We start from the raw sequence: 71791 nt of genomic DNA, 5'->3' as shown, positions 1-71791 counted from the left end.
TAGGGTTACCCGCACGGTTGTCAGACGTACACAATGTATTTCATATCTCCCAGTTGAAGAAATGCTTGAGGGTACCTGAGGAGCAGTTACCGCTGGAAGAACTGGATGTGCAGGAGGACTTGACTTATGAGGAGCACCCGATCAAAATACTGGACACAGTAGAGAGAGTTACCCGGAGTAAGAGGATACGAATGTGCAGAGTTCAGTGGAGTCACCATTCAGAGGATGAGGGTACCTGGGAACGAGAGGATGAGTTACAGGCAGAATTTCCCCAGCTCTTTGCTAGCCCAGCCGAATCTCGAGGACGAGATTCCTTTTAGGGGGGGTAGGTTTGTAACACCCTAAATTTTGCAAAGTACAAAAATAAATTGAATGACATGATAGGTTAAAGGGTTACAGGATTTTTGATAAACAATTTTCTTAAAGTATAAAATAAATATAGGGAAAACCATATGTTTGTGCATCTCATGCTCTTTGCATTGATATTTTGGTTGTCTTTCTTTGAATTCAAATTTCATATTCAAACTTAAAAGCTTTTGTTTTGTTTTTCTCTTTTTTCTCTCTCTCTCTCTTCTCTCCTTTGGGCCCAGCCCAGCTGGCCACCTCCCCTCCTCTCCCTTTCTTCTCTTTCTCCCCCCTGCAGCCCGGCCCACGGCCTTTCCCCTCTCCTTCCTTCTCTTTCCCGGCGCGCGCAGCCCACTCCCCGGTCCAGCCCAGCTCCTCCCGCACGCGGCCTCTTTTCCTTCCCTCTCTTCCTTCCTTCCCCCGCGCGCGCACGGCCCACTTCCCCGGCCCATCGGCGCGCCCGCGCCCCGCTCCTCCCTCGCGCTATCTCCCTTTCTCTCTCTCTGGCGCTGGCAGGAGGGCCCCACCTGTCGGGGTCTTCTTCTCCCCCGCACCCGAGTCAAACCCGAGCTCGAGTCCTAGCTCGACCCGCTCCTCCGCGCCGCCTCCGCCTCGGGCCCGCACGCCCAGGCGCCCGCGGCCGCCCCTATTTAAGCGCCGCCAGCACCACCCGCACCCCAAAACCCTAGCCGCAGCCACCGCCCGCTCTAAACCCTAGCCCGAAGGGCTCCGCTGCCATCACCGCTTCGGGCCGCTGCCGCTCCACTGCCGCCTGTCGCTGATCAACCGCCCCCGAGGCTCCGCGTGGTGGTGAGGACCCTCGCAGGCCCCTCCTGTTCCTTCCCCATGGCTTCCCCGTGGCCGCGCGACCTCGCCGGTTCCTCCGAGCCGCCTCTCGCCGCCGGCCGTCGCCCTCGGTCGCCATCTCTCCCTCACGAACCCCTAATTGGATTCCCCGTGTCTCCCTCTACCCTCCCATCCAAACCCCGCTCGAAACCGAGGCCGGGAACGCGTTATCGCGTTTCCCGGCGAAGTCCGGCCGAGCACCGCCGTTCGGGCCGCCGGCGGCGAGCCCCGCCGCCGCCCCGTCGTCCCCCCCCCCCCCCCCCCCCCCCCGCGTCCCCACCGTAGGATCGGCATCCGACGGCCCAGAACAGATCTAACCCGCGAGTCAATCAGACCCAGTACCGGTCAACCGTGGCAATTTTTTAGTTGGGCCCTTAAGTTTTCCCAAAATCAACCCGCCGTCCTTTCCAGTTCAAAAGTATTCGCGTTTAGGTCCTATTTCTTCTGTTTAGGCCCCTGTGGTTTTTCAAAATCGAACCCGCCGTCCTCTAGCCTTCGGTTTTGCGTGCTAGCCCCTCTGTTTAGGGTTTATTTTCAATCTAGCCCCCAGTTTCTTCTGTCAGAGCCCTTATAGATCTAGATTTATCACAGATAGGTCCCTGGAATCCTGTTTTAGCCCTAGTTTCTTCGTTCTAGCTCCGATTTCATCGATTCTTGCGCTCACGCGATCCTTACAACTTATACAATATTTCTAAAATATTATTTTGTTCTGTTTTCATTGATTGGTGTACTGTTCTTATTTTATTTTTTTTTGTTTGTTTGTTTGTATGTGCTCGTGTGTCGCGATAGACGGTGCGCAGTTCGAGGATCCACAGGGTCAAGACTTTGAAGAATTTCCTGAGCAGCAGCAGTTTGCTAACGAAGGAAAGTGGTCCTTGATCATGTTTTCGTCCTATTAATATCACAAACACACCTTTACTTTTTATGCGTGCATGTGTCTAGAATATGATGGAACCCAACTAAGGATATGACTAGATTCTATTTAACTTCCTTGTTTAAACCTGGGTTGTTTTATTTATGTTATAGCTTCGCTAGTTGCTTATAAGTAGATTTTGGATGGTTGGAAATCATGTTACCTCCTGTATCCTTCATGTCCTTTGGAATATTGTTATGGCGATGAATAAGATTATTGAATGAATTGGAACATGGAGAACCACCCAGGAAAACAGTACAACCACAATTACTATATGGCTCTGGTCTTGGCTAATTAATTAGAAACCTTAACTTGTGATGATCTTACCGAAAGGGCAAGAGGGGATGTATTGACGGAGTATAGCTCGGTCCTTTTGAGGCACATGGCTATGTGGACCTTGGCTAAGGTATTTCCTCATTAGGGAGGGTTATGACCGCTTTGGCTTGAAACCTTAGCGGATTGTCATAAGTTAGGGAATCTTTGTAAAGGCCTCGTAGTGGATCCCTGCCACTCACCTCGGAAGTGTTTAAGGACCTTGCAAACCCGGGCATCAAGGGAAACACGAGTTGTGGGTAAAGTGTACAACCTCTGCAGAGTGAAAACTGATATATCAGCCGTGCTCACGGTTAAGAGCGGCTTGAACCCTCACATGATAATTGAACTTGAAGACGATTTAAGCTGTTGTACTTTATGGTTGTTGTTGTTTATTTAATCAGTTTTTATATAAGGGTTGGTATACACTTAAACCTAGTTAATGCTCGCTAAATAAAACTTGACCAACTAAAATGCTTATCGCAGTCAAACCGTGTCAGCTTATCCTTGATTTGGCCTTGCATGTCATATAATTTACTCCACTTGCTGAGTACCAACCATAAGTGTACTCACGCTTGCTTTATTAAAACCAATGCTGCTCAGAACAAGATAACTTTCCGGAGTTTCCCGAAGATATTGGAGAATTCTAGGCGAGTGTCTCCCAGTCGACTACCTGTGAAGTTGAAGTCCGCTGCTATTTATCGACGTTTGTTTATTCATTTAAGATTAAGACTGTCGGTCATGTAATAAAGTACTATTATACTCTGTATCGTTAATGCATTGCTCCGGATATTCGCTTGTGACGTCTACTGTATGTGCGGAACTTGATCCTGGCGCACATATGGGATGCATTCGGTTATCTTCCCTAAACCGGGTGTGACACTTGGATGGGTCACCTTCTTGCAGCTGGATGGCCTTGATGTCGACATCACTAGGGTTGGGTTTAACCCTCGACTAGCTTGGCCGCTGGTTGGAGATCTCCATCTCTGTGTTGGTCAGCTTCAGCGCAGCCGCGAGTACCTCTGCAGATGGCTCTAGCACGCATGATGTCGTGGCGTACTCGATCACTTCCTGGTCACAGGCGTACAACTTTTTCAGGATGCCACGGAGTGTGAGTATGCCTATTTTGCCTAGCATTTTAAGTAGAAGGTAGACATAGTGGGGCACGGCCATAAATTTGGCTAGTGCCGGTCTGCCAAGGATAGCGTGGTAGGATGAGTCGAAATCTGCCACCTCGAACTTTATGTACTTAGTGCAGTAGTTATCCTTCAACCCAAAGGTGACTTGCAGGACCACTGACCCGAGTGGTGTAGCCACGTTACCCGGGACGATGCCATAGAAATGAGCTTTGCTAGGAGTGAGCATCTTAGAGATGTCTAGTCCCATCTTCTTTAGAGTACTCGCGAAAAGCAGGTTGAGGCCGCTCCCGCCATCGATGAGTATTCGGGTGAGCTGTGAGCCCGCCATGATAGGGTCTAGGACAAGCGGGAATTTTCCCGGCTCGGAGAAACTGGTCTATTGATCGTCCCTAGAAAAGGAAATTGGGACCTCGCTGCATCTCAGAGACCTTATCGTGGCCGGCTCCACAGAGAGTATTTCGCGTAGGGTTAGCTTCTGCGCGTGCTTGGAGGGGAATTCGCCGTCTCCACCGAAGATGATGTTGATGACGTTCTTCGGATCCTATAAGTCCTGACCCCCTGACTTGTCACCTCCCTTATCATCCTCCTTGTCTTTTTGCTTTCCTGCTTGAGGGAGGGGGGGTGCATTGAGTGATTTGCGGATGGTGGCGCACTCGAAGAGTGTGTGCCGCGACTTTGGGTGTATCAGGCATTGTTTGTGCATGACTTGCTCGTATTCTGAGTGGTTATTCCCCGACTTCTTGCCACGCGGGTTGCGCTCGACAGCCGCTGTGGCAGAACCAACCTGAATTATACCGGCTCAAGTACGCGAGTCCACTCTTGAGGGCTCCAGCGTACTTCAAATGGTATAATCCCTTGGCCTGTTGGGTAACTTCCCGATAAACCACCGATTGTAGGATCAAACAAGGTACCTCGCACGAAGGCGAGTCCAGAGATACAATTGCCATCACATTTTACATCACAGGCAAGTATATTACATGAGTGTCTAAAGGTAACATCAGTTCCCAACTGATGGGAATTATTACAAACAGTTTAAAGTTCCAAGTCATGGCAGTGGAGTTTAAAACACGGACACTGTACACATCGCCGGTACGGATATCATGCTAGCCCTGGCATGATATCACTCGGTGGGATCTATGTTGGCCGGGGACGGGTCCCACTCCACGGAACAACCATCGGGCAGAGGGTAAGGCCACGGTATAGGCAGAGCAGAGTCGTCAGGGGGATTACCTGAACAAAAAGTCACAAAGCAAGACTGAGTATGCTACTACTCAGCAAGGCTTACCCGTTCATGGTATACTTAGCCATGTAACTAGACTTATGAAGGCTTTAATAGTTGTGGGTAAAGTTTTCAGCTGAAAAGCAACAAAGAGTAGATCCTTAATTTTAAATTTTAGCTTTCAAGTTCTATGTGATTAATCATTCTGGATAAGCACCTATAACTATTCAAGCATGGTATAATCTTTAGCCAAACATCATCTTTGATAACCATAAAGTTGCTCTTGTTACTCTATGTGGCAAAGGGATCAAGCAGTCTCAATCTAAGCGAGAAACGGACGATTCCTGAATCGAATTTCAGCCTTGCAAGGATAAACCTAACTCACACGCTTGGAACATCCAACGATTGTTCTGAAGCAACCGTTTGCCTTTCATTCTGACTCGTGGACCAAATCCACCACAAGCGACTGCAGGACCATACGCACATCCAATGTGTAGGAAATACGTCTGTAGTGCGACTACACGATCGTACTCCTGGTTGCCCTGCAACACGTATTCCCACACGTCGAAGCGAGTAACAGGAAAAACCAAATACGAGTGGTGGGAGGTATGTCCACTCCTCGGGCCGATTGGTTACTAGGCTTACTGCTTACCATATTTCACGGCATGTGGCTAGTACTTTCAAACGCTTAACCACCGCTACCACACACTGCGACCCTATCAAATTCACCAACACAGACGGGGTATCATCTCAACCATGGTACTTCACATAAATCCCGTCCGTCATCCTTATAGTGATTACAGGAATGTAAACATTGCAACTCCTATATCGCGCGAGTGACAGGAAATCACCCGACTTCTACCGATCCTATGAGCATAGCGGCTATTCTAACTTAAGTTCTACTATTAAATACATTGGTTCCTAGGAAAATGCGACAAGGGTTTCTCATACAATTCCTAAGAACTTAATGCATAGATAGTTATAAATAAATATAGATTGCAGTGTAAATAAAGTAGGGGTTATGTCCAGGGCTTGCCTTCTTGAGTGGGGTTGGGGGCAGGAGTGTCAAAGTTCTCCGAACTTTGGTTCGGAGCTTCAGTTAAATTTCCGACGGTGTTCCCGGGGTCTTCAGAAAGTTTTACTTCTTGTTCCGGGATTAGTTCATAGTCTCCGTCGGCGAGAGTCCTCGAGTCTATATGATATGCAAAGATGTAGGTTAATGATTGCATGTATTTTCATTTTATTTCACGATAAAGTTGCAATCCAATAGAAAAATAATTTACTCATCACACATATCATTTTCTTTTCTACTGGGCAGTCATTTATCGGGTGCACATTAACTTAGTTAGCTTCATTGGGCAACATGTTAAAATAAACTACTATAGTATTGGGTTGAAATTTTTATCAATCATAGATTAAGTTATATCTAAGTCATTGTAAACTTATCAAGATTTTATTTTATAGGAATTGTGCTACAAGGATAATTAACAATAGAGCTAACTTAATAGGTATTATTTAGATCTATATATACATGCAAGACTTTATCCTAGATTTCTGTGCATAGGTTATACTACTCAAGTCCAACATTTCAAAATAATTTCATGATTTTTAAACATTTATAACTACACATATTAAATGCATTAGATCATTTAAGCTTTATTCAAGTTTAAACCTATACATTACAAAAGTATTATATAAATAGTAGGTTAATTATTTTTCCTAAGTACTACATGTCAAAGCAAAATTAACCCAATTGGTTTCACATTTTTATCATTTTTCTGCTATTTACTATGTATTTTCTTAGCCTACAACTACTTATACTTAGCATTTAATTTAGAGCACAAACTATTCAGAAACTGAAAGTTAACCTATAAGGAAAGTTGTAGATCTTAGAATAAGGAATCCAACAAATTTTAGTTTGCATTTTTATGATTTTTCCTTGAGTTGTTATGGAATTTCAAAGTCTGCAGCACAAATAACACAGGGGGGTCCCAATTGCACTATTCGTATGAGTCACACGCTTTGCAGACTGCCCCCTGGGCTTTTGATTCTTTCAATCCCGAGGCCCTTGGCCGGAGGAGGAAGGGGAACAGAGATTAGACGGTCGTGTTCCGGCGGGGAGGGCTACCGGCGGCGAGGTCCGAGGGGAGGGGAAGCTTCAGGGGCTCACGGCGGTTCGATCGGACCACGTGTCGAGGGTGAAGGCGGCCGGAAAGGGGGATCTCGACGGGAGCCCGAAGCGGCGGCGGAGGGGTCAACGATGACGACGATGCTCCGGCGGCCGACATCGGTGAAGGACCTGCGCATGAGCTCTAGTGAGTAGTGGGGAAGGTACTGGTGTAGCCAATTGGGAACATAAGCTTCGGATTAGGGGCGACCGGCGGGGACAGTGACGATGGCGGCGGAGGTAAACGCCGGCGAGCGTCGGGAAGTCGATGCGGTGCACTAGGGAATCAATGGAGGGGTCGTAGAGCTTCACGGGGTCGAGAGGAGTCTAGCTGAGGGGTTGTCGGGGTGTGGAAGGGCTTGGAGTGGGCTGCCCACAGCGAGCAGGAGACGGTGGCGGACGGCGGGTGTCGGCGACGGTGCTCCGGCCAAAATTGGAGAGCTACTGGGGGCTGGGGAGCTCGAGCAGAGGTTGGAGAAGCTAGTTAGGGTGTCGATGGGAGCAAGGGGCGGTCGACCGTGGCTGCCCACGACGAGCAGAAGTCGCCGGAGTGGAAGAAGAGGGGGGTGGCAGTGGAGCTCGGGTCTAGCGTTGGGGAAACGGCAAAAGCGCAAGAGGAATGGTTTGCCGGGGTGCTTGTAGTGCTGATGCACGCGGAAGTTAAGGCCCTAGGGTTTTGCACTGAGCTGTCTACGGCGGCGATGATGTGGCGGCCGGTGGTGGCTCGGGAAGTCGTGGCGCGCGCGGAGGAGGGCAGTAGGGGAGGGGAACAGGACCGGGATAGGGCAAGGGCGACGTGTGGGGGTCGACCAAGCAGGAGGTGGAGCGGCGGTAGTCTGCACAGCGGCGGCGGCGAGGCGCTCTGCACCGGCAGCAGAGGAGGCAGGGGCGCAGAGGGGGGCTAGAGGAAGAAGAAAGGAGGGAGGGGTCCGAAGGACCTATGTGCAAAACTAAAAGATTCTAGGGACCTCTAGGTAAAGTAAAATTTCCCACTAATCTAAAGGTCTAATGAGGAAATGCCCAAAATAAAAGTTGTAGAGTTTTTCAAACTCTACACATTTATTTAGGGTTGAAGTTCAAAAACCCAAAGCTTATAGCTTTACATGTTAAATTTTGAACAAAGGTTGTATTTGAATTAGTTTTGTCCTTATTGAGGTAGATCTCATGTAATTTTGGACAGATTTGTAAGTTTTCATGGAATGTCATGATGACTTGTATTCTTATATTTTGGCCCTTAAGTAAACTTTGAAAGTTACTCTTATACTTCAATAATTTGCATAAAAGGACCCATATTTTTACATTAATCACATCTAGGTCCCTTTTTCACATAAAGACCTATTTTTCTTAGGATTTAACCTATCTATTGCATTTTCTTTCCTATGGTGATATAAATTTGACACCTAGTGTTATATTTTTCCTAGGTTTTGATGCTACCTCCCATTCTTACCCAATTAGCACTAAAGGGCCTACATTTTTCAAAATTACATAAACACCCTTTTTCCCCTTGGCACCTCAATTTGAACACACATAAACAAAATCAAACATGCACACTTAACACTAAGATCTATTGTTTAAAATTCTAAATACCTGAATGTTACAGCCATGACTTCATGGTCTGGCTTGCGCTTTTGAGTGTTCCCCGAGTGGTTCCGCTGGCTTTTGTTGAAGTAGCCGTTGCCATTGCCTTACTTGTCATGGTTGCGCTTGGGGAAGTGGTCATTTTCCTCGTCCTCCTGGTCAGCCCACCACGCCATCATGTCACGCAGCTCCACGGCAGTAGTCGGGTGGTTGCGCCTGAAGTCGTGGTACGTGTTCTTTGAGAAGAGGCTATTTTGGAAGCAACGGATGACGTCCTCATCGATGATGTTGGCGATGGTGGCGCGCGTCTCGAAGAAACATCATGTGTAGGACCTCAGGGTCTCATTCATCTCTTGCTTCACCTGGGACAGGTCGTGGTGAGTGCCCGCCCTAATCATGGGAAGTTGTCGATGAAGACCCGCTTGAGGTCCTCCCATGAGTCAATGGAGTTTGGCTTGAGGCTTTCAAGCCATGTGAGGGGCGTGGGCTCTAGAGCCACCTGGAAGTAGAGAGCTTTGGTGGAGTTGGATCCCCCTAAAACTTCAATAGCAATGGAGTAGCATCGAATCCACTAGCATGGGTCCTTTGGATAGGACTTGTCGGTGATGCTGGTGGTGAATGCTGGGAAGCGATCGCTGTCGTCGTCTTCGTGGTGCCTGCCGGTACGGTCCCTTCTCCTTGCTTCAATGACAAGCCGCGTGTCGCGGCCTTCATTGATCTTCTGCTTGAGCTCGATCATGGGGGGAGTCGTGAAGGTTGGCCTCCAGTGGATCCTGGCCATGATGCCTTGCCCCACGCTAGTTGCGAGGAGGTTGTTGTACTTCTTGTTCGTTGTTACCACGCACGGATGGGTGGCCCTCGTTGCGCTGGTGGTTGTCGTTCCTCCGACTCCCGTGGCCTCCTTTGGGGGTGCGACTCACCAGCGCAGTATCACCATGGTGCTCAGATTTCGAGGGCTGATTCTGACTAGGAGACACTAGATGTTGCCCATCGAGTTGCATGAGCACGTGCTGGGTCAAGTACTACAGCCTTCGTATCTGAGGATTGGGTCGGAGTTGTTGAGCTAGGAGTGCTCCTTCTGCGATGGTGCAAATTGGCATATGGTACTCGTGATCCGCGACCGCTGCAAAAGCATTGTTAAGATCCCTTGGTACAAGGGCGCGATTCTACGTGTTTCGCCTGCGTTGAGCGCACTTGGCGTTCTTTGCCCGCGCGAATCCTTCGGTGCTCCTTGTCTTCATCTTGGGGAGCATTAGCTGTGGGCTCATTGGCTGAGATGTCCACGAGTTGTTCGTTGCCGTACTGGGGGTCTAGGTTGTGTCCTCCGCGTTGCGAAGGGAGGCCATGCAGACTTGATGATCCGGCGAGTGGTTGGCCGTATGGCTGTTGTCAAGTAGTTCTGTGCTACTTTCTCCTTCTTCCGCGATGGAAGAAAGAGGTCTACCCTCTTGGAAGGGTAGTTCTTACGTGAAGGCCACAAGGCGGGAGTCATAATCGAGTAGTTCGGAGGGCTCAAAGCCCTTCCAGTACACGAAACGGCCTTGCAGCGTTGATGTTATGGTTAAACCCAAATGGCTGCCCGAAAACGATTCGGAGTGGCCATCGGGTTGCAGGTGGTTTTACAGGGCGCGGGCCGCCCGACGAGCGGTGGCTCCCTCATCTCCGAGTCCTTCTCGGGATCAGCTTGGAGGTGTAGTACTGCAAGGGAGTACTCTTCTTTGGAGTCCGAGTGGAAGTCGAAAACAGGGGCCGCCTGGCAAGCGGTGGCTCCCACGTCCTTGATCTTGAGCAATAAATCCAAATCCTCCTCCAAGTCGGAGAGAGATTTAGATCGTGAGGTCTTTTTAGATTGCTTTGAATCCAACCCGAATAGATCTGGTGCGTCACGAGTGGAAGTCACGTTGAAAACGGAAATCTTTTTGATCTATTGGGCCAGATCGGGAAGCATCATACTATCGATGTTGTCGATGAAGTCGTCGAGGTCGCTACTTGGGGTTGTTGAAGAGGCCTCCGGCTCCTTGGAGTTGGTTAGGTGGCTGTTGAAGCCACCCAAACCGTTGGCGATGCAGATCCAGGAGCCGAAGATGAAGGTTGTGCCCTCGTCGAGCACAACGCTGGTGAAGTTGAAGGATGCCATCGAATTCTCCGGTGGATGCTCGATGAACACCCCTACCTGGCGCACCAGCTGTTGATGTTTTACCACCACGCCCACCGAGGGATGCCCCCGAGGTGGTGAGTTTGTAGGTAGGGTGTCGCCGAGATTAGAAACTTGAAGGTGGAAAGGAACACAAGGTTTTGATAGGTTCCGGCTGCCGAGAGCGTAATACCCTACGTCCTGTGTGGTTTGTATTGCCTTTGATGATGATTGTGTGATCTCCTGGGTGATTCCCTGGAGGTTTGCTGGGTCCCCTCTGGGTCCTATCCGTCCTTATATAGTCTGGGGGGACAGGTTTACATGCAAGCCCTAGTCGGGTAAAAGCCCAGGAGTCCTACCTGAGTACTTCTCTTTAATTTCCTACCGTGTCTGACTAGTTTCGCTACTGTGCGAGTAATTCTACTGCATTACAAGTAGTTACAACAGATGTAGGGCGTGAGTCATATCCCATCCCGTATCCTAAGAGAAGTACGCCACATGACCAGTCCCGTGTGCCCAGGTCTGACAGAGAAGGATTTGAAGCTCTATAAGGTGTTGCGTTCATGAAGAGTCCACAACAAGTGAAGAGGGACTGAGGGGGTATAAACACGCGAGCCCCAAAAAGTAGCCGTTAGTGTGCAGGATAAGTGATTGTAGGAACTTCCGACCCATGGTCGGAACTTTTGACCCATGGTCGGAACTTCCGACCCTATTAAAATAGCTTGCACGAGGACCCCCTGTCTGAAGAAACTGGCAACTTCTGATAGGGGTCGAAACTTCCGACCCATTCCAACACACATTAAAATAATGAGAGAACTAAGTGCACAAGTGTGTGATTGTTATCTCTCTTGGGTGGTTAGCATCTCAATTAAGCACTTTGACATCTTCAAGCTATCCATTCACTTACGGTGTTTCCTATATTCAAATTCAAAATAGAAATTAATAAAAGGTATTTTATGCTCCAACACCGTCTATAAGATAAATTGGCGTCTTTTCTTTCTCCTTTTCATTTCATCGAATTTTAGCCTGTTCATAACTTGATAAACTCATTAGCTATTTAATTATGCATATCATCAACACCAAAACCCACTTAGGGGGGCAAATTTACATGAAGATTAGGGGGTTACTTTAGATTTTTTTTTATAATGGTAGAGGTGTTTAACATAGATACATGTTTAGGGGTTACTCTAGTCTATTTTTTTATAATAGCATAGGTGGATAATTTATTAAGAAAGATAACAGATTGCAGAATATTTCAGATTTTTATGAGAATTTCAAGAATTTCTCTACTTTTTTAGAGTGTCCACCTAAGATCCTAGATGGCTTTACATGGAGGCTTTAAAAGAAACCTCCAATTAGTAATAGTAAGACCAATAATCAGAACATCCCTCGTGTGTTCTTTTAAAAAACAATACTAACAATTTATTTTCACTTTAGTCCTTAATTATGGGTCATCCATGCATAAATGCAAGTTGTTTGTGCAGCGTGCTTTATGTAGGGGTGGTAACGGATCATGGCCCTAGTGCTCTTTTCATAATCCAATTTGGTCCTTATGTATATTTAGCTCAAAATTGTATAAGATTAGAGCCCGACCCTTTAAGGGCCCGGTCCTTAGATTATCTAGGCAAAAATTTAGGGCACTTTACCACTCCTACCACCCCTAGCTGTATGTACACCCTACGTTCTAGAAGCTTCAACGCATAGCCATGCATGCGCAGACTTGTTTACATATATACTCCCTCCGTCCCAAAAAGAATGCAACTTTCATTTTCCGAGGAGTTAAACAATTTCAAGTTTGACCAAATTTATGCTAATTACTAACACTTGCGTTTCCAAATAGATTTAATATAAAAATATATTACATGATTAATCTAGTGATACTTATTTTGTAACATAAATATTAATACTATTTTTTATAAATTCAGTCAAATTTGAAATTATTTGACTTCTCAGGATGCGAAAGTTGCATTCTTTTTGGGATGGAAAGAGTATAACCAGTGGCCAATAATGATCGGCTGCTGCCTCCCATGCACTGAAACCAGCCGTGGTAAATGGTGGGGAGCAGCAAACCAGAGAAGAAAGGTTTTGCAAATGGGTGTCACTGCACATGAATCAACCAACCTTTTCAACTGCCTGCACTATGGAGATATATAGGGGAAAAGCAGATAGCTAGAAGCAAGCAAAGTTGCAGTGTCACTGCCTACACCCTTGCTAGTTGCAGCAGATCGATCGCCAGGAGCAAGTTGGTCGAGAAATGCCCAACCATCTTGCTTGGTCATGGAATTAACTCCTCTGTTTCTTGCTGGTAACACTTGAACTGCAGGTCTGCGGCACACGGTTTTGTGTTGGTGTAGTTACGTTAATTATTCGAACGAGACTGTAACAACTAACAGAGTGTATTGAGCCCGTGCTAGCTTTAACCAGCCGAAGCGAAAAACTGGGAGCTGGTTATACATGAGTTCTGAGCTTTTTCTGAGCCGACCGTACAGGAAGACACCATCATTTACAAGCTGTGCATTGTAGGTAGGTAGGGAGGGTCGTTGGCTCTTCTGTATATGGGCGGCAATTAATAAAGAAGAAAAAGCTTTGAGAGGCGAAGATTAATTGGGTCTATGGAATACTAGATGGAGGCTCCACTTCTATACCATATTTTTGGACATGATAGCTTCAATATGGAGATGATTCGCCAGCTCACGAGTCTTACATCTCTTTCCTCCTAGTGTCATTGACCCCGGAGCGACTTAGTGGTGGCAAAAATGAGCACTCCGAGGGGCTCTCGTGGCAACTCTCCTCGATGGGGATCGCCACAGAAGCTCGACTTCAACATCCTCCCGGCGGAGGGGGATGGGTCCGACGAGGAGTCATTCGACCCCTCCCCCGGGCCCGGTGATCATCTATTTGATGGAGTTGATTGAGATCTCAAAGCGGAAGGCGGCTCCCAGTCGTCGTGTGCTCGAGATCACCTGGAGACGCCTCCCTCCGTTTGTTCCCCCACCCCGACGACGGGGAGTCAGACGCGAGAAGGTTTTGGCGCAGAAGGATGCTCCGCCGTCACCCCTGCTCCACTTCGATGAATTGGAACCGGATCGCCATGATCATGAAGCAGAGGAGGATGTGCGTAGAGCAGAGGATGAGAGGGCGAAGGCCCACGAAACTAAGGGCTGTTTGGAGTGCCGCTTAACCCGCCACAGCGTGCCTAACTTGTGGCGCTCAAAATGGACGCCACACCTACGGTGGAAAAAGTGTGGCGCGCCGTGGCGGGTTAGGTGACACTCCAAACAGCCCTTAAAATTCGAAGACGGTGGACGATGAAGTCAAAAGCTGACAAGGAGGTCCCAACTGCAAATGGCTGTGAGATACAAGAACTCTTGGGGCAGCTGTGGGCAATCCCGTCATCCCCAAATCAAAAGGCTAGGGTTTCTACCTGCTCCCCAGAAAATTCCAAATCCAAATCGGTCCTGGTGTGGATCAAACACGATTTGGTGGAGGGGAGATGCTCCACGGAGAAGGATTGCTATCCGGTCAGTGAGCCAGATCAGCTGAAGCCACCAGTGCACATCAATCTTCGAGAGAGCCGCTGGGGGAGCCGCTAGGGGCGCGGATCAAGCCGTGGTTCAACCAAATTGTCGCCCAGGTTCAGATGGCAGAATGGAGAGGAGGGGGCCGAGGTGGGAGATGGTGCGGCCAGCCTTACTATTGACGCTCGTTACAACTCCATTTCAAATGTCAAATCCTCCATAAAAATGGAATAATAATAAAGGCCAACACTAGTATAGGGTGTTTTCTAACAAATTCCATGGGTGCTGGTCTAAATACATGTGCAGGTGTATTTAAGCTAAAAATATATGAAAATAGCAAACAAGATCCAAGGTGCAAAGGCGTCGACCAATTAGAATGCACTGAGCAGCCTCACATGGATCCAAGGCCCACCAGAGTAGAAACCGACTTAGGACAGCATCAACTCACTCGCCATGGACCAGAGGACCCACCTGCCAGCCTCCTGCCCAAAGCTTAGGTCGGTTGGAGCTTAACCTGGTTCGGCCGAACCAGACCAAGCTCCACCGACTTAAAACTTCAACTTGGCATCTTCTTATTGGCTCCCAATGTCGGCTCAAGGTGCCACCTGTTGAATTGGCGGCCGAGAGCTTCTATGACACACCTATAAATATGAGGGGATGGGGTAGAATTAAGACACGTAACACATTTGCTCTCTCTTGCTCTCTTAAGTTCATATACAAGCTCTAGGCTCATTCTAGAGGTGTAGCGCTGCCTAGGCGGTGTTAGAAAATAGGGAGAGAGTGAGAGGAAGTCGGGAAAGTGTCAGGTTTGTCGGCACTCTTTTCCAGCGTGTACCTCAACGGATGCTTATCAATCAAAGTAAGTGTTCGTGATTCCTTCTGTGTTCTAGTTTCTTAGTTAAGGAATAGTTCTAGTTCCTTAGTTGTTTAATGGATCAATGGTTCACTAGTTAAGTGGGTGCTCTAGTCTAAACGTAAGCCTAGAGTTAGTAGAAGACGATATAGACATGGTGTCTAGATCAGACTCTACCAATTGGTTGTGGTATATCCTATGGTTAGATGAGGTAGGTAGCAGGTGGTGACAGCCCTGTCTATTTAGTGTAACCCTCCCCTTTTGGGTATATCCCAGTACTGTATTAAAGGGGTCAATCAGGTCTTATCCTAAAGAAGCCAGTAGCCCAAAGTAGGCAACTAGGACGGTTCTATCTTACCTTATTCTAAGCCTTAGGAATCCTCTCTGCCACTTTCCTCTAGCCGGTGTGGTATCCTTGGATGAACCTGAATTCTAGAGAATATACACACGTTCCTCAGTGGATATGATACCTTGGAATACTCTTGGATAAAAGCTACAATGGTATCTGTATACTTGCAGATTTATTTGTGATCGCTAAAATACCCAACAAGCTTTCTGGCGTCGTTGCTGGGGGAACGGTTGCTATATTTTCTTCAGACCTAGTTCGCCCTCGTATCTATTTTATTTTCTTTGATTCTATCTCTACCCCCACTATCCATGGAGCAGCCATCCATTCAACAGCTCTCCGCACCTAAGGGCGAGTTTTGTGAGCCTACACCTTCTTCTTATCCAATTCTTTCATCCAGCTATGAACTCAGCCCCGGCTATATAGCCATAGTTCACGATCATTCCTTTTCAGGATGGGATGATGAAAATCCTTACCATCACTTGCGCGAGTTCGAGCAAGTGTGTTATTCTACATAAATGTTATTCTACACCTTACCTTCACTTGTGAACTTTGAAGTGTCTACCATGATGTTGTAGGTGGTTGAAAGATGGAACAATATTGATCCAAGTGTCCTTCCTTGTCAGCTGCTGAGTTTCGGTTTTTGGAAAGATTTTTGAAAAGAATTTATTCCATGGTCTTACCCCTTTAGAATATCTCTAGATCGCTCATGTATATGTTCCTTGCCAAATCTTTGTCCTTCTCTCCCTCTCTTATAAATGTTGCTGAAGTATGATTCGGTCAGGGTAAAGGACACGTGCTTGCTGTACATTTGTTGCAAGATCAAAGATTGGATCCATAGAGATAATGCATCATACCAGTTTGATCAAGAAGGTGCAAGTGTGATGAGTGGTGGACTTGGACTCCTTTTGCACGATCTCTTTTCTTTCTTCCCCTTTTTTTGGACATGGCTAACCTTTTTCTTCTCTCTCTTTTTTTTCAGTCATACTTCATGGCATGCTTTTTGTATTTTCTTGGTATAGCCATATCTTTTTGGGGATTCCTGGAGAGTAATCATGTAGCACATGGAGTATTTATTTGATGGAAGGTGGTAGTTAACTTCAAGTGTTGAAGTTGGCTTGTGTACGTGATCTTGATCAAATAGGTAATGAAGAATATCTCATTAGGCTCACAAAATTTGATGAAGCTCAAAGTAACAGCAAGACACATATGTATGGAATATTAAATCGAAGTATGTTGACATATGGCTTTGTTCGGAAAGGCATGAGGGGTTGTAGACCATGGAGCATTCATTTTTGAAAATAGAATTCCCAAATCAAGCGAGCCAAACAAGTATGGAAACTTGTATCAAACCATATCACGTTAATTAACAACTTGAGCATCATGGGTTCCCTAAAAATTTGGTTCACAAGATCTAGTTTGGTAAAGAATAAAATCCATGCATGAACCATCAAGTTAAGCGTTTCAACTCCTTGTTTGAGTTTAACCATTCAGTTTGAGCATTATGTTCATGTTTAAAACTCATAGGGCAGGAAGAAGACGAGTGAGAACGCGCAAACCGAGGCTTGTGCTAGCGCGGTCTGGCTTTGAGAGTACGGGTCCGTCCCGTGGTGCATGTGTCATAAATGGATGATTTCAGCGTGTATGCATCAGGATGTCGCAGGAGTCTCCCCCACACTTGTTTTTGATCCTGTTTATTCAATCAAAGCAAAACAAACAAGAAAACGCAAACAGGGCTCTACCAGCATTAACACCGGGGAGCCCAAGTTTTATTCAACTAATTAAATTTGGGCGCTTACAATGATAGAAATAAAACTAATGAAAATAAAGCAAATGAATGGAAATAACCCTAACTAAGTGTCCAACAAAACTAAGCTAGGGAAGGCTCATGGCTACTGTGCGTAGTAGAGCTCTTCCTGACCCGTAGCCTTATACAAGGGCTTAAGCTTAGCGCTCAGGCCACGGCGGAAGGAATGAAGGTCATCGTGGAGCTCCTCTATCTCCAACTTCTATTCTGCTAGCTGATCCCCTAGCCACCTATTTTCTAAACGCAACTGTCTAACCATAGCTGTGAGATCACCTAAGGAGGGCTCATCATCGCTACTCTCATAGTGACCCCAGGCCTCTTGATCGCAGGCTGTGACCTAAGATGCCTGATTCGCTATGGGGACAAGTTGAATGGCTCCTCCTGCTCCTTCCCGACTGCAACACAGGATGGAGTGAACACCGCAATTTGATCTTGAGGTAGAGGACTCTTCGGTTCACCACTTGAAGGTGCAGATGGCCCGGACATGCCATCATCCTTGAACAGCTGCTGAACCCCTAACTTCCGGGGCGCTGACATGCCCGTAGGTGGTCTCTGGTACGGGCAATGGGCCCGAGCCTTCTGCTTCTGGATCTTATGAGGCAACGAGGAGCGTGCCGGGGAACGGGGGCACGAGAGGTCACAGCCTCGGGTTGGCCAAATTAGGGGTTCGGCCGAACCATGGTCAGGCCCCCTCAGCCCCTCGTTGCGCACAAGTGCTGGCACAACGACCAGGGGCACCATGGCGAGTGCGTGGGCTTCTTCCATGATCTGCTCGGCAGGGATCAAAGCATTGGTCGGCTGCGACACTCCGATGAAGTTGGAGGTGGGATCGGAGGTGGCGCGCTGAGGAGTACCATTGCCGGCCATGGTTTTTAGGAGTGCAGGAAGGCTTTGGTGGTTCGGAGGTGCAGGAGTAGATGGAAAAGATGAGGAGGAAGAAGGGTTTCAAGATGAGTTTTAAGAGATGGCTAAACCCTACTTCGTGCGATCAAGACTCCTAATGGCGGCCAGGATTAAGATCAAAAGGAGATGGAGGCCTAGCTCGCCAAAACCGGGCGGTTGAGGAGCCTGCCCTGGTTCGGCCGAACCAGGTAGGTCGGCGGAACTGGGCTGGGCCCCTTTTGCCCTCGGTCTTCTCTAGTCAGCTCAAGGGGGGTCCTAGAAGGTATATACAAGTGGCTTACTGTTGGGTTTGGCCTATAAGGCTCTTAATCAAGAATATGATCGTGATCGACTAGCTCGATCACGTCTATGTCTTCATTAATAGCTTTATCATGGTCTAGGAAAAGCTTTAAGCGGTGGCCATTTACCTTATGGATATTACCTTCGTCGTTTTTGATCATGATGGCTCTTAATGTGTCGATGACGAGATATGGTCCTAGCCATTTGCTCCTTAGCTTCCCATGCCTGAACAGCATCACCCTGGAATTGAAAAGAATACCTTGTCCCCTGGATCGAAGACCTTTGGTTTTAGCCTTCTATCGTGCCATCTCTTGGTTCTTTCTTTGTATAATGTGCAGAGTAAAGATTAGGTGCAGAGACTTCTCTAAGATACCTAAGGATGGGTGGTGATCTATTTATGATAGCTCTGACTGTAGAACACCCCATTTCCCAACCTGTGGCAAAAAAAGGAGATGATGATGATGGGGGTGGAGACAATGATGAGGATATAGATGGTCTGGATCTAGATGCAGATGGTGACATGGATACTGACAAAAATGGATCTGCTGGTGGAGCTCACCAAGATAAGGAAAAACCTGATAAACCCACACCACCTCTTGTGCAAGTGTCTGGTGCTACAGGGCATAAAACCAGGAGCACATTTAAACATGAAATGTCAAATCTCACTGAGGAGATTATGAAAGCTGCACAAGAGTAGGGTATTACTGAGGGGCAAATTTATCAGCTCCTAGGAGAAATTGAACTTGTTGATGAGGAGGGGCACTTTATCGGGGAAGATCACACAGCGGGAGATGAACCTGTCCCTTTTCTGGAGGAGAAAGATACCTTGATAAGAGAAAATGAGGATGAACAGCCTGAGACCAACCTAGCAAAGGACATAATGCCTACTGCTGAAGATGCACTGAGTTATTATGGGGGGTTTAAGTCTTGTGCAAATTCAGCCTGAGGAGGGGGAGAACCAGGCTAATGCTGCAGAAGGAGAAGAACCAGTAGATGGGGAAGGGACTGAACAGAATGGAGGGAAGAAAAAACAGCTGAAGAAGAAGTGGGGGCCTGTTGTGGCTAAGAAGAAAAGCTCAAGGCTGATGAATGACAACAGAACAATTCAAGAGAAGGCTACAGAAATCAAGAAAGTGAGGAACCTGGAGGATAATTATCCTACAAAAAAAGGTATGAAACACAAACCTCCCAAAACAAGTAATTCTGCTGTCAATACTGTTATTGCTAGATCTGTAGATATTGTGATAGGTGATTCTGATATTGATGCCTCAGGGGGGGAGGATGGAGATCCCACCCCTGTTCCTATTGATACAAGAAGTAGTCCCCCAGAAAATAGAACAACCCTGGACCCAAAGATACTAGAGGTGTCTAGTGGTCCTGAGGGAGTTGATTGCAATATGAAAAGCACATAATGTCGAGGCAAGCACCCTAGAAAACAAGTTATATCATGAAAGGCATTTTTTGGAATATAAGGGGGACCGGAAAAAAGGGTAGGACAAAATGCATTCAGGAAATATGTTGCAAACATGACCTAGATTTCATAGGGATACAGGAAACTAAGAAGAATGACTTCCATAATAGTTTTACTGATCTAGCTGGTTATAGAGATTTCTGTTAGAAGTGGCTCCCAGCAGAGGGGTTAGCTGGTGGCATCCTGATGGGATGCAACCAGGAAACTTTTGAAATTGAAAGCTGGAATATTAGATCCTTTTCCATTAGCTGCTATGTTAAGAGAAGAAAAGACAACTTTCACTGTAGAATTATTGTGGTTTATGGCCCGACTTATGAAGAATAAAAAGATATTTTTTTGCTAGAATTGCATGATCTCTTCTCTTCTAGAGAGGGTGCTAATATCATAGGGGGGACTTCAACCTGGTAAGGGCCCCCCAAGATAAGAGTAATGGTGTTGTTGACTTTGCCTGGTGTGACAAATTCAATGAATGGATTGGCAACTGCAATCTTTTGGAGATTAGCTTAACTAATAGAAAACTTACATGGGCATATAATCATGACAATCTAGTTATGTCCTTGATAGATAGAGTTTTTTGCTCAACTAACTCTAACCAAAACTTTCCTTTTGCTAAAATCAGTGCCTTGCCAAAAAAAATCCAAGCGATCATACCCCAATTCTGTGGGAAGAAAGGGATTATAGTATTCTAGAAAAACCCAGATTTAAGTTTGAAAAATGGTGGTTACAACAGGATGGACTTGTGGAAGTGGTGGAGAAATGCTAGAATTTCATCCCTAGTCATGACAACCCCATTGAAACTTGGCAGAAGAAAATTAGGAAACTTAGAAAAACCTTGAAGGGGTGGAGTGCCAACATAGAAGCAGAGAACAAAAGGGAAAAAGCAAGACTCCTCAAGGACTATGATGTGCTAGATAATAAATCTGAGGATGTTATGCTAACCCTAGAAGAAAAGGAGGAGATGAATATCATGATGATGGAACTTAATAGGCTGTGGGATTTGGAAGAAACCAAAGCACAACAAAGGTCTAGAGAAAGAAGTATCAAAGAAGGGGATAGGAACACAAGGTACTTCCAAACTGTGGCAAACCAGAGGAGGAGAAAAACTACCATTCATGCTATGGAAGGCCCTGATAGGGTTTTTCATGACACACAAGACATTCTGGAGATAGCAACTAACTACTATAAGGACCTATTTGGCTTTGAACCAAGACCTAACATCAACATTTTAGGCGCCTTTTTCTCTGAAGGAGATAAAGTGACAAATCTGAAAATTCCCTCATGGAAGCCACCTTTTCTGAGGAAGAAGTTAAAAAAGCTACTTTTGAGTCCTATTCTGATGGGCCCCCAGGACCAGATGGCTTCTCCTTTATGTTTTATCAAAAGTTCTGGGAGTTGATCAAAAGTGATCTCATGAAAATGTTTGTGGCTTTCCATGAGGGCTCCCTGGATATCTTTAGGATAAACTTTGCTCTCATCACACTTATTCCTAAGGAGGAAGAGGGTTGTTCTATGAAGAAGTTTAGACCAATTAGCTTGCTCAACTGCAGCTACAATTTTTTTACAAAAGTCCTAACAAACAGAATCAATATTGTGGCTAACAAACTTATCTGCAGTAATCAAACAGCTTTCATTAAAGGTAGATATATTTTAGAAAGCGCGGTCACAGCCCATGAGATTATTCATAGTGTGCACCAAAGTGAAGAACCTGGGGTGGTTCTGAAACTTGACTATGAAAAAGCATATGACAAAGTCAGTTGGAACTTTCTTTTAGATGTCTTGACGAAAAGAGGTTCTGGTCAAAAATGGTTGGCCTGGATGGAAAAAATTGTGCACAATGGCTCTGTAGGAGGCATTGCCGATAACAAATAGGGGGTCTCATTTGGAACTGGGAAAGGTTTGAGGCAAGGGGACCCTCTGTCCCCTATCCTCTGCAACCTAGTGATAGATGTGTTAACTAGGATGTTACAAAAAGCAGTTAATGATGGCCTTATTAAAGCCCTTGCCTCTGATGTGATAGACCATGGAGTAATTAGTCTGCAATACGCAGATGATACTATTCTCTTTCTAAAAAGTGATGAAGACACAGCTTATAACATGAAATGGATCCTTCCCCACTTTGAAAAAATGTCTGGGATGCGCATCAATTACCATAAAAGTGAACTAATTCCCATGGACCTAGAGGATCATGAGAAACAAGGGATGCTAGAGGTTTTTGAGTTCCCTGAAGGGCTTTCCCAATCAACTATCTAGGTATTCCCTTACATCAACAAAAACTCAAGAGAGAGGATATACAATCCCTTGTCGATAAGATTCTTAAAAGAATTGCTGGGTGGAGAGGAAAATTACTCTCCTATGCAGGAAGGTTAATCTTGATTAAAACTTGCTTGGCGAGCATTCCTATATACCTTATGTCCTTTAAGTTTCCAAAGTGGGCCCTGAAACTCCTAAATTCCCATATGGCAAACTATCTTCGGAACGATTTTGAGGGACATGGAAAAATCCATCTTGCTAACTGGCAGCTTGTTAGTATGAAAAAGAACATGGTGGTGGTCTTGGAGTGCCTGATTTAAGAGACCTGAATTTGGCTTTGCTAGGGAAGGTTTATAAAAAATGAAGTTAAGCTCTGGCAAAAGATAGTTAAGCAAAAATATGTTAGGAGAGCTCCAAACATTTTGTCTCCCCAGTACCCCTTCCCCTTCAACCTTTTGGAAGGGTATAATCTGGGCAGCAAAGGCCCTCAAGTTTGGATATAGGTGGAAGGTGGGGTATGGAAAAAGTATTAGGTTCTCGGAGGATACCTAGTTTGGTACTGCTCCTATGGCAGTCCAGTTTTGGGATTTATACTGCATTAACAACCAAATAGGGGAGACTATGGACAAGGTGTGGGATGGGCAAGAGGTTAAACTGACCTTTAGAAGGAATTTTGATAGTGAAATGCTTGAGAGGTGGTTTGAGCTGAAGGAAATAGTGTCTAGTGTGGTCTATGACCAAGAGTGTGAGGCTTTGGTCTGGGCCTATGGGAGCAAAGGAGTGTGTTCCACTCAGTCTCTCTATGCAGTTATAAATTTTAGAGGGGTGCAGCCAGTCTATATCCCCTCGGTTTGGAAGATAAATTTACCATCAAGAATCCAAATCTTTCTTTGGCTCCTCTCTCGTAACAAACTGATGACCAAGGACAACCTCTTGAAGAGAGGGATAGAAAAACCTAAAGAATGTATGTTTTGTTTAGAAGAGGAAACGATCAGCCATCCTTTTTTTATTGTACTGTTGCTAAAGCTCTTTGGAACTCTGTTTCAGAATTTTGTGGCGTTTCTGTCTCTTGTTATACAGATATGGCTAGTAGATGGCTAGATTGTAAAAAGTTTGAGCTTGTTAACACCATCTCTGCAGGAGTTTTGTGGTGTATTTGGCTAACTAGAAATAACATGGTTTTTCGCTCACAGCAATGGATGGATATCGAACAGGTGTTCAGAAGACTGTGGAGGTGCATGCAGCTTTGGAGACCAATGTTCAAGCAAAACATGGTGCAAGAAGTGGACCGCTGATGCAACTTCTTGGGGGGTCTGATCAGGACCCCTTCTGTGATAATGCCCTCGTGAAGAAGCTCAAACGAGGGGAGTTCGACTGGGGGCGCTGAAGCACTAAAAACCATCAAGATGTTGATCTTTTCTCTAGCTGTCACTCTACCCTTTGGGCTTAAACCGTAATGACGGTTGGGGATATTCCGTCTGCTGGGGCTCATCTTGCTGTAGGCAAGCGTCAGGTTTCCCTCTTGTTTTTCCTTTTTTTCGCTCTTTGCTGAAAACTGTACTGAACATGCTACATTCTGCTTCGTTTCGATAGAAATGGGGCGGGGCCGTGTGCCTGTCCGTCTAAAAAAAATTAATTGGGTCTATCCTAAAAACGCAAAGAACAAAAAGGGAAATGTACTAGCAGATCCCTGCTCTGCCCTAGTATTTTTTCTCCAAAAACCAAACCAGCACCCGTATCGAGAGAAACTGCTGAAGTACCGAGCCGTTTCCAAAAACCACTGGGAATCCTGCGGGAAACAGTGGGCCGAAACTTGGTGCCGACTGCCCCAGACAGACGATGATGGCAGGCAGTTTCAAGTAGGGTACAGTCGTACAGACAAATTGAGTAGTGAAAGAATGCAACCTTGGCAGATCCAACCATGGATTCCATGATTTTAGTGGGACGTACGACACCATTCATGTACTATATATTTCTCTATATAAGATATGACATGATAGATCAATTTGTCAGTTTTCCACCAAGAAACTGCAGTGGCCCGAAGTCTGCACAACATATGACCACATTTTATAAAACAAGTACCAAGGATGATACGTTCGTGAGATTATCTGAACATTTGGTGAAATTGTACACCTTAATTTGGAAAATACAATATATTCGCTCGACATGTAATGTCTATGGCTAGAGAAATAATTATTCTTTTCACCATAATAATGTCTGAAATCTGCGTCCCTGTGATCTGACTTGACCAAAGATGCAATATAGACCCTTCTCCACGCAAAAAGGTAATAGCACGTAGTCAAATTTCCCTCTTGTTTTATCCCGCAAAAAAAAAACCCCTCTTGTTTTGCAGATTGTACTGGAGCTTTAAGCTCTCAAAACAAAATAAGTGACATTAATCTTCAACAGTTTCTACATAGATACAGATAATACACCACATCATGGCAGATTCAGGTAACTCATCTACACCTCTTTCGGTGCTTCAAAGACTTAGATGTACAAGCTTCCACTGAACATTTCTACTAAGCACTAATCCGAGCAACTCTTATGTTGGCCAACTAGAGGAGCTCCAAGTCAACACAGGACATGTACATATATTGTCCCTCCAACTCGGGGCAAACCAACAGTGCGTCCAGTATATGTTAATTGTCAAGTATCCTCGGTAAAAACTATAGCACATACACACAGCAGGATAGGGGAAAAAATGTACTTCTTGCGACAAGATGTATTTCTTGCCAGAGGCAATGTGTACAACTAACGGAAGACCTATATTATTTGCACTGGCAAATAATGAATTTGAGTGAAAAGGTGTGGAATGAATGAACTGTACTTGTATACTATTCTCTTTCTAGGAAACTATACTTCTATTATCTCTATAATGGTATGGTAATATCTTTCTTTCTTTTTTTCTTTCCTATTGACAAAATGTGTAAAGCATCTACAAGCTGATCCTTGCAATATGTACAGCCGAGTGAGTAACTTCACGAGATAGAAGCTAATGGAAAACCTGTGGTGATGTGTAATACTCACTTTCACTGAAATATGGTCTCAAGTCCTCTTGGCACATGAAATCCAAAGGAAAAGAAACAAGATGCCCCTTTACTAACTGTAATCTGTCCATAGGGTCAGCACCTTTGAGATCACCATCTTGGTAAGCTTCTAGTTTCTCTTGGGCAACACCCAAATCAATTGTAGTGTGGCCAATTTTGTCCCTCAAGTGAGCAAAGCTTTGCCGAAATTGGGCCCTGAATGGTCACTATATGTTTCAGAGACCACAGCAGTTGATGCAAAAGGCAACCACAATGGAATTTTAAATTCATACCTTGAGTGGATGAGATCGTTGGGTACACAAGAGAAGACATCTTGGTATATCATAGTATTTGTCTGCCATACATGATAGTTAATATGTATTCAAGAACGAATGGAATTGACATTTGCATAGGCATTCAATATAATATGTACACATAATAGAGTTTCAAAACTATTTGACAAACTGAAGGCAACCTAACAGGAAATAGGGTTCCAGATTAGTTATTTTGATATGGATTTCCGGGAAGTAGTAGCATCATAATTTAGTGCCTATGGATTATACAAAAAAAAAATCAGGAAACATTATCTCACCTTAGCAGTGGCCATCCAGATATTTTTGAATGTTGAATCATCTATAGGATCCATGATGTGGCTAACCTGAAAGTGAAAAATGCATTTTTGTTAAGAAACTGTATACTTAAATATTGTCTGCTCTGTAAGGGTAAACACATTGTCAGGTATAATTGTGACTGGGACACAAATGTCAACTGGTTTTTTTGGTGGGGGTAAACTGTTTGAAGCAATGAAAAATTCCATAAGTTTAAAAAACTTTTCTACCAAGCTTTGATCTGTGGTCAAGATATACCAAAATAGTTCTCATGTTAGAAAATTAATCGTGGCTTCTGTAAATAATCACTTGCCAGAAGTCAGCAAAATTTATGTAGACCTTTCTTATGGAGTTAGTTGTCACTAAATGAAGCAACAACATGTGACTTTTCTCATGTCCAATGCCCCCAATATACCTTTCTTGAGGGGCAAACAGTAGGGCTTTCCCCATTCCTTTAATGCAAGTTCTAATATCCAGACTTCTGAGAACTGGATTATTGGCAACACAAAAGGAGCAGGAACGGGAAGCACAACAGGTCATCTTGGCTTTTAGGGAAGAAGCACAACAGTGTCCTGGCTCCTACCTCCTAGTTTTTGTTTTCAGGTCTTGTGGTCTGGTCCTGCCTTAGTTTCTAGAGAGAGAGACAGCTTATAGTGTGTTCTTAGGGTGTGTTACAGACCCTTAAATCCTGTAACAGTTTTTGTTTTGGGGGCTCTTTACCCCCCTTTTCATTCTTCTTAATATATTGATGCGCAGTTCTCCTGCGCGTTCGAGAAAAGAAAAATCATATTTATCAGGCTCAAGTTCTTGGGAGAGATCTACTGAGACTCAGCTATTACTTTATTAAAAAGCTGTATGTGTTTTGTCACGCTGATTATATAAGATTTGATTGCAAATAATTTCTCCTTTATGCAGGAAAAAACATGACTATAAAGAGTATATCTAAAAACTGGAAAAGCAAACATCAATTTAGTTTATTAAGAAGGTGAGTACTCTTGCATCCATTGCCTGGTTGCTTGGCCTAAAGTTACGCGACCTCCTGAATTGGGCGAGCTTGGCATCTCTAGTCTGCAGCATTTGGGATGGGCCCTCAGGATGGGATGGCTTTGGCCGCAAAAAACTGAACCAGCAATACCATGGGCATCTTTTCCAATCCAAGTTCATCCTTCAGTCAAGGCCCTGTTTTCGGTGGCAGTTACTTCAGAAATTGGAAATGGCAAAAACACCTTGTTCTGGACTGATAGATGGCTGCATGGCCAGAGGTTAGACCAATTGGTACCTCATCTGTATGGAGCAATAGCCAGCCGGGCCAAGAAAAGAACAGTTTGTGAGGCTCTCATTAATAGACAATGGGTTTCAGATATAAGGGGGGCGCTTTCAGTAGCTGTTCTACCTCAATACCTTGGTTTATGGGAGCTCCTCTCAGAGGTCACGTTGCCGTTGGGTACCCAGCACCAATACCCAAACCCATACCCGTTGTATTGGGGTAGGGTACGAAATTACCCATCTAAACTTGGGTATGGGTAGGATATACGCGGATAATACCCGTTTCAACCATACCCATCAGTTTATACGCAGCTGCAACGATAGCGAGTGGTGCTCTCTGTGGCCTCGTTGCCATCAGCATCAACTAAGCGCAGGACTGGCGGGAGGTGGAGCACGCTCACGCTGCCTGTCTTCGTGCAGCTCTCCTTGTTCGGCGGTGGCGACAGCGGAGCTCGCGGACGGCGAGGAGGGTCGGCCACTGCCACAGTTCAGCCGCGGCTTCCATGCTGTGCGTCAACGTCTGGTTTCACTTCCAGGCCATTGCTCGTTCTGCCATGTCACCATCCTCACCAACAACGAAGCCCCTCCCTATGCTCGGCTCCTCAGCGAAGCATGCGAGGTTGTCCAAGAACTGATCTCCGCCGTACGGAACCTCCGACGTCCTCTACACGCCGCCGCCGCCACCAGTCCACCACCGTCTAGCTGATCCATAGCACCCTGACGATCTTGACACCCAGCTCGAGGCTCGTCTGTCCGCACAACTGCAAAAGCCTCTATCAATCAACGCACGAGCACGCGCGTGCCTTATGCTTCCAGCAATGAGTCAACACGAGCGCAAGGGAAGCACTAGCTAGTTGTTGAGCTGAGCAGACATAAGAGCTTACCCATGGGTTATCTGTGCCCGTTGGGTAATTACCCACTAATTTGGATATGGATAAATTGGGGATGGGTAATATGCGGGCATGGGTGTGGGTGACCCATTCCTTCCCCAACGGCATCGTGACTCAGAGGTATGGCTGCAGCCAGAAGTTGAGGACCTTCACATATGGAAATTCTCGGCAACAGGACAGTATTAAGCAGAATCTGCTTATGAGACTATGTTTATTGGGTCCACTCACTTTAGACCTTGAGAAAGGATATCGAAAAGTTGGGCTCCGGGCAAGTGCAAATTCTTCATGTGGTTGGCTGCACACAACAGGTGTTGGACAGCCGACCGACTTGCCAGAAAGGGTCTCCCACATCCTGAACATTGCTCTCTTTGTGATCAGATGGATGAAACAATCAATCACCTGCTCGTTTCTTGTGTCTTCACCCGGCAAGTCTAGTTCAGGCTGCTTCAAAGTATGGGCTTGCAGATTCTAGCCCCACAACCTGATGAAACCTCCTTTGATGATTGGTGGGAAAAGGCGAGTGAGAAAGTATCAGGACAGGTCAGAAAAGGGCTAAATTCAATCATCATCCTAGGTGCATGGACAGTTTGGAACCATCGCAATCGTTGCGTGTTCGATGGCACTCCACTCCACCTGACTCGAATGCAGTCTACAATGTGATCAGAGAGGAGCTGCGCTTATGGAACTTAGCCGGGGCTCGAGGAATTTCTTATCTCCTTGCCCTAGTGCCCTCTCAAGAGCAATTGGGTCCTTGGTCCAGTTTAGGTCTCGGTGCTTGAGAAACTAGGATTCTGTGAGAAGGGGATTTTTATTTTGTACAGGTTTTGCCCAAAACAAAAACCTGCGCTGTAACTTTGGGTTTCTTTACACCCTTCTCTTCTTAATATATTGATACGCAGCTCTCCTGCTTGTTCGAGAAAAAAAAACTCTTGCATCCATATCTGTGAAAACTGAAAACTACAACTGAAATGCTCATGACATTAGTACATTACCCTTGCATCCTTCTGGACTATGTGTAAAGGATTACGCGTTACATTTTCAATGATCTATCCCCATCATGTGATCATGGTAAAATTTCCCTTTATCTTTTCCATCCAAAACAGAATGCACACGCTTGTCCCATAAAAAGGGCAACTGCAAATTTGCCACCACTTTGAACCCTTATTGCAAGCTTGAAACTAGGAAATTGCAAAGATGGCATGCTGTTTAAAGCAGCGTCAAAGTACATTACACTCGCATATTGCAGTAGGAAACAAATAATTTGAAATATGATACTTTGGCATGTTATGTGCTATACGGGCAGCAAAATGAACCAGAAGAACAGAAACAAGGATGGCAAGAATTAATATTAAATTGCAAACAGGAGAAATGCACATCCTGGTTCCATCACTTCTTCACAGAATTGTTGCTTTCAACACCTAACAGCAGCAAATAAAAAATAAGGCAGGACATAATGGCCATACCTCTCCTGGATGAAGGCCAAGGTGCTCCGCCCACAGAGATAGACGTAGGCTTAGTGAGAATTTCCCAGCTTCCCAAGGTCTTCCATCCATTTTAGAATTAACAACTTCTTTATCTTCGACGACCACAGCAATCTAGAAGGTTTAAGGGGACAAAAAATTGTCAAAACTTCAGCACACTATAAGGTATTTTCTGCTAAGTTACTATATAGAACATCCATTTCACGAATGAAAAAAAATATTCTCAAGATAGTTCTACTTTAAACTTAATCGTAATCAATAATTAAGTATTTCTTTTTTCTTATTTCACATTGTGCATCTATTGTACACTGCAAATTAGGACTGTTTTTAGTTATTACATTTGACGTAGCAATATAGGAGCAGGCAAGAAGCATCCCAAAACACAGTTGAATAAAGAAAAGGTGCATACCTCAGAATCCCTTGATCCAAGCAAGCTTCTATCATTTATGTTTGCAGAGCCAATCAATGTAATGCGGTCATCAACTATCATTAACTTGCTATGTACATAAATCTGCAAAAAAGACCATGTTAGAAGGGTATCCTGAATATATTTCAAATGCAAGTGCTACGAAAGATCAACAACAAAGCACAATGGTGACTAGCACTCTGTAAAATGGGAAAAAGCTCATGGTACCTGACTAGTAACCAAGGGACCCCCATCATAAAGTTTACCATGTGCTCTAAGACCATAAAAGGAGATGTAATCAAGTGCCTTAGGCCCAATAACATCAAATAGATTCTGAAGAATCGAATTAGGGCCTCTGCATATAGTCCGATATTGCCAGTGCATGATTGCCCTCACCGATGCAGCTCCGCCATCATCAATGCCTCCCTGTGATGAGATTATGTAAGTAACGAAGCATAGATAGAACATATTTCTAATTTCTAGCAGAAAACTACCTGAAAACCAGGTAAAAGAGGTATGATGATGATGGCCTTAAAACGCTTTTTTTCTCTCTCAGCTCGAAGTATACGCCGATACAATGCTTCCAATACACGGTTTTTAATTGTATCATCTCCGGACAGGCCTGATATGAAAAATTGATTCTGCAAAAGGCCAGCAAAAAGGATGTTGCAATAAACTGGCGTATATCTTCACAGATAAGTAACCAGGTGCTTACAACATAGTGAAAAGGTGCTAATTTTGTTTACCATTTAATTTTTCCTCAAATATATTAACAGAACTATGCAAAATAAGTGAGCGAGAAGAATACATGGCGAACTCCACTTTCAGATTTCAAATTTAAAAGGTCAAAGGAAAAGGCACAAACCTCAATGTATACAAAGTGTTCTGCCTTTTCAATTAGAGAAAAGTAGGCATTGTGGATGCTCCCTTCAATTTGAGTGGTTCCAGCAGACCATTGACCAACACTCCTAACAACCTGAGCCAAAAAATATATATATCTATATATAGATCCATAAATTACTTAAGAAAGAAAGACTTATTGCAAAGGAATCAATCTAATGATAGTATACAAGCATGTCTGAAATACTAGATCGTGACTGTATATTCACTCAGATGCTTTTGAACAAATGAAGAGCATGTAGGGATACAGCAATGTCATATTAACTTTATCTGGCAAGTTAACTAAATAGAAGTAATGATGAGCTGTAGCCACACTCGAAGTTGATTATGTCTGCTGATGCATTAGGATATGAGTTAAATATGTAGACAATCACTCCGTCAGATTACGAGAAGTTGACATCACCAAGAAATCAAGGCACTATTATATATTTTTTTATAAAAGCGAAAGTGAGAAACTCTTTTAAACAGCATTAAAACTCTATGTAAAAGGATCCAACAAATAATGCTACTAAACATAGTGGTGGAGTGTCGATTCAGTACCCTTCCCCCCACCTCCCCATTAACCCCCAATAGAGTAGTTTCGATCAAAACAGCAAAACAGCTTTAGAATGTCTGGCGTAGCAAAGAGACACTATCAAACACATTGATATAACTAACCAAAGTTCATAAACGATATGGTAGTAGGATATGCATTACAGCCATTTAGACCATGTTAGTATGTGTGTCCAAACATTGCTAGAACAGCTAGTCAGCTACTCTTCTCTAATAAATGAAACTGGCAGTCTCATGCCTGTTTGTTCAAAAAAATAAACATTAGTACCAAGCTGTTTGCAAGACATTCTATGCCCATTTCTACATATTTCATGTTGAATCTGCCACAATATAAAAAGCTTTCCGCTTGTTTGTTTCTCAATAAAATACTGTTTCATAATAATATAGGTGCAAACAACCAAATGGCAGAAGAACTTGTGATTGGTGAAGCATATGTATATACTACTAATTAAGAGAAAACTTGCATCAGAGAAATTCCTGTCCATGGAACCTCAATCTAAAGTGTTTACTGTTTAGTTTATTGCAGAGTACAATGTACTGACCTGACAACGACAAGCTGCCCTTGGACCAACTTGTCCAATGTCAAGTACTGAAGAAACTTGGTCACCTCGCTCCTGCTTTTCCCACCATTTCTTGTCCATGAGATTCCTATCATCTTTCGATGAATCAAAACGCCTAATAGATGATGACTCAATGGAACTGAGATTATCCACAAAACTTCTCATAGGTAAATCCTGATGAGAAGACTCCAACTTTGCCTTTCGGTTGAGCAAAGGCTGATTAAAGCTCTTTTTGTTTAGGCGATCTGAATGGTTAATAATGTCTAAATCAGTCACCCTTAAATCTGCACTGGACAATTCCTGAGGCTCAAGTTCTTGAGGTAGAAGCAATGGAACATCCTGACATGATGTGCGTGATGTCAAGACTGGCTTTCTAATATCAATATCTCTATCATGATATTGTTTACCCTCAGCCTCATCATTTGTTTCTTTGCTTCTACCCTTGTAGTGTGGAATTACCATGTGGTGATGAGGCATCAGTAAGGGAATTGCTTGCTCATTTAGAGCTTTGTTCCTCTGAAAAAGAAAAAGAAAAGGAACAGTGAATTTACTATAATTATGAGAAAACTTTACGACAAGTAGACCAATGCACCTAACTAACCTTTGCATAATTCCAGCGCTGAACAAAATGCCTCGCTACATCACGGCAAGGTGGACCATAGAGAGCACATTGAACATCATGCCAAGGCATACGGGGATATTTAGCACGGTCCAGCTCATCTTTCATGGTGTCCTCCCAAGAATTGGGCTCAGATTCCCTATTTACAGAGATGGAGTGACATTCACGAACTTTGCCCCATACATGTAAAGGGTAAAAGATAACATCACAATTACCTGGGATTGTAGTAGTCCTTTCCTGGCCATATCACAGGAGGAGAATCTGTGACTTTGTGCTCAGGACTATCGTAGCGACCAAAGCACAGATCAAGACCTCCAATATAACAAACTTGATTGTCAACGATCACAATCTTCTCATGGTGTGACCTTGAAGCCAAAATATAAAAATTAAATTGTCAGATAAACAATAATCTTTTATTGAACATAAGGAAACAGGGAACAAAGAATCCTTCATACCACAAGTATACACCACTTGAGAAATGATCAGGGTAACGCAAAACTTTGACATTTTCATGAATGTTAAGTAGCCTTTGCTTACTGTATAAGCTATTAATCTTCAATGCGAGAGCAACTTCCTTGTATAAGAGAATGTAAATCTGCAAAATTGAGTTCAATGTCATCCAAGATAACAGGTAATTATCAAGCAACAGTTCAACCTCCGGACTGAAAACAACTTGTTATTCCAACCGGAGGTAGTAACTATATGTTGCACAAGTTATCAGTTAAAAACCAGCTGTCTCAGCTGTTCCAAAAGGTTTGACTATGTCTGAAAACGTCGAAGGAGAGAAATATAGAAGAGTATTTTTTTTCATCACTACTTAACAGTAAAAAAACATATTAGGGTTTCTTAAAATAATTTATTTGTATAACATAATATATATATTGACTAATGAGGCAACTTTGGAAATACTATGGTGAGGGCTTAGGATGGCATGTGAAGCAGCAAACATGCAAGCCATACATTATTTGGACATATAACAAGTGGCAAAGGTTGCTTCATAATTTCAACTCCGTGCCCTTCATACACCAGGCTCTTGACATTTTCTAATGAAAATTAAAATTAAAAAGAAAAGCCATGACAGTACCTGTACACCCTGTTTAGCTCTTGCTTCCAGTAGGGCATCAAGCCGAGATGACCCATGATTTTGAAATGGACGTCGAAGATACAACTCTGGGCAGAGCCACCAGCCAGTAATAAATATCTGCTCCAAATTTGAATTGTTTACCTCAGACAACTGGTGGATAATTATTCTGTAGTAAATGTTGAAGGTAATAAAAAGCTAACCTCTGATTTAGCTTCCTCAATGGAGGACGCAATAGCTTCAAATGCAGCTTGCCCATCTATAAACCATTGTACCATACTCCCATCTTCCAACAAACCCCTCGGTGGCGCAAATGAGCCAAAACGATGAGGATAACACCAACCTTCTGGGGGTTGTCGAGCAGCATTTATTGCAGTAACCCAGTCCTTGACCTTAGAAGAGCTTCTTGTGCGTAGCTTTATTGTCCGGCCACCAGAAGACACCTTTCTCCAATGAATAGCACAATGAGGTTCAGACTCAACAGGAAAGGAAAAGTGGTGCATACAGAATTATGCTGCTAAGTCGATCGAAATATAGTGAAACCAACATCTTCAGACAGGGAGAATTGTTATTATTTTATCACATACAACCTATGCAAGCTACCTACAACAGATATTTTGTCAATGAACCACATGTTTTTATACTATGTTCTACACAATGAACAGCAGTCTCATGCATGCGCCTGATATACCGAATATCCCAAATGGTTGCACAGATAGGATTGAAGCAATTATGAAAAATAGAAAGAATTGAAAAGAATTAACTGACAAACTGTAAGTCTCAGATGATTCTATCACTTCAATCTTGTGACTATGGTATTAGAAATAAAATGTGGACACTGATCCATAAGATTCTTCTACCATGGAGATGGACAGTAACATAGCAAGGCTTTTTGTAGCACAGTGCTTTCTATTTCTGGAATTTTGAGAGCATCATTTTTATATCCATAGCAATCAAATCTTACTAGAGTTAATGAGGGATTTTGTAACAACACAAATTTCAATACCAACAAGGCACAATATAGCAACTGAAACTAGCCCTAACTCAACAATCCCTTTGGCTATTGGATACTCCGATGTTTATTGTTAGAATGAGCAACTCAATTCTATAACCATGCCCAAAGGGGCAGATATGAAGATGTACAAAGTGCAGAAAGCACCCTAAACTAGTGAGTAAAAACACAGAGCATATACATCTAACACCCCACTCAAAGTCATGGTGGGTCTACAACACTAAGTTTGGAGAGGAAGTAACTATGTTGTGCCTTCATCTGAGCCTTCGTGAAGAAATCAGCCAACTGGAACTCCGAAGGTACATAGCGAAGAGCCACAACATCATCATGCACTTGCGATCGCATGTATGAGGCGTCAACACCGATGTGCTTGGTGAGTTCATGCTTGATAGGATCACGAGCAATACTGATCACACCAATGCTGTCAGAGGAAAGAGGAGTTGGTGTGGAAGCCGTCACACCAAAATCCTCAAGGAGCCACCTGAGCCAAGTGACCTCAGCTGTCACAGTCGCCATTGCCCTCAACTCTACCTCAGCACTCGAACGAGAAACTACGGTTTGCTTCTTGGTTTTCCAAGCAATCAAGGAGGATCCAAGGAAGACACAATAAGCAGAAAGAGAACGACGATCAGAGGGATCACTAGCCCATGTCGCATCAAAGTACGCCTGAAGCTGGAGAGGGCTAGAGTTAGGGAAGAACAATCGTCGAGAAATGGTTCCACGAAGATATCGTAGAACACGAAGAAGATGAGTGTAGTGGAGCTGGGTGGGAGCAGAGACAAACTGACTCAGTATATAGACAGCATGGAGATATCAGGACGAGTGATCCCAAGGTAAACAAGACTGCCAACTAGAGGACGATAGCGAGTCGGATCGGCAAGAGGCTCGCCATTGGTGGCTCGCAAGTGAACACCAAGCTCCATAGGTGCATCAACAGTGCGATGATCAGTGAAAGCAGCACGAGAGAGGAGATCCTAAACATACTTCTCCTAGGAGAGGTAGATGCCATCAGGTGTGGAAGAGACCTCAAGACCAAGGAAGTAATGAAGTGGACCAAGGTCAGACATCAAGAACTTGTCACTGAGGCGCTTCTTCACAAATTCAATAAATGAAGAATCATCACTTGTGGTGATTATGTCATCAACATAGAGAAGAAGAAGAGTGCGACCACGAGGGGAAGTGTGAACAAAAAGAGCAGGATCATGGTCGCTGGGTTTAAAGCCAGCATCAATGACAACAGAGGAGAAGTGCTCAAACCAGGCCCGAGGAGCCTATTTGAGGCCATAAAGAGAACGACGCAAACAGCAAACCATGCCAGCAGGGATAGAATACCCCGGAGGTGGCTGCATGTAGACCTCCTCACGCAATTCTCCATTAAGAAAAGCATTCTTGACATCAACCTGGAAGATGGACCACTGCCAAACAGAAGCAACAGCGAGAAGAGTCCGAACAATGGTCATATGAGCAACAGGAGCAAAAGTCTCATCATAGTCACGTCCATGCTCCTGTTGAAAGCCACGCGCCACAAGACGAGCCTTGTAGCGCTCAAGAGAGCCATCAGATCAAGTCTCGATCTTATAGACCCACTTGCAAGTGATATGAGTCATCTGAGGTGGTAAAGGAACAAGATCCCAAGTACCAATGTGCTCCAAAGCAGCAATCTCTTCAACCACGGCACGCTGCCAATCCGGATGAACAACAGCCTCTCGGTAGGTGGACGGCTCAACAAGAGCAGCAACAGTGAAGCCATAGCGCTCTAAAGGACATAGAGCACCACGATCACGAAGACCATACCGAGAGGGCACCTCTACAGAAGAGCCAAGGATCGAGGGAGAAGACTCGGGTGAAGATGGAGGTGGAGGTCTAGGCGACAAGAGTAGACGTGAGTGATCTCATGAGGGACCACCACAGGAGTAGGTCCAAGAAGTGAGGAAGAAGACTCGGGTGAAGATGGAGGTGGAGGTCTCGGTTACGAGAGTAGATGTGAGTGATCTCACGTGGAGGGACCAGCACAGGAGTAGGACTAAGAGACAGCGGGGAAGACACAAGAGGGGAAGGAGGAGCCTCGACGGGAGGAGGCCCAAAGAGCGACTGAGAAGGCTTAGGTGGAGGTGGAGGAATTATAGAAGGAGCAGGAGGTGGTGATGGTGGAGTGGACGGCAGCGGAAAAGACTCGTCGGGAAGAGTCAAGAAGGAGATAGACTCCGCAGTAGTGGAAGAGGAGCTGGAGGAGGAATGAGGATAAAAAAGGTGATTCATCAAAGGTGACATCCCGAGATATCCTCATCCGACGGGCAACAAGGTCGTAGCAACGATAACCCTTATGCTCCGTACTGTACCCAAGAAAAATGCACTCAACTGATTGAGCAGTTAGCTTCGTGCGCTCACGAGGAGGGAGTAGGACAAAGCAGGCACACCCAAAGCAACGAAGATGACTGTAGTTGGGTCGATGGCCAAACAAGCGCTCATACGGGGTACAACCCTGAAGAAATGGGGAAGGCTGTCTATTAATGAGAAAAACAGCCGTAGAGACAACCTCATCCCAGAAGTGAGGTGGAAGCTCAGAGGAGAGTAGTAAAGCACAAGCAGTCTCAAGAATGTGACGATGCTTGCGTTCGGCAGCACCATTCTGAGCATGGGCACCACAATTGAGGAAGGGTACCCTGGTCAGCAAGGAAGCGACGATGCGCAGCAGAGATGTATTCGCCAGCAGAATCAGCACGAAAAGCACGAATGGGAGAATCAAACTGAGTGCGAATCATAGTGGCAAATTACTGGTAGATAGATAGAAACAAGCCACGAGAGGACATAAGATAGATCCAAGTAAACCGGGAATAATCATTGATGAAAATGACATAATAGGAGTGACCCCCTTTCGAGACAAAAGGAGCAAGCCCCATACATCAGAGTGAATGAGATCAAAAGGACGCTGCGATACAAAATCACTAGATTTATAAGGGAGTTGCAACTGTTTACCAAGTTTGCAACCCATACAATAGTGCAGCATCACCAGACACGGTACCTAAAACACCACTGCCCACAAGAGCGGAAAGCCTCGAACCGAAGAGATGGACAAGGCGACGATGCCATGAGCAAAGGTAGGTGCAGTAGCAGAAGCAACAACCACGGGGGCAGGTGAGGTGGACGAGGGACTCGCCATAGTGGACGAGGGAAGGCGAAGCCAGTCAAGCTCCCAAAGACTTTGAGAGTCATGGCACCGAGGCCCAGTCCCCACTAGAAGTCCCGTGCGAATATCCTGAACACAACAAGAGTCTAACTCAAGAATGATCCGACATCCATGATCAGTGATCTGGCCAGCAGACTTCAGTTGCATAGTGAGGTTAGGAACATGGGAAACTGTAGGCACATGGAAGGAAGACGTCGAGAGAACACCTCGTCCAGTAACCGGAAGAGAGGTGCCATCAGCTGTCTGAACAACGAGAGGGTGATTAAGAGAAGACAAGGAAGACAGCTGGGAAGAATCTAGAGTCATATGAAATGAAGCACCAGAATCAAGGAACCATTGAGACGATGTGTCTCGGTAAGGATGCAGTGGTGATGAAGCTACATTGAGGCGGCGGAACAACGTGAGCAGCTCTTGCTTTAAGGCAGAGCCACAAACAGTGGTAGAAGAGGCCATCAGCGCAAGACCAGGGCTGCACGCTTACTGAGCTCTCCCCCTTTTTTCCTGAGAGCAAGGGGCTCGAGCAGGGGAGGCTCGAGCAGAGCAGGGGGCTCGAGCAGGGGAGGCTCGAGCAGCGTAGGGGAGCACTGAGGGCTCGAGCAAGGGAGGCAAGCGAGAGGGGAGCAGCGCGGTGGCGCAAGTCCGCGGGCAGAGGCGCACTGGGGTCGCGCAGAAGGCACGGAGGCGCGGGGGCGGAGCCGCGCAGGGGGCGGGCAGCGCGGAGGGCTACACAGCACAGGGAGCGGCGGCGCATCGGCCACAGGCGCGTGGGGCCCGGGTGGGCGCACGGGGGTTAGGCGCGCCGCCTTGCTTTGGCGCTGGCCGCGAGGATCCGAGCAGGCGGACGGGCGGCGCGCCGCGCCACGCATGAGGCTGTGCGGCAGCGGAGGAGGCTCGAGCCGGCGCGGTCCGGAGCTGGCGGCGCAAGGCGCGGGAGACACGGACGGCCGCGGCAGGCGCGGGCCGTAGGAGGAGAAGGGAGTGGAGAGAGGGAGAAGAAGAGGTGGAGTTGCCTTCAAACCGGCGGTGGTGGCTCACCGGCGTCTCCCCGGAGGCTCGCCGGCAACTGCGGGATGCAACCTAACCCTAGGCTGTGATACCATGTTAGAATGAGCAACTCAATTCTATAACCATGCCCAAAGGGGCAGATATGAGATGTACAAAGCGCAGAAAGCACCCTACACTAGTGAGTAAAAACACAAAGCATATACAACTAACATTTAGAAACTTCTGCCTGGCAGCCTAGCAACTATGGCACTTTTGGAAGATGTCTAGACAGGCTTGAGATAATATACCTAATAAAATTTGAAAAGTATTAAGAAAACACAACCAAGCTGGGAGGAACTAGTGTAAACCAGAATAGGAACCCAAATACGAGCCAATGAGGACTCGAAATCTGGGTGGCAGGGGTGTACACCCACACCTTCGACCGATTGAGCTAGACTCAGTTCCTAAAACATGAAAAGTACGAAAGGGTCCTTTTGGACTTGTGACCTGTGAAATATTATTATTTAAAGTTGATGGACTTTAAAACTACTTTGTATTATAAGTCAGAACAAGTTTCTATTTGAACACAGAATTTCCGATATGGGATAGGTACCTGGAATCCAAAATGCAGTGGGTTACGTTCTTTGATCTCTTTTGCTAAAGAAATCTGGCCTTCTCCATTTATATCCATATGCGGCAAAGCATCGAAAATAATGACATCTAAAAGCTTTGGATCAAAAGGATCTTCAAGCAAAGCCAAGAATCCTGGCTTCAGGACAACCCAGACCTGTTGAACAAATAACCAATTGAACAACTCAAATACAACAACAAAATACCTGAGAACAAAGCACAACTGCAAAAAGCTTGAAACCTTTTGCCAATTGCTCTTGCAACAGTTAAACAATCCACATGAACAACATCGCTTTTTTTGATCCTTCTGAATCTTTGGCAAATGTCCAACCGAAACGTAGTCTTCTTTTAGCTTAGGCCCATACTCAGGTAAAAATGACAAACATGACACCTCCAAAAATTTGCAAACCTGTTGTAAAACATTAAGATAACCAGATAAGTTGTTCTGCATGACATTTTTATGCTCAATTACTAGGGGATCTACTATAGTGAAATGTAAAATGCTTTTGGTACCTCCCGCGAATTGACAATATCCAAGTTCCCAAAGAAATGGTTCAGATATTCTTGCATTGCAACTTTTGCTCGATCAGAAATAGAGTTTTGGCGTCCAATAGCTGGTCGAATGACAGGCAAAACAGCACTTGAAGGAACATTTCTGCCACAACAGGTTCAATGTCTTGCTTACTGCATGCATGGAATAACATATGGAGACTTAACTGCTCTAAAGCAACATATCCGATGTGATAAAGCATACCTATATTGAGTAACTTATAATAAACTACACCATCAATTTGTAAACATGTTTACCTATTTCTAATGGAGTTATCGTCAGATTGTGGTGGAATATTCACATCATCTGCTTCATCCTCATCATGTACTGCTGGCATGTGCTCCCCAATTCCCAAATTTTGGAGCCATTCTTTGACCTTCAATGGCAGAACAAAAATTAATTCGATGTCGTAGGCTTAAATTGCAGTATATCCCATTATGAGGAGGAAGAAGTGTAGTTGACTAAAAATTACAGAATGCAATGCCCCTAAAAGATGAGGAGGTCCAAACTAAAAAATCTTTTCTAATTTCTAGAACCAATATCCCTAATATTACACAGCTTGAAAATTTAGCACACACCAGATTAGTTGAGCAACATTAATTCGTTGAAAATTAAGAACACACCAGATTAGTTAAGAAACACTAATGTGTTGAAAATTTTGCATACACCAGATTCGTTGAAAACTGTTTGGGGTCTAACATGGGGTTCACTGGGAATGATAGGGCTCAAAAAAAAAGTAGATCAGGAAACCAGTTTCCAGAAAAACTAACCTGCTCCTGCTTTTCATGGAATTCCTCAAGAAATTCACGCCTCTTCAATGCAAAGTGCAGATAGAAAACCTGTGAAGCTTTCTTATATAGACGCCACCTAAACTGATAGAAGTAGTGAACATTATTCAGAGCAGATATGGCACATTCGTATCTACTGTGATAAAACATAAACAACAAAAATATGGATGTGCATCAGAAGCAAATAAATAAGTATTCAAGATGATAAATATGCATAATGTAACAAAGGTATTCCCTCATGAGTTTCTAATGATAGTTCTTTTTTATCTGTTCTCTGTTTATGCCTGCACATGTGGTTTGTTCTTCATGTGTATTCTATTGTACTGATTGTCAAGATCAACACATGATCTACAAAGGTCCCAACTGCATACAAAGGTGAGAAGGAAAGGGTAACAAAGACTGTTCCAACAATCTATTCACAACAAAAGCATGCACACAATTGCTAAAAAATAGATGATACAAGCTTATATATCATGTCAGTATACCCTTACATCCATACGTTTTATCTAAGTGTGCCTTTTCCCCATCAAAAATGGATTTATTATAATCAAATAACTGTCTACAGCCAATTGAGAAGAATGTACATACTACCTCTGTCCCAGAATATAGCTATTTTTAGATTTTCTTCAAGTCAAACATTTTCAACTTTGACCGTATATGGTTAAAAAACCATAAAGATTAACAATATAATAATAATATCAATTTATTCATAATGAAACCAACTATCGCAATATGCAACTTTTTCTATTTAAAATTAATTATTTTGAAGATATTATTGGTCAAAGATGAAAATATTTGACTTTGACCAAGTCTAAAAGTTGTTATATTTTGGGACGGAGGTAGTACAAGCCAAAGCTAATTGCAAGATGAAATATCAAGACCTTACAAGGCAAAAACAAGATTGTCAATAAGCTACTAGAATCGTGGTTCACAGGATTCGCGGTACAGGTTTGTGGTTCACCATTTTTTATAAGTATGGTTCCCAAGGGCATGGCTCGTTTGGTTGGAACTTGGTTTGCAAATTGGTGATTGGGCTCGTGGTTCACAATGAGAAAAAGAAGGGGAAATTCAACGAAAAGGAGACTACACAAGTTAATAGACAGGGGCACCGCCATCTAAAGTGGCATAGGCCAGTGGGCACAGGAGGGAGGAGGGCGTCAACCTGAGAGGGGTTAGCGTGGCCATGTGCTGTGGTGGCAGATCAACCACCATTGGAGACAGTTGGAGGAGCGTGGTGTGGGATCATCACATGATGGGTGAGCTCTCTAACGAGCAGATTGGAAAGAAGAAATGTTGTGTATGAGAAGGTGACCAGGAACGAAGAACCCACGCTGTCAGGTCGATGATCATCAACAGTCAAAAATTTCAAAATGAGTGTTATAGAAATGAACTGCTGTCATTTCACATGCAAAGGATACCACCATCCAATACTTCTAACTTTTTATAACCAAAAGATAAGTTGGCATGCAAGTCAGCAAACATGTAAAATGCAGTCTGAGGGGTAAAGGTGACACGGAGACATAAGTCATACCCAAACAGCGCAAAATTTTCCAAACTAAAAGTTTATGTATGTATTCAGATAGAAAACACCAGATACCTAGACATCCAGTAGATAGAATAAACATGAAGCCATCATTGCTAATCTATTCAGACATCAAATTTGACGGAAGAAGTGCTCATATGAAACAAGTCAAGAACTTAGGTCAGTCTAACCGCCCAACTGAAATTTTTTAGTCAAAGACCTCGTGTTCCCAACATCAAACTAGGGAAAAAGGACCTTCTAACAGTCATGGGCTTGCCATTCTGTTGAAGTCGCCTGAACCATACTGGTTAATAGTCAACTAAAAATTCGCAGAAAATCGATCTCTAATTTCAATGCTTCGCTTCCACTTTGCATATGTCGATCAGTAAACCAAATACACATGACACTTCCAGAAAGGTAAACTAAATCATTAGCAACCACCATCCATACGCAATGTAACTGAACGCACATCTTATCGTGGATTCCACCCACCAAGAGAGCGCGATTTCCAGAGTAATCAGGATCGCATCATACCGAATTCACATGACTTTCCAGGACTCATTTTTCCGTCAAACAATCCACCTAAACCTCAAAACAATTGGGGAAGGATCGCGGACCTGCTTGTAGTGGACCTCGATGGTGTAGGAGAGAAGCATGGGCGTGATGTCCCCGGCGTCGGGGCGCGAGACGGCGACGATGGAGGCCCGGGGCAGCTCGTCGAACATCCGCGCCGCGTCGGGCACCCGGAGCGACGCCGAGGCCGAGGCCGCCAGGACCTCCGGCCGCCGCTCGGGCTCGGGCTCCGGGTCCGACGGCGACGCGTCCCCCTCGGGGCCCGGCGGCGGGGGCATCCGCGCGTAGCGGTAGTGGCCGTGGCGCGATCCCGCCGGCGGCGGTAGGCGCTCCAGGTTCATGGACGGATGCTTCGCGGGGAGGAGGAAGGACAGCTGGGACGGGCTCGATCTGATTGGCCGGCGAATTGCCCGAGTTTTTTTTTTCTTGTTGGACGGTAGATCGGTTCGCTGTGGGGCTGCGGGAAACGCGAGGAGGAAGACAAATCGGAATGCAAAATGAAGAGAAGTTTTTATAGCTTGGACAGTTTGACTCCGGTAGATGGTGGGGCCCGGGCGTCTGGTGAGTGGGCCCAGCTTGGGGAAGTTTCCATCAGACCATCTTCATTCTTGAATAATCATTTCAGAATTTAGACTAAATCTGTGTTGTGGATGCAACCAGTGGCGGAGCCACCCGTACGGCGAGCCATGGGGGCCGCCATACCTGACGAGCCCCCCTCCCTCCCCGGCCAGAGAGTTCCCTGCAAAAGTGCGCCATGGAGCCATGGAAAAGGTCTGTTCGTCTTATCATCTGGAGGAAGAATATTTAGACATTTGGGCCTTTAGATAGTTGGGCTGTTAGGCACTTAGGGCCTGTTTGGATGGTTGCCTAAGGCGCCACAGTCTAACCTTAGACGTGCCACACCATGTTAGGCAAGCGTTTGGAGACCGGACTAACGTTAGCACGCCACGGATTGTTAGGCACGCCCCCACCAGCTCGCCACACCGAAATCACGCCACCGTGCGGCGCTCGATTTGGCCGCCGCACTCTCTAGATCGCGCCACACTCGCCTCCGAACTCCCGTCCGCGCCGCCAGGTCCTCCTCCCCGCCGCCCCTCCTCCCCCCCTCCCCCGGCGGACGGCAGCCGCCGGGCCTCCGCCCGTCGCGCCCCCCTCCCCCCTGGATCCACCACCCGTCGCGCCCTCCTCCGCCCGCCGCGCCCCCCTCCGGCCGTTGCGCCCCCCTCCGCCCGCCGCCCCCTCTGCCCGTCGCGCCCCCTCCGGCCGCGGCGCCCCCCTCCGCCCGCGGCACCCCTCCGTCCGCGGCCCTCCTGCGCCCGCCTCGCGCCCCTCCGCCGCGCGCCCCCCTCCACCCGCGGCTCCCCTCCGCCTGCCGCAACCCCCTCCGCCCGCGGCCCCCCTCCGCCCGCGGCGCCCCTCCGCCCGCCGCCCCCCTCCGCCGCGCGCCCCCCTGAGCAGAGCCTGCGCCCTCCTCCACCGCGCCCCTCCGCCCGCGGCTCCCCTCTGCCCGCCGCAACCCCCTCCGCCCGCGGCGCCCCTCTGCCCGCGGCCCCCTCCGCCCGTCGCGCGCCCCTCCGCCGCGCGCCCCCCTCCCTGGCCCGCCCCCTCCTCTGCTTTTGTCTACCCCCCCCCAACCCAAGATAGTGCCTCTACCCCCCCCCCCCCCCGGCCAATTTATCATCTGTTTCCCTGCACATGTCTAACCCCCCCTCCCAATTGAAAATTTCCTGCAATTTTCTTACCCCCAATTGATCATTTCCTGCACACAAGTAACATTTTTATTCCTTTCTGCAGGTGTTTTTTCAGCGAGAACAGTCATCTTCTCCTTTAATTTAAGGTATAACTATCTTCTAGATTTTCCTTGTGTCATATGTGTTCTATGCATTCTAAAATAGTTCTTAAATCTTTATAGATGGGTGCAATGGATGATTATCTTGAGTATTATTATTATGATTATAACATTCGAAGAAGAAGGTTGCTTATTTGCATAGCCATCTGTGTTTGCATGTTGTGGTACAAGTTACAAGAACATAGGTTCATGAGGAGGCCCAAATACGGTTCTTTATTAGAAAGAGATTTGGAAAGACTGAAGCCAACTGTATTAGTGAGTTGCGCATGCGTAAAGTTTTTTTTCACCGGTTATGTGGTCATTTAAGATCTCATGGATTGTTAGAGGATAGTATCAATGTGTCAATTGAGGAACAAGTAGCTATGTTCTTGAAATTTGTTGGTCACAGATGGACAAATAGATCAGTTGGCTTTGAGTTCTTACGCTCCGGAGAGACTGTTAGTAGATATTTTAATGCTGTTTTGGATGCTTTATGTGTATTGTCTCGTGATATTATTTTTATGAGAATTACGGAAATACATCCAAAGATATCCACCAGCCCGGGAAGATTTTTCCCATACTTTGAGGTAATATATATATATATAATGCAATGAATTCATTTTTCTATTAATTTGTAGTAGTCACTAACAGGAGCACTTGTTTCATTTGTATTAGAAATTTGTAGGAGCATTGGATGGCACACATATACCGGCATCGGTTCCTATATATATACAAGATAGGTTTAGGGTAGAAAGCACTATCCAACACAAAATGTCTTAGCTGCCGTAGATTTTGACCTTAAGTTTACATATGTGCTGGCCGGATGGGAAGGATCAACTCATGATTCCTTTGTGCTCCAAGATGCATTGTCACGGCCATCAGGCTTAAAAATTCCAGAAGGTATAAGTCAAGTCATTAATATACCGTATTTTAGCTTCCAAAATTAATAGCTAATTGTAGTTCAATCTAATTGTAGGTCACTACTTTTTAGCCGATGCTGGTTATGCTGCTAGACCTGCCATATTACCTCCATATCAAGGTGTCCGGTACCACCTTAAGGAGTTTAAGGGTACTAGACGACCGGAGAATCCAAGAGAATTGTTCAACCTTCACCACTCCTCTCTTAGGACAACGATTGGGCAGGCATTTGGCACACTCAAAAACAGATTTAAGATACTTACAAGTCAACCATTCTTCCCTTTAAAAACATAAGTCAAGATAGTTTTGGCATGCTGCACTTTGCATAAATAATTGATGATGGACCTGATATTTATGTTTATGATGATGCGACATGGTTTCAAACTCTTCCAAGAAGCAATCGTTCACATGGGGATATTAATAGGGACAACTAGCAATGGGCAATCCTACGTGATCAGTTAGCTCAGCAAATGTGGGATGAGTAGGACTAAAATTGATGCTTGTGCTGCTGTTTTGAAATATTAGTTTAAGTGTATTGTATAGCTTTATGGAGATCTTATTTAATTATTTAGAGATATTATTATGTGGCTGTTTTGGGATCCTATTTAAGATATTTGTGTTGCTATTTTGAGATACTGTGTAAGTGTATTGTATGGCTGTTTTGAGACCCTATTTAATTGAATTGTGTTGATGTTTAATTGTATTACAAGGCTGTTTTAACACCATATTTAATTGTATTATGTGGCTGTTTTGAGACATTGATATAAATTGATCTTGAGTACAGAAATGGTCAAGGGGAAGGAAAAGGATGAAGGTGATGGTGTCAGACCCGGGGCCACGGGACTGTGTACATAGCGTAGTTTAAGAGATTAAGTCCGTCTTATCTCTTATTCATCTTGTTTATCTCTTATTTATTCCGTTTAAATAGGAGATAGAGCTAATCGATACAGAGGGGATCTACTCGAGATATGTTCTGGTACGATTCGTTAGCTGGTGTTGGTTAGTACCTTTGTAACCCTGGCCTCTCGGATATATAAGGGAGGACAGGGAGCCCTCTCAAAACACGATCTCTAGGTCATTCTACACAAAAGGCAATACAAACCACCATACAGGACGTAGGGTGTTACGCATCTTGCGGCCCGAACCTGTCTAAGCTTTGTGTTCCTTGCACCTTCGAGTTCCTGATCTCGGCGTCTCCTCACCCAAAACTTACCACCTTGGGTATATTCCTCGGTGGGCAGCCGGTTAAACATCGACAGATGGCACCACTCGAGAGAGTACCATTCTATGGGATGAGGATCAAACTAAATATATGCTCGGTTGGTTCATTGACTACATAAAGGAGCAGCATGCTGGTTTCAAGATAAAAAACAGCATCACTTCAAGTGTTCAGAAGCATTGAATAGGCAGTTCAATATGGGGGTAACTGCTACTCAAGTTGAGAGGCATTTCAGACATTACAAGGATAATTGGAACTTTATTAGAACAGCATTAAGCAAGAGTGGTAATACATTTGATACCTCAAGATCCATGGTTATCATATCAGAATCAGAGAAGGCTAACCTACATGTATTCTCTTCTTCCAATCTTTGTTGTTAGTATTTTGCTAAATGAATGAAATATTGTTTATTAACAAATAGCATAATACCGTATGCAGGTAAGGGCAAGAAGGCTCCTGTCCAAGCCCATCAAATTCTTCAATGAAATGCAAGACCTATTCCTTAACAGCAGTGCTGATGGTTCTCTTGCCATGGACGCCAACACTTGTCTCAATGAGACACAAGCTGATGAAGATAATGATTATGATGATGACTTATGCAACGAGTTGTCCAGCTATACTCCGCCTGAAGATAATCTAGGTGATGATTCAGACACTTTACCTTCTCCTATTAGTGGCCAGCCCAGCATGGCATCCCAAGTGGCTGAGCAAAGCTCATCTAGCTCGGAAGTCAAGCGTCTAAGAAGTGAGGGAAAAGCACAGAAGTGAGATGTGAGACCAAAGAGCCGCATGTCTAGGGTAGGAGATGCAATCACAACTACTTTAGTGGAACTTCAAAATGAAATCAAGAAGCCACCACCACCTCCACTATCTATGTGCAGCTCTGATGATATATTATGGCAAAGACTTGAGAACATGACTTTAACTACTGACCAAAAACTGATGGTAGGAACATTTCTAGCATCTAAAGAACAAAAGGGGATGCGTAGTTTCTTATCAGGCTCATCCGACGTAACATTTCAGTCATGGGTTTTCAAGTTTCTTAGCGATTCGGGGATGTGAATTGGCTATGTCTACTCGTCTGCTATTTTGTTTAAGTAGTCAGGTAATATATCTTCAGTGTTGTTATTACACATATGTTATATTCTAGCTGTCATTACAATTACTATTTGCATTTGGTTAAGCTGATTTATTTTACTCTTGTATTAGATTCATCGGACTACTCAAGATGGGTGCTGTGAATGGAGGCTGACCGCTGCTAATGGAGGCTGACCATAGGAACTTTTGTTAACTGCTAGTGCTCTACTATTTTGTAAATCAGCACCATTGTAAACCTCTTACGGTGATTATATGGAGCTGGTGAAAACTATTGATAACTGCTTATATGGGCTTATGTGGGATGGTATGGCCTTTGCGAAGTGCTTCTGTTTCGTCGTGGACGGACTCTTTGAATTGCGATAAATTGCTTGATGAAATAGCAGCTACTCTGCTCTACACTTGATTTCCATTTTGATGTGTTCTGGATGCTAATTTTCATGTGCTTTTGACTACATATGGGCTTGTGTGGGATGGTTCGTCTTGCTAATTTTCATGTGCTTTTCAGTTCATGTCTATGTACACTGCTGAGTCTAGTCTACAACATATGAGCAGATTAGCGGTAGGAGCATGTATGTATACTTGCCATTTGAGGTGAGGATTTGAGGAGCATGTATGTATACTTGCCATTTGATATAGTTCTTGTAATTTGTTCTTTTCTGAAGGTGGAGCCTTGTGATGATGATGACTTCCTTGTTTTGGCTTGTGATGGCATTTGGTAAGTTCCTCTAGATTAATATTCTCTGGCATCACATGATTATTGTTTGTGTTAGAAGTAACAGCCATATATACTCTTATGACTATCAGGGACTGCATGTCAAACCAACAGTTGGTTGATTTCATCCGTGAGCATATAAACACAGTGAGTACCAAGTTATATTTAATGTTGATATTTGGATGTCTTGTCTTTGGCTATACTCATGGAAGGAAACAAAAATTACAAACTGCAGGAGGAAAGCCTTTCTGTAGTATGTGAAAGAGTGCTTGATAGATGCCTGGCTCCATCGACCATGGGGGGCGAGGGATGCGATAGCATGACAATGATCCTGGTGCAGTTCAAGAAGCCGATTACTCAGAACATGGACGACAGTGGTGCAGAACAGTCAGCTGGAGACACAGAACCCTCCAAGGCGCAGTGAGTCACGTCTGATGATGGCACCTATTATTATTCTTCGCTGCCGGTATTTCTTCCTTCCACACGTTCTGACCCAAGCTCTTTATGATCAGCGTGGCCGAGGAGAATGGCCCATGATGAACAGGTACGGCGAGGAAACGGCTCTTGAAGCATGGCCCCTGATGCCTGGACCTGGCTAAAATAGGTGTACAATATTGCAATGTACATACATACCAACCATGTGTCCAATTGGCGTGAACGCTATTCTTTGCCCCATTGTTGTCTCTTGTATGTAACCCTACCTGCTGTTGTCTTCCGGTTGTGATTTTGGCCATCTGACATCACCTAACTGTATATTTGTGGGTGGAAATGGTGTTGCAATAGCTCATTTTGTTCAAGTCAAGCGGATCCTGTGTTGTGCCCTTTTGTCACCTACACCTATACAGGTTCAGAACTTCAGATATTCTTGTGGCAGAATTGCCTCCTTTCCTTTCCCTTCTGAGAATATGCCCTGACGCCCTGCGCTAGTTCGATACCTACTGTACTGAACTATCTACCAAATGTACACCTAGTTTAGTTGGGCTACCTCAGGATTGTTCGAGACAGTAGTTTCCATCCACTTTTGAATTTGAGAAAACTCATATTTGTATAGTAAACACATGCATAAGTTAGGCGTGTTACCAAATAGATGCCACATGTGCCTAACATTAGGCGTGGCAGGACATCAAACACTTACCATACTTTTCTTCGGTATGACTAACCTTAGGCGCGGCAGTACACCAAACACATAACTAAGCATGGCTGCTTAGGCACGCCGCACCTGTGGCGGTTGCCTAACCTTAGGCGGTGGCGGGTTAGGCAGCATTCCAAACAGGCCCTTAGACTGCCTCCAACAATGGGCAGGCAAATTGGCTATGCATTTCAACGTTTAGCTGCCCCCCTGCAATTTGCCTGGCCAGCTAAAACCTTCTGCACCCAACAAAGCAGCTAAAATAGCTGTGGCCGTTGGCCCTATTTAATTTCGCGCCAAAGAATGGATGCGTTTTGTTTTCCCGCTTCAACGTCAATTTTTACCCCGCGTGAGGCACATAACAACAGAATGTCTGGCTTCATCCTCCTCCCCTGTTTTCTCATCCAGGATTGCCGTGGAGCCCGTGGAGCGAGACCCATCCAAATCTGGGACTGATCGGTGGGCGCATGAGGATTTTGGCAGCGTCAGGTGGTGGATTTGGTGAGTAATCCCCCTTCTTCGTCTGATGAGTCTGGTAGCTATGTGTGCCGTGAGGATCTACGTGTGCCGTGACGGTTAGGGCTGCAAAATAAAAAACTATTGCCGCATGTGAGAGAGAACAGCAGATCCGTTGATATCATTATCTTAATATTGTGATAGGCAACTTTAACTGCCTTTTTTTTCCCATATGCACATGGAGAGCTCGAATTTAGCAAGTGAAAATGGCTGCTTATTACACTCCTTCCAGTTTTATTACACTCCTTTTTGAAGTCTGTTTGTTTAATCCCACCTAGACACTCTCAGTTTGTTTAATACCATTGCTCTCAGATGTGTTTTGTTTGACAGTGATTGCAAATATGTGATACTTGCTTTTGGGAATTGGAATAAACTACATTTTAATTTGTACTTTAGCTAGTATCTTTATTTCTGTTTGCATGGTTAAACTGAAACATTCCTCCTTGCTTTAACTGAACGCTTTGAACATAGCCCCAATTGCACTTAATTTCAGAAAAGCATTTTTGTTATCTGTGTCCTAAAACTTTATGTCTAATCTATGTTGTTCAGACTTGTCAAACATGACAGCTTGGTCCTGCCTAAAAGACTCACATTTTAGGCAGAATAAACGGAAGAAAGATGAAGAATGCATGTTAACTTCAATTATCGCAGCTTTGGAACCTTCTAAATGTAGGAGGGGTGGTTCAGTTCCAGGATATAAATTTAAGCGTCGTGATAGAGAAGTAGCTTTTGCGCAAATTATGAGGGATTACTTTGTTGATAATCCTTTGTACAGCGAAGAGGACTTTCGGCAACGGTATGCAACTCTTCGTTGTTGCCCCTTTTAATGTGTAACAATTCTATAAAATAATTGCTAATATATTGTCTTCTCAAGCATAGATTTAGAATGAAGAAGTCGCTATTCCTTGACATGGTCTGCAAGATTACCGAGAAGAATTCTTATTTTCGCCAACGTGAGAATGCTTGTGGGCACAAGGGCTTCCATCCCATACATAAATGTCTTGTGGCTATGAGGATGCTTACATCTGGCGGTCCAGCTAATTCGTTTGATGACACGTATCGCATGGTCGAGTCAACAATTCTAGAGACCGTGAAGCAATTTTCAAGAACCATCATTTCTGTTTATGAGAGTGAATTTTTGCGGCCACCGACAAAAACTGAGCTTGACACCATTTTACAAGTCAATGAGGCTAGAGGCTTTCCTAGGATGATCGGCAGCGTTGATTGTATGCATTGGGAATGGTCTAATTGTCCGACTGCATGGCATGGTCAGTTCAAGGGACGCAAAGGCAAACCGACCATAATCTTGGAGGCCGTTGCTACGCAGGACCTACGCATATGGCATGCATTTTTTGGATTGCCTGGCTCCCTTAACGACATCAATGTGCTCCATAGGTCTCCGGTGTTTGATGATCTTGCTGCTGGAGAGAGACCAAAAACTGAATTCCGTGTTAATGGAACCAAGTATGACATGTGTTATTATCTTGCTGACGGAATATACCCTGATTGGCCTACATTGGTAAAAACATATAGCGAGCCAGTTAGTCAAAAGGAAAGAATATATGCAGAGACACAGGAATCAGCAAGGAAGGATGTTGAACGCGCTTTTGGGGTGCTTCGGTCCAAATTCAGGATAATTTATAGCCCTGCTAGGTTGTGGAGCCAAAGGGATCTAAATGACATCATGCGTGCATGTGTTATTCTACACAACATGGTGATCAAAGATGAAAGAAATTTGTATAGTGATCACCGAGAGTTTGAGAGGTCTTCAGACCCTCCAATTTCTCAAAATAGAGATGTGCTAGAAATTTCTGAATTGATTAAGTCATATTCCAGAATTCATGACAAGGTTGTGTCTAATTCTTTGCAAAAAGACCTCATGGAACATATTTGGCAGCTGTATGGCAACGGTGCAGGACCTTTTGTCAATACACAAGGCTTCTGTTGGTACATGGAAACACAGGTCCTGGAGAACAGCAGCAGTCTCTTTTGTTAGCGAACAGCAGCGGTCTCTTTTGTTAGCGAACAGCAGCAGTCCCTTTTGTTAGCGAACAGCAGCAGTCTCTTTTGTTGGTAGTATAAGTTATAAATAGTTAGTGAACAGCAGCAGTCTCTTTTATTGCTAAAGCTGCTTTGAATTATAATTGTACCGATGGACACCCAATGATATTCGTGATATGATATCTAGTCTCAATGATATATATGATCCTATCCATAACTTGTCAGATATAAATAAGCACTCAATCACTGGTACATAATTCAATTTAGAGATGACATTATTATTGTACATAAGTCACAAACAGCTTACAAATAAGCACTCAATCTGATGACATTATTATTCAACACATGCACGCATGATGTCATTTAGATCCCTTTGGCTCCACAACCTAGCAGGGCTATAAATTATCCTGAATTTGGACCGAAGCACCCCAAAAGCGCGTTCAACATCCTTCCTTGCTGATTCCTGTGTCTCTGCATATATTCTTTCCTTTTGACTAACTGGCTCGCTATATGTTTTTACCAATGTAGGCCAATCAGGGTATATTCCGTCAGCAAGATAATAACACATGTCATACTTGGTTCCATTAACACGGAATTCAGTTTTTGGTCTCTCTCCAGCAGCAAGATCATCAAACACCGGAGACCTATGGAGCACATTGATGTCGTTAAGGGAGCCAGGCAATCCAAAAAATGCATGCCATATGCGTAGGTCCTGCGTAGCAACGGCCTCCAAGATTATGGTCGGTTTGCCTTTGCGTCCCTTGAACTGACCATGCCATGCAGTCGGACAATTAGACCATTCCCAATGCATACAATCAATGCTGCCGATCATCCTAGGAAAGCCTCTAGCCTCATTGACTTGTAAAATGGTGTCAAGCTCAGTTTTTGTCGGTGGCCGCAAAAATTCACTCTCATAAACAGAAATGATGGTTCTTGAAAATTGCTTCACGGTCTCTAGAATTGTTGACTCGACCATGCGATACGTGTCATCAAACGAATTAGCTGGACCGCCAGATGTAAGCATCCTCATAGCCACAAGACATTTATGTATGGGATGGAAGCCCTTGTGCCCACAAGCATTCTCACGTTGGCGAAAATAAGAATTCTTCTCGGTAATCTTGCAGACCATGTCAAGGAATAGCGACTTCTTCATTCTAAATCTATGCTTGAGAAGACAATATATTAGCAATTATTTTATAGAATTGTTACACATTAAAAGGGGCAACAACGAAGAGTTGCATACCGTCGCCGAAAGTCCTCTTCGCTGTACAAAGGATTATCAACAAAGTAATCCCTCATAATTTGCGCAAAAGCTACTTCTCTATCACGACGCTTAAATTTATATCCTGGAACTGAACCACCCCTCCTACATTTAGAAGGTTCCAAAGCTGCGATAATTGAAGTTAACATGCATTCTTCATCTTTCTTCCGTTTATTCTGCCTAAAATGTGAGTCTTTTAGGCAGGACCAAGCTGTCATGTTTGACAAGTCTGAACAACATAGATTAGACATAAAGTTTTAGGACACAGATAACAAAAATGCTTTTCTGAAATTAAGTGCAATTGGGGCTATGTTCAAAGCGTTCAGTTAAAGCAAGGAGGAATGTTTCAGTTTAACCATGCAAACAGAAATAAAGATACTAGCTAAAGTACAAATTAAAATGTAGTTTATTCCAATTCCCAAAAGCAAGTATCACATATTTGCAATCACTGTCAAACAAAACACATCTGAGAGCAATGGTATTAAACAAACTGAGAGTGTCTAGGTGGGATTAAACAAACAGACTTCAAAAAGGAGTGTAATAAAACTGGAAGGAGTGTAATAAGCAGCCATTTTCACTTGCTAAATTCGAGCTCTCCATGTGCATATGGGAAAAAAAAGGCAGTTAAAGTTGCCTATCACAGTATTAAGATAATGATATCAACGGATCTGCTGTTCTCTCTCACATGCGGCAATAGTTTTTTATTTTGCAGCCCTAACCGTCACGGCACACGTAGATCCTCACGGCACACATAGCTACCAGACTCATCAGACGAAGAAGGGGGATTACTCACCAAATCCACCACCTGACGCTGCCAAAATCCTCATGCGCCCACCGATCAGTCCCAGATTTGGATGGGTCTCGCTCCACAGGCTCCACGGCAATCCTGGATGAGAAAACAGGGGAGGAGGATGAAGCCAGACGTTCTGTTATTGTGTGCCTCGCGTGGGGTAAAAATTGACGTTGAAGCGGGAAAACAAAACGTGTCCATTCTTTGGCGCGAAATTAAATTGGGCCAACGGCCATAGCTATTTTAGCTGCTTCGTTGGGTGCAGAAGCTTTTAGCTGGCCAGGCAAATTGCGGGGGGGCAGCTAAACGTTGAAATGCATAGCCAATTTGCCTGCCCATTGTTGGAGGCAGTCTGAATACCTGGCCCATTGGAGATGCTACAGTACCCGCCGGCTAGCTAAATTGCCTTTGCCTGTCCAAATACCTGGCCTGTTGGAGCCAGTCTTAGGCAGCCTATCCCGCACAAGCCCAGTTCAGAAGACAAAGAGTCAAAAACTTAAAACCAATGATGTCTGACGAATGGAGGCGCGTCGGTTCATCACCGTCCCAGGTCGCTTTGCGCCTCCACCCTCCGCCAGATGCCGAGACGCGTGACGGCGCCGAACGGGGAGCAGGGCCAGCACGTCCTCAGCCATGATGGCGTGGAAACGAAGCTAGCTAATCCTCCTCAAGACCTTGATGGCGCTGTAGTTGCCACTAACCGTCAACAACGCCCAATTTCAGATGCAAGCAGGATTGGGAAAAAAATTAAAAGGTGAGAGTTGGATTATGGAGTCGGACGATCTATTAATTCAACCTGAAAGTGCATTTGGCCTCCCTAAGTGGGTTTTGGTGTTAATAACATACAAAATTAAGGAGCTAATGAGTTTATCGAGTTATGGATAGGTTAAAATTCAATGAAATGAAAAAGAGCAAGAAAAGATGCCAAATTTGCTTAAAAGGATGGTGTTGGACTTAAAAGAAAATCTTTACTTAGTTTATATTTTGAATCTGAGTTTAGAAAATACCGTACTATTAAGAGGGATGCGAATTTGGCATCAGACCCGGTACAGACCAGGGACTACGGGATGTCGGTGTTTTACCGGCTGCCAACCGAGGGATATGCCCAAGGTGGTAAGTTTTGGTGAGGAGACGCCGAGATCAGGAACTCGAAGGTGCAACGAACACAAAACTTAGACAGGTTCGGGCCGCAAGACGCGTAATACCCTACGTCCTGTATGGTGATTTGTATTGCCTTTGGTGTAGAATGATCTGAAGATCTTCTTTTGAGAGGGTCCCTGTCCTCCCTTATATATCCGAGAGGCCAGGGTTACAAAGATACTAACCAACACCAGCTAAAGAATCGTACCAGAACATGTCTCGGGTAGATTCCTTCTGTATCGGTTAGCTCTATCTCCTACTTAAATGGGATAAATAAGAGATAAATGAGATAAATAAGAGATAAGACGGGCTTAATCTCTTAAACCTCTTTAAACTATGTTATGTACACAGTCCCGTGGCCCCGGGTCTGACAAGCCGCTAAGCTCTTCGTAGCTGAGTACTGCAGGCTTATCGAGTACTTTCGAAGTAGTCTTCGGCTTCTTTTGAAGCTCCGTCTTGAAGTTCTTCTTCGAGTACTTACTTGGCTGCATCGAAGCTATGAGGTGCTCATGCCCCGAATTTTATTTCTGATATGGTGTGCGATTGAAAAATCGCACTCCATATGGAGTAGCCCCCGAGCCTTAGGTTGAATCGAAGAATCAGGCTGAGGGTCATTTTAGTCTTGAATCTTCCTTACTCACTTTTCCAAACAAATTTGAAAAAATAAGTAGTCGATGCCACGTGGAAAATGTTGACGAAATCGTCACATTTTTCCATTTTGCCGAACGGGGTTTGGCCCTCCCCTCTTGTTCTTTCTTTCGCGGCCTTCTTTACTATTACGGGCTTGAGCTCCATCACCTCAACCCGAACTCCATTTGCCACATTTCGATTTTTATCCATTTCTGTGAAGCCTTCCTCGGAATCGAACCCCACTGGGATCTTTTTCGCTTTCTCTTCCGCGTCAAACCACAACCCACCTCAAAAAATCTTTCCGATGTAGGGGGCGCCGGCATCCAACTGCGTCAGCAGGCCGGCGATAAGTACCTATCATACAAATTCCCCTCCAACCTTCCCGAGTGGAAAAACCACTAGTTTTATGTCGAAAACCATGCCCCCCAACTCCCAGAAATAACGAACAATCCACCCGTCGTGAGGCCAGAGTGGAACATCGAGCTGTCCATGGGGGACATGGACCAAGTCGAGGAATTACTAGGAACCATAGAAGCTCATAAACTGACACCGGCCACGACTACCTCAGCCCCCGGGTCGTCAACCCAAGCAGAGTCTTTAGGCGCAGGGCCAGCCACAGCTGCTCCAGCCCCCGAGCCATCAGCCCCTGTGGGTCGACGCCCACGGAGCCAGCCCCCGAGGCGGACGCGACGCTGCCCGACTTGCCGCCTCCTAAGCTCCAACAAGGTGAGGCCGAAACCGGTGGTGAGGAACAAGTTGAGGCCCCTGCTGCCGCTCTATGGATGGCGCAGGTAAGCATCTGACCACCCACAGCTAGCTGCCAAGGTCCAAGCGCTATATGCTGAAAACATTTGTAGTTCCAGGTGCCCAACAGCCACCTCCTGAAGAAGCCGCGGGGACCTCAGGGGGTCGTCGTGAAATACTGAAGGCCAGGCCTGGGTACAAGAACGTCATCAACACCGACCTGGTGGATGACCCCATGCTGACGGCTGAGAACAGAAAGACCTTCAAGAGAACCTTCAAGGAACTCTACGATTTTTCCATGGTAAGACCTGAGTATTGTTCTTCGTGTACGTATTGACGAGCCATTTTGACTCAATCTCCGCCGTTACGCAGAATGTGATCACTCACTCCCAGAAGAAATCAGAGAAGCTGAGCGCGGTTGTGAGTGGTCACCAAGAGCTAGCTGCCTTGGACAAGCGCATCTCCGAAGAGAAGACGAAGAATTGCTATCTGCAGAGGGAGCTCGACATGCTGAAACAGGAAAAGGACTCGAGAGACTTGGCTACTCAAGAATGACCTGCAAAACCTCGAGAAAGCAAACCCCGAGCTTCAAAAACAGCTCAAGGAACAATAGGCGGCGCACCAGGAGCAGCTCAAACAGCAAAAGAAAGCGCACCAAGGTAAGCCCTCGCTTCCCTCGGGTACTTTCCCTTAACGGGTTTCCCTGGACGCTGAAATATTTTCACCGCAGAGCTTAGGAAAATCATAAAATACAAAGAAGAGCTGCTTACTGACTTGAAGAATATGCTGTATCGTAGTACAGATGATGTCGAGAGGCTACAGAAGGTAGTCGCCAATACTGAGGAACAGTTCGCCGACTGCCTTCGACGAATCAAGATGCTGGGCGTGGAGAAGGGACGGCGGGAGAAGGAACTGGAAATTCTCAATGAAGCCGCCCGGGAGCTGGTGGACATGCTGAATCCACCAGAAGAAGGCAAAGCCAGCCCACGGCCCTTGCTAGAGCGACTTCGCGGAGCCCCGCAAAAGGTGGTCAGATTCCTCTCGGAAGCCCCGGTCGCGTGTGTCAGCCACGCCATCGCCTTCGTGAAATATTTTTTGCCGGAGGTGCAACTAGAGATATTTGCTTAGGGCATGGCTACGGATTGCACCGAGGATCAACTCGACCAATACCTCCAAGAAGCCCAACCTGTAGCAAAACACATAGTACAAAGTGTACTGCAGGATTAGGGTGTAAAAAACAAGTATTTACTTCCTTGTGTATATATTTTGTTTGATGTCTCTACTTGTGTATGCCTTGGCTGAATTGGCATCCAGTCTTAGAGGCTAAGTAGTAGATGCTACCTTGGGTGCAGCGACCCTGAAAGTAGCCATAGCTCCAAGTAGGAACTCATCTAATAAGTTAGCCATAACGCGATCGGACAGGCCTAACCTATTAGGAAAGAACGCGAGCATCATCGCGGTATTGCCGTGCTTAAGGCAGAGAAAAAACGAAGCTACCCAGAGTGCATCAACTCTGGATGTAGTCGAGGTCGCTCTCATGCGAGCGCGCTCCACAAGTTAGGTAGGAACCAGACGAACGGATCGAACTTGTTGGGAGTGAATGCGGGCATCACCGCGGGTCTGCCATGCTTTTGGCAAGAAACAAAACTACACTGAGTGCCATGACTCAGGATGTAGCCGAGGTAGCTCTTCCTGTGAGCCCATCCAACAAACTGGGTATAAACCAGTCGAACGGATCGATCTTGTTGGGATAAATGCGACTACTGTCACGAGCGACCATCCAAGGTCGCGGCGGAAGTCGATTCATAGAAGATATGAACGGAGCCGAGGCTTCCATCGAAACAAGAAGTTGATAAGATATGAACGTGGCCGGAGCCTCCGTATGATTCCTGACAGGAAGTCGATTTATATAAATGATACACGTTGCTGTAGCCTCCGTATGTTCACAGAGAAATTTACAACCCGAATCTTGTGGCACGTAGCCTCCAAATTGATTCGAGAAAAGGAGAACGCCTAGGCCCCCAGAGATTCAGCTATCTCCGGACATCTTCTCATGGGTAAAACTTGCGCAGGTTCTGAATGTTCCAAGAGTTCGGAACATCTTGACCCTTGGGATATTGTAGTTGATATGAACCTAGCCTTGTAACTTGCTTGATGATGAACGGACCCTCCCACCTTGAGTTCAGCTTGTGCAGGCCGGATTCGTCCTGAATGCGACGTAGAACCAAGTCACCGATGCTAAATGACCGTTCCCTCACGTTGCGATCATGATATCACCGAATCCCCTTCAGGTATCGGGCTGACTGAACAAGAGCTGTGCAGTGAGCCTCTTCGATAGAATCGAGCTCTAATTGCCTCGCCTCGTCCGCCTCGCCTTCGTTGTATATTTCAACCCTTGGGGATTTCCACATGATATCGGCCGGCAAGATAGCTTCGGATCCGTACACGAGAAAGAACGGAGTTTGTCCTATGGCTTTGGACGACTGAGTCTGAAGCCCCAAGACGACATATGGCAACTTATGTATCCATTTGCCTCCCTTCTTGCTGTTTTCATCATAGAGTCTCTTCTTGAGGCTGTTGATGATCATGCCGTTCGCCCTTTCGACTTGTCCATTGGCCCTTGGGTGTGCAACAGAGACATATTTAACCTCGATGTATGCATTCTCACAGAACTCCCAGAACTGGTTGATCGTGAAATTTGATCCCAAGTCCGTGATGATGGTATTCGGGAAGCCGAAGCGATGCAAGATATCAGAGATGAAATCAACAACCCAATCTGGTGTGAGCTTGGCTGTCGGCTTGTACTCGATCCACTTGGTAAACTTGTCGATAGCCACCAACACATGGGTGAAACCGCCTGGCGCCATTGTGAATGGCCCAATCATGTCAAGGCTCCAGCAAGCAAAGGGTTAGGATGGTGGTATGGTGATGAGGCTGTGGGCTGGGACATGAGACTGCTTGCTGAAGAATTGACAGTTTTGGCATCTGCGCACCAGATCCTCCGCGTCGGATACAGCGGTGGGCTACCAGAAACCGGCCCTGTATGCTTTCCCCACCAGCATCCTCGAAGCTGCATGGTTACCGCAAACACCTTCGTGTATCTCCCACAGTATTTCATGGCCATCTTCTTTCGTGACGCACTTCATGAGAACGCCTGACCGAGCACCGCGCCGATCGAGCTTGCTGTCAACTAGGACGAAACCCTTACTTCTGCGCATGACACGTGCCACCTCTGTACTCCTTGCGTCAATTCCCGCTGGTAGCCTTTGATCCCGGATGAAGTCGATAAACGCCTCTCTCCAGTCCTCACCCAGCGTCATGACCTGCCGATCGGGTTGTTGAGGACCCGTATCGGTGGATATCTGTGGTGAAGGCTTGATGGATGGCTGCTTGAGCTCTAGGACAAAAACTCCTGGTGGAACCTGAGCACGAGTTGACCCCAACTTGGACAAAATATCTGCGCCAACATTGTGCTCTCGTAGCACATGATGAACCTCCAGGCCGGAAAATTTGTTTTCCAGCTTGCGCACTTCCTGTACATAGGCGTCCATCGTCTCCTTGTTGCAATCCCACTCTTTGTTAACTTGCTGAACGACAAGAAGAGAATCACCGTATGCAAGTAGTCGCTTGATCCCTAGTGATATCACCAAACGGAGCCCGTGAAGCAAAGCTTCATACTCGGCTTCATTGTCGGATACCTCCCACAGGATCTGAAGGACATACTTCAATTGTTCGCCTCGTGGAGAAATAAGCAGAACTCCGGCGCTACCGCCATCGAGCTTGAGGGACCCATCAAAGTACATGGTCCAGTGCGTGGCTTGTCGACTGGAGTTGGAACTTGATTCTCCCTCCATTTAGCTATAAAATCGACTAAGGCTTGAGACTTGATTGCAGTGCGTGGCTTGAAGTAAATTGACAAAGCCCCCAGTTCCACTGCCCACTTTGATACACGTCTCGTGGCGTCTTGATTATGAGGAATATCCACCAACGGGAAATTCGTAATCACAGTGATCTTGTATTCATCGAAATAATGGCGCAGCTTTCTTGATGCGATTAGAATTGCATATAAAAGTTTCTGGACGGTCGGGTACCGTACCTTGGATTCGGAGAGTACCTCACTGACGAAGTAGACAGGCCTCTGCACTTCAAATGCATGGCCTTCCTTGCCTCACTCGACTACAATAGCACTGCTGACAACGTGAGTTGTTGTCACAATGTAAAGTAGTAGGTCTTCCCCCGGCAACGGTGCTGTAAGGATCGGAGGAGACTGAAGGTGATGTTTTAGATCTTGCAGAGCCCGCTCGGCCTCCTCCATCCATTGGAACTTATCTTGGCGTTTCAGGAGCTTGAAGAAAGGTAGTCCTCTCTCCCCGAGTTGGGAGATGAACTTGTTCAGGGCTGCCATGCATCCTATTAGCTTTTGCACATCTTTTATTGTGGCCGGAGCCTCCATATCAGTGATGGCCGTGATCTTCACAGGATTGACTTCAATTCCCCCGTTGCTGACGATGAACCCGAGCAATTTCCCTGAAGGTACTCCAAAAATGCACTTGGTTGGGTTGAGCTTCCACCGAAATCTGCGCAAGCTGCTGAACGTTTCTTCCAAATCTGCAATCAAGTCGCCAGAATCCCTGATCTTGATGACCACATCATCCATGTAGGCCTCCACGTTCCGATGTAGCTGATCAGTAAAGCACATCTGGATCGCGCGCTGATAGGTTGCCCCTACGTTTTTCAACCCGAAGGACATAGTCTTGTAAGTGTATGTCCCATACGGGGTGATGAAGGCGGTCTTGATTTGGTCATCCTTCTTGAGTGCAATTTGGTGATAACCTGAATAACAATCAAGGAAACAAAGCAGAACGCATCTTGCCGTCGAGTCGATGACTTGATCAATGCGCGGCAGCCCGAAGTGATCCTTCGGGCAATGCTTGTTGAGATCGGTGTAATCAACACACATCCTCCATTCGTTATTCTTTTTTCATACAAGGACGGGATTAGCTACCCACTCTGGATGGATTACTTCTTTAATGAATCCAGCCGCGAGGAGTTTAACTATCTCCCATTTGATGGCCTCACGCTTATCGTGGGCAAACCTTCGCAGGCGTTGCTTTTTGGGCACGGCCTGTGGGTGTACATTCAGGCTATGCTCGATCAGCTCCCTGGGCACCCCTAGCATGTCTGCTGATTTCCACATGAATATGTCTCGGTTAGCCTGAAGGAAGCTGACGAGCGCGAGTTCGTATTTTTCTCCTAAGCCCGCGCCGATGACGGCGGTCTTAGATGAGTCGCCCTCCTGGAGCTGGATCGTCTTGAGGGCCACATCGTCAGTCGACTGGATGTTCGACTTGCTGGCCTTTCTCGAGGGGATCTCCAGCCTGGACTGAGAGAGCTGCTGCGCGGCCGCGAGTACTTCGCCGGAAGCATCTGGCACATGAGTAGTCGAAGTGCCGGACGACTTCTTCAGGTCGCCACGGAGAGTAAGTACTCCACTTAGTCCTGGCATCTTGAGAAGCAGCTAAACGTAATGTGGCACTGCCATAAACTTGGCGAGTGCCGGACGACCCAAAATTGCATGATAAGAAGATTCGAAGTTGGCCACTTCGAATTTAATGAACTCAGAGCGACAATTCTCCCTCGTACCGAAGGTGACTGGGAGAACTACCGTACCAAGTGGGTGCGCCGCGTTACCTGGGACGATGTCGTAGAAAGGGGACTTGCTCGGAACCAACATGTCCTTGAAGTCCAGGCCCATCTTCCTTAGAGTGCTGGCGAAGATGAGGTTGAGTCCACTCCCACCATCGATGAGCACCTTGGTGAGCCTGACCTCTGCCACCACAGGATCCAGGACCAGGGGGAACTTGCTGGGCTCCGAGAAGCTCGTCCACTGATCGTTGCGGGAGAACGAGATGGGGACCTCCGACCAACAGAGTGGTCGTGGTGCCGCCGGCTCAACGGACATGATCTCCCGAAGAAGCAGCTTCTGGTCCCGCCTGGAGCCAAAATCCCCATCTCCCCCGAAGATGACATTGACGGTCTTCGAAGCGTCCTGGAACTTCAGGTTGCGCCCTTGGTCCTCTTGGTCATCATCCTTGGGTTCTTTGTCCGCAGGCTTCTTGTTCTTCTTACCACCATCGGAGTTGTTGAACGTCCTCCGGAGGTGGTAGCAGTCGATGTCCGCGTGATTGGCACCTGGATGCCATGGGCACTTCTTCTGCAGGAGCTTCTCGAACTCCTCCTGCGTCATCGACTTCTTGCCCCACTTGGGATGATCCACAGCCGCGATGAGATCATCTGGCTTGCGCTTTCGGGGTGGACCCGAATAGTCCCGCTAGCCTTTGTCATTGCGGTTGTCATTTGGGCGCCTCAGATTGCTATCTTGGCGCCGCGGGAACCGCTCCCACATCTTCTCCTCCTGTTCGGACCAATCGTGCATCATATCATGAAGGCCCGCAACAGTCTTCGGCCTGTTCCGCCCAAAATCCCTGTAGATGCCTGGGTCGGTGATGCCGTTGTAGAAGCAGTCGATGATGTCGTTCTTCGAGATGTTCGCGATGGTGGCGCGAACGTCAAAGAAGCGACGTGTGTAGGACCACAGGAGCTCGTTACGTTCCTGTTTACACTGAGCAAGATCGTGATGAGTATCTACACGAGCAATCGCTCCCTGGAAGTTGTTGATGAAGACCTTCTTGAGTCGCTCCCAGGAGTCGATGGAGTTGTTGCTGAGGCTCTCTAGCCACATGAGCGGCGCAGGGTCCAAAGCCATCGGGAAGTAGACGACCTTGGTGATGTTGGAGCCCCCTGCGACCTCAATGGCCGTGGAGTAGCAACGTAACCACTGCTAAGGAGCCTGCTTGCCGTCGTACTTAGTGATACCGATCGGCTTGAAGCCCTCAGGGTACTTGTAGCTGCTGAACCGTGCGGAGAAAGCTGGGAATCGATCGCTACAGTCAGTACCTTCGGATTCAACTTCTTCGCGGACCTTGTGCCTGGAGCCGATCACGGACCGCGCATCACTGCCTTCATTAATATGCTGGCGCAAGTCTTCTAGAGGAGACCGATGATTGGCCTGTTGCGGGTTACCCCCTGGAAGTGGCTGCTGCCTCCCGCCAGGGGCCTGACTCCCGCGGGCGTTGTCGTTGTTGTGGCTAGGTTGAGGTCGAGGACAACCACCAGCTGTTCGGCTGTGAGCCTGGCTCCGGCTCTCACCCACGCGCTCCTCCCGAAGCCACCGCATGTCGGGGGCTGTGGGTTATTTTGGTAACAACGGTCTGATGATCACCTCCACTCCAGAGGGGCGTTTCGTGCATTGGAAGGGCATGAAACTCTCTGATCTACTCGAGGCTGAAGATCAACTTGTGGCACACCTTGAGTCCTTGCCTTTTCAAAAAGGCAGGCCATTAGTAGTCGAAGCGAGCTCTGATGAGCTCATCTCACGCCAGGTGCTGATGACGGAAGAGGCGAGGATGATGGCAACTTGCCCATCATCGAATTTGATGCGATATCTGTAGACGAGGCCACAGCCAACGCCGGCGACGAAAACGACACCGATCGTGAGGCACGGAGGGCCAGGAACAGAGCTCGCGCAGCCCGGCGAAGGAGGGTCAATGAGCGCATGTGATCTATGCATCGCGGGCTAGACGCCGAATTCGCTGCCGTAAGCGAGCGGGGCTTCAGGACTCCGGTGGCCAACATCGCCAGGGTAACAGCTATACTCGAGCGCAGTAACGATCCAAACCTGCATCAAGCACTTCGTTACACGCAGAAGGCTTGGATTAAGCTTGATCAACAAAACCCGGCGTCCACCGTCAGGGAGGAGCGCGTGGGCGAAAGCCGAAGCCAGGCTCACAGTTGAACGGCTGGCGGCCATTCTCAACCTCAGCGCAGCAACAACAATGACAACGCTCGCGGGAGTCAGGCCTTTGGCGGGAGGCAGCAGCCACCTCCAGGAGGCAACTTGCGACAGGCCAATCATCGGCCTCCCCCAGAAGACCTGCACCAGCGAATCAATGAAGGACGCGATGTGCGATCCATAATTGATTCCAGACGCAGAGAGCGCGAGGTAGCCAAGGCAGAGAGCACTGACTGCGGCGACCGTTTTTCAGCTTTCTCCGTGCGGTTCAGCAGTTACAAGCACCCTAAGGGCTTCAAGCCGATTGGGATCACCAAGTATGATGGCAAACAAGCTCCTCAGCAATGGCTATGTTGCTATTCCACCGCCATTGAAGTCGCAGGGGGCTCCAACATCACCAAGGTCATCTACTTCCCGATGGCTTTGGACCCTACGCCGCTCACGTGGTTGGAGAGCCTCAGCAACAACTCGATCGACTCCTAGGAGCGGCACAAGAAGATCTTCATCGACAACTTCCAAGGGGCGATCACTTGCGCAGGTACTCATCACGATCTTGCTCAATGTAAACAGGAATGTAACGAGCTCCTACGGTCCTATACACGCCGTTTCTTCGACATCCGCGCTACCATTGCGAATATCTCGGAGGAAGACATCATCGACTACTTCTACAACGGCATCACCGACCCAGGTATCTACAGAGACTTTGGGCGAAACAGATCGAAAACTGTTGCAGGGCTTCGTGACATGATGCATGATTGGTTCGAGCAGGAGAAAAAGATGCGGGAGCGGTTCCCGAGGCGCAGTGATAGCAACCTGAGGTGTCCAAATGACAACCGTACCGACAAGAGCTAGCGGGACTACTCGGGTCCATCCCGAAAGCGCAAGCCAGACGATCTCGTTGCGGCTGTGGATTGTCCCTCATGAGGCAAGAAGACAACGACGCAGGAGGAGTTCGAAAACCTCCTGCAGAAGAAATGCCCATGGCATCCAGGTGCCAAATATGCGGCAATTGATTGCTACCACTTCCGGAGGATATTTAGCAATTTCGGTGGCGGCAAGAAGAACAAGCCAGCGGACAAAGAACCCGAAGAAGACGACCAAGGGGACAAATCGCAAAATGTGAAGTTTCAGGATGCCTCAAAGACCGTCAATGTCATCTTCGGGGGAGATGGAGACTTTGGTTCCAAGCGGGAACAGAAACTGCTTTTCCAGGAGATCATGTCTGTCGAGCCGGCAGTACCACGACCACTCCGTTGGTCGGAGGTCCCCATCTCGTTCTCACGCGATGATCAGTGGACAAGCTTCTCGGAGCCCGGTAAGTTCCCCTGGTCCTGGATCCGGTGGTTGCAGAAGTCAAGCTCACCAAAGTGCTCATCGACGGCGGGAGTGGTCTCAACCTCATCTTCGCCAGCACTTTGAGAAAGATGGGTTTGGACTTAACGGACATACTTGTTCCAAGAAAGTCTTCTTTCTATGTTATTGTCCCAGGAAATGCGGCGCATCCACTTGGCATGGTGGTTCTTCCAGTCACCTTCGGCACGAGGGAGAACTACCACACCGAGTTCATTAAATTCGAAGTTGCCAACTTCGAATCTTCTTATCATGCCATACTAGGACGATCCGCACTCGCCAAATTCATGGCAGTGCCGCATTATGTTTATTTGCTTCTCAAGATGCCAGGCCGAAGTGGAGTACTCACCCTCCGAGGTGACTTGAAGAAGTCATATGATTGCAACCAGGACGCGATCCAGTATGTTTCGACTACACGTGTACCAGATGCTTCAGGAGAAGTACTAGCAGTCGCGCAGCAGCTCCCCTAAGCCGGGCTGGAAATCCCTATGAGAAAGGCCAGCAAGTTGAGCATCCAGTCGGCCGGTGACGTGGCCCTCAAGTCGATCCAGCTCCAGAAGGGTTACTCATCCAAGACCGCCGTTATCGGCGCTGCCTTAGATGAGAAATAGGAACTCGCGCTTGTCAATTTCCTTCGGGCTAACCGAGACATATTCGCGTGGAAACCAGCGGATATGCCTGGGGATGCCCAGGGAACTGATCGAGCATAGTTTGAATGTACACCCACAGGCTGTGCCCAAAAAGCAACGCCTTCGAAGGTTTGCTCACGACAAGCGTGAGGCAATTAAACAGGAAATAACTAAACTCCTCGCGGCTGGCTAATCCTGTCCTTGTAAGGAAAAAGAATAATGAATGGAGAATGTGCGTTGATTACACCGATCTCAACAAGCATTGCCCGAAGGATCACTTCAGGCTACCACGCATTGATCAAGTCATCGACTCGACGGCGGGTTGTGTACTCCTCAGCTTCCTTGATTGCTATTCGGGATATCACCAGATTGCGCTCAAGGAGGAAGATCAAATCAAAACCGCGTTCATCACCCCGTTCGGGACATACGCTTACAAAACTATGTCTTTCGGGTTGAAAAACACAGGAGCAACCTATCAGCGCGTGATTCAGATGTGTTTTGTTGATCAGCTGCATCGGAACATTAAAGCCTACATGGATGACATGGTCATCAAGACCAGGAATCCTGATGACCTGATTGCAGACTTGGAAGAGATGTTCAGCAGCCTACGCAGGTTTCGGTTGAAGCTCAACCCAACAAAATGCGTTTTCGGAGTACCAGCAGGGAAATTGCTCGGGTTCATCATCAGTAACTGGGGAATTGAACCCAATGCTGTGAAGATTACGGCCATCACTGATATGGGGGCTCTAGCCACAATCAAAGATATGCAGAAGCTAACAGGATGTATGGCAGCCCTGAACAGGTTCATCTCCCGACTCGGGGAGAGAGGACTACCCATCTTCAAGCTCCTAAAACGCCAAGACAAGTTCCAGTGGACGGAGGAGGCCGAGCGGGCCCTGCAAGATCTGCAACATCACCTTCAGTCTCCTCCGGTCCTTACAGCACCACTGCCGGGAGAAGATCTACTACTCTAAATTGTGGCGACAACTCATGTTGTCAGCAGTGCTATTGTAGTTGAGCGCAGCGAGGAAGGCCATGCGTTTGGAGTGCAGACGCCCGTGTACTTCGTTAGTGAGGTACTCTTCGAATCTAAGGTACGATACCCGGCAGTTCAAAAACTTTTGTATGCTATACAGATTACATCGAGAAAGTTGCGCTATTACTTCGACGAGTACAAGATCACTGTGATTACGGATTTTCCATTGGCGGATATTCTTCACAATCAAGATGCCACGGGGCGTATATCAAAGTGGGTAGTGGAACGACTTCAGGCCACGCACTGCAATCAAGTCTCAAGCTCTACTCAATTTTATGGCCGAGTGGCGAGAGAATCAAGTCCCAACTCCAGTCGACAAGCCAGAGCACTGGACCATGTACTTCGATGGGTCTCTTAAGCTCGACGGCGGCAGCGCTGGAGTCCTATTTATTTCTCCACGAGGCAAACAATTGAAGTATGTCCTCAAGCTCCTTTGGGAGGTATCCAATAATGAAGCCGAGTATGAAGCCTTACTTCACGGGCTACGTTTGGCGATATCACTAGGCATCAAGCGACTACTTGTATATGGCGATTCACTTCTTGTCGTTCAGCAAGTCAACAAAGAGTGGAACTGCAACTAGGAGACCATGGACGCTTATGTACAAGAAGTGCGCAAGCTGGAAAATAAATTTTCCGGCCTAGAGGTTCATCATGTGGTACGGGAGCATAATGTTGGCGCAGATATACTATCCAAGCTAGGATCCACCCGCGCATAGGTTCCAGCAGGAGTTTTCGTCCAGGAGCTGAAACAACCATCCATCAAGTCCTCATCTCAGATAACCACTGATGCTGGCCTTCAACAGCCTGATCGGGAGGTTATGATGCTTGGAGAGGACTCGAGAGAGGCTTATATCGACTTCATCCGGGATCAAAGACTACCAGTGGGGATGGACGCAAGAAGCGCAAAGGCAGCTCGTATCATGCGCAGAAGTAAGGGTTTCGTCCTAGTTGACAATAAACTCTACCGGCGTGGCGCACGATCAGGTGTGCTCATGAAGTGCATCACGAGAGAAGACGGCTACGACATACTACGGGAGATACATGAGGGCGTTTGCGGCAACCACGCAACTTCAAGAACGCTGGTGGGGAAAGCATACAGAGCTGGTTTCTGGTGGCCCACCGCAGTGTCCGATGCTGAGGATGTCGTGCGGAGATGCCAAAACTGCCAATTCTTTAGCAAGCAATCTCACGTCCCTACTCACAGTCTCATCACCGTACCACCATCCTGGCTATTCGCTTGCTGGAGCCTCGATATGATTGGGCCCTTCACAACGGCGCCAGGCCGTTTCACCCATGTATTGGTGGCCATCGACAAGTTTTCCAAGTGGATCAAGTACAAGCCGATAGCCAAGCTCACACTAGATCGAGTCGTTGATTTCATCTCCGATATCTTGCATCACTTCTGTAACATTCAGGTAATTGGAAAACATGGACACTAGGTTTTGGTATGATATATGTATGCTTATATGTATGCCTACAACAGTATATGTGGATAGTATAAAAAGGCTAGGGGTATATTTGTAATTTCTATAAAATATAGGCTCTTAAGTGTTATTTGGGTGAAATAGAAGGTAGCACTAGAACCTAGGAGAAAAATTATACCAAGTGCTAAATTTGTATCCTTATGGGGAGGAAAGTGAAAAAGGGAGCTTGAATCTTAAGAAAAATGGGTTTGTGGTGTAAAGATAGGGACCTATGTGTAATTAAAACGAAAATTGTAGTGCTTTTATGTAAAATAGTTGATGTGTAAAAGTAATTTTTATGTTTACTTGAGGGCTAATATGCAAGAGTACAAGTCATCATGACCTTCCATAAACTTTTGCGAATATGTTTAAAATTTGATCAAATTCACTTTGGTAAGGACCAAGGTAATTCAAATTTCATTTTTTTCAGAACCTATCTGGTAAAGCTACAAACTTTGAGTTTTTGAACTTGAGCCCTAAAGCATTTTTGTAGAGTTTGAAAAACTCTACAACTTTGATTTTGGGCACCTTTTCATTTGAGCTTTAAATCAGCGGGGAATTTCACTTTACAGAAAGGTCCTTGGATCTTTTAATTTTGCATATGAGTCCTTGAACGTTTTCCCCTCTCATCTTCTTCCTCTGAGTCCTCCTGTTCCCCTGCTCTGCTCCTATCGCCGCTGCAGTTCCTTCCCTCGGCCGCCGCCGTGCAGAGCGCCGCCCTCCACCTCCTGCTCGCCCTCTCCGCGCGTCGCCCGGCCCTTCCTCCCGGTGCCTGCATCCCCCTCGCTGGCCATCCCTTGTCTCTCCACGTCAGCAGACACACCCGCACGACCGCCACGCACTTCTGACAAGCTCCCGTCGCCGCCCTTCAGCCCCTCTTCAATTACTTGTGCCCAGAGCTGTGTGAGGCCATCCATCAACTATCCCTTCACTTCCCAAGCCGACCTCGCTTCTACCCTCGCCGGAGTTTGGCATTTCGCTTCGATTCCGAGCGCCACCGTCAACCGGCTCCGGTGGGCAGCCTTCTCCCGGCCCCTTGGGTCCGTTCTGGGTGGCTTAGGGGGACAAGGGCGAGTGGTAGATCGTAGTAGAGATAGTTTAGCGCCTGCTCCATGTCTTGAACGGCCGGAACACGCGCTGCCGCCATGGCCGAGCTGCGGCCATGGGGCGCCGCCGTCGAGCCGTGAGCTCCGGCCGTCTCGAGGCGTGGCTGAGGTTGGGGATTGCTCAGGGAGCGTTGGTGATGCTGCCTAGCCGTCTAATTGGGAGACCCGTGGCCCTGGCGTCGCCGGCCACCATGGCCGAGCCTTGTCTCGCCGCCGGCCGTGGCGTTCTGAGTCAGCGGAGGAAATAGGGGGTGGGGGGGAAGTAGAGATGCCCTATGTGGGTCTGCGCACAAGGATGCCGTAGAGCCAGATTTCATCCTGGACAGGGTCGCCGGCGGGGGCAGGCCGCCACGCCAGCCTCGGCGTTCGGCCCGTGGCCGTGGACAGAAGGAAGGGGGAGAAGAAGCAGAAGCAGTCCCACCTGTAGGAGGAGACCAGGGAGGGAGGGGTAGATGTGTAAAGAAAAGAGAGTTTCCGAGGGGTTTTCTGCAAATAGCTATAGCTAGATTTCTTTCTAATGGCTGAAACATGTTTAATTCGGTATAAATTGTAGAAAAATCCAAAAATTGCAAAACTAGTTTTGTTGGAAACTAGATTTCAAGCCCTACAACTTCTGTTAATGAAGTTTAGTATGAAACTAAATGTTTTTGTTATTTTAAATCTAAATTTGAGAGGTATTTTTGTGTATAACTTCTACACTTTGACTTTGTTTCTTATGATTTTCGATATGTAATTGCTATGAGTCCTTTATGAACTTGTGTTGAAATTTTAAACTTAACTTTGTTTTGTAATATAAGTTCATTTGAGTTGGGCAATTCAAATTTGAAATGTTTTAAGGTTAGCTAAGCATGTTTTTTTAAAAACCTAATTGGTTAAGATCTTTTTGTCATACTCTAATGTGTTGATGATTAGTGTATAATTAAATTTCCAAAACTTTATGATCCTGTTTACTTAAGTTTTGAATTTTAAACTTGGAATTTAAATTCAAATTCAAATGCTCTGATTCCTATTTACAATGAATTCAGTACTATAATCATGATTCCTTTACAAATGGTAATTCAAACCTGAACCCTTCTTATTTCATGAGCTCTTGTACGTTGACTTGGTTGAATTGCAACTTTTGTAACATAAGATCTTAAATTCAAATCTCGTCTTACTTAAATTGTTGCATATCGTATAGAACCAACGACGCTCGACGATGGAGATTACGAGTTGGTCTTAGGGCAAGATCAAGGGTTTTCTGAAGACCCAACACAAGTCGTTGAGGAACTAACTGAAGCACCGAACTAGAGTTCGGAAGCCTCTGACACTCCTGCCCCCAGCCCCACTCAAGAAGGCAAGCCCCGGTGCATAACCCAGTATTTCAAATTGCTACATTATGCAATCTTATACTTATATATATTCTATCTTGCATTAAGTCTAGGAGTTGCAATGAAACCGTAGTTGCATAAGATCTTAGGAATCCAATGTATTGTACCCGAGTCCTTATCGCTTAGATGCTCTGCTAAATAGGACCGGTAAAAGTCGGGTGATTACCTGTCACTCGCGCGATATAGGAGTTGACTGTTTACAAATTTTGCAACCACTATAAGGATGATGGACAGGGTCATGTGCTGTATCATGACCTGAAGGTTTACCCTGTCTGTTTTGT

The 71791-nt window shown here is 46.0% G+C and overlaps 2 protein-coding genes and 1 pseudogene across 4 annotated transcripts; 2 read left to right on the top strand and 1 right to left on the bottom strand.

Annotated features, from left to right (window-relative positions):
• Positions 1–18738: 18738 nt before the first annotated feature.
• On the top strand, positions 18739–23467 carry LOC112885358 (FK506-binding nuclear protein-like). The gene is made up of 3 exons (XM_025950991.1): positions 18739–18963; positions 19301–19529; positions 23274–23467. The coding sequence occupies exons 1-3, from the start codon at positions 18739–18741 to the stop codon at positions 23465–23467; spliced, it is 648 nt and encodes a 215-aa protein (XP_025806776.1).
• Positions 23468–24644: 1177 nt separating this feature from the next.
• Positions 24645–43185, bottom strand: LOC112884618 (phospholipase D zeta 1-like). 3 transcript variants are annotated; one of them, XM_025950057.1, is made up of 20 exons: positions 42763–43185; positions 40606–40707; positions 40093–40211; positions 39799–39940; positions 39527–39694; positions 39269–39442; positions 33676–33915; positions 33476–33592; positions 32847–32986; positions 32607–32756; positions 32374–32530; positions 31755–32288; positions 30626–30736; positions 30255–30401; positions 29989–30186; positions 29764–29865; positions 29337–29468; positions 25702–25767; positions 25403–25464; positions 24645–25325 (listed from the first exon to the last, which is right to left on the bottom strand). In XM_025950057.1, exons 1-20 carry the CDS (start codon positions 43057–43059, stop codon positions 25076–25078), a joined length of 3408 nt encoding a protein of 1135 aa, XP_025805842.1. In that variant the 5' UTR covers positions 43060–43185; the 3' UTR covers positions 24645–25075. The 3 variants fall into 3 exon arrangements, with proteins under 3 accessions (XP_025805842.1, XP_025805844.1, XP_025805843.1); XM_025950059.1 differs by lacking the exon at positions 42763–43185 and having other exon boundaries at positions 25045–25325; positions 39799–39969; positions 40606–40623; XM_025950058.1 differs by lacking the exons at positions 24645–25325; positions 25403–25464; positions 25702–25767 and adding an exon at positions 28256–29007.
• Positions 43186–46250: 3065 nt separating this feature from the next.
• LOC112885356 lies at positions 46251–48390 on the top strand (annotated as a pseudogene).
• Positions 48391–71791: the final 23401 nt, after the last annotated feature.

This window comes from Panicum hallii, chromosome 3, assembly GCF_002211085.1.
Source record: "Panicum hallii strain FIL2 chromosome 3, PHallii_v3.1, whole genome shotgun sequence".
Classification (NCBI taxonomy): Eukaryota; Viridiplantae; Streptophyta; class Magnoliopsida; order Poales; family Poaceae; genus Panicum; species Panicum hallii.
Note: the sequence above shows the minus strand (reverse complement) of the source record. Positions and strands in the feature narration are given on the sequence as shown.

Coding starts and splice junctions, on each gene's coding strand:
- LOC112884618 (XM_025950057.1), bottom strand. CDS start 43,059: ATGAACCTGGAGCGCCTACCGCCGCCGGCGGGATCGCGCCACGGCCAC. Junction 40,212..40,605: donor TCCATGAAAAGCAGGAGCAG/GTTAGTTTTTCT, acceptor CTGCCATTGAAG/GTCAAAGAATGGCTCCAAAA. Junction 29,469..29,763: donor TTGGATCAAGGGATTCTGAG/GTATGCACCTTT, acceptor TAAACCTTCTAG/ATTGCTGTGGTCGTCGAAGA.
- LOC112885358 (XM_025950991.1), top strand. CDS start 18,739: ATGGGTGGTGATCTATTTATGATAGCTCTGACTGTAGAACACCCCATT. Junction 18,964..19,300: donor CCACACCACCTCTTGTGCAA/GTGTCTGGTGCT, acceptor GTGCAAATTCAG/CCTGAGGAGGGGGAGAACCA. Junction 19,530..23,273: donor TAATTATCCTACAAAAAAAG/GTATGAAACACA, acceptor TTTCGCTCACAG/CAATGGATGGATATCGAACA.